The sequence below is a fragment of the Silene latifolia genome, chromosome 11, assembly GCF_048544455.1.
Source record: "Silene latifolia isolate original U9 population chromosome 11, ASM4854445v1, whole genome shotgun sequence".
Classification (NCBI taxonomy): Eukaryota; Viridiplantae; Streptophyta; class Magnoliopsida; order Caryophyllales; family Caryophyllaceae; genus Silene; species Silene latifolia.
The window spans coordinates 41,391,037-41,463,125 of NC_133536.1; the positions used below are offsets into that span (position 1 = coordinate 41,391,037).

General features: G+C 39.8%; 2 protein-coding genes and 2 non-coding genes across 4 annotated transcripts in view; 3 read left to right on the forward strand and 1 right to left on the reverse strand.

Moving 5' to 3' along the window:
• Positions 1 to 492, forward strand: part of LOC141614816 (putative elongation factor 1-gamma 2) — a 1,525-nt gene extending 1,033 nt beyond the window's left edge. The window contains exons 5-7 of the mRNA XM_074433547.1: positions 30 to 90; positions 175 to 227; positions 313 to 492. Coding sequence (XP_074289648.1) covers positions 30 to 90; positions 175 to 227; positions 313 to 477 — 279 coding nt within the window. The 3' untranslated portion in view covers positions 478 to 492. The remainder of the gene's footprint in view (positions 1 to 29; positions 91 to 174; positions 228 to 312) is intronic.
• An 18,657-nt stretch (positions 493 to 19,149) lies between these two features.
• On the forward strand, positions 19,150 to 19,256 carry LOC141616102 (small nucleolar RNA R71). The gene has a single exon (XR_012530475.1). It is a non-coding gene; the product is annotated as a small nucleolar RNA R71 (small nucleolar RNA).
• A 15,343-nt stretch (positions 19,257 to 34,599) lies between these two features.
• Positions 34,600 to 34,706, forward strand: LOC141615542 (small nucleolar RNA R71). Its single transcript, XR_012529958.1, has one exon. It is a non-coding gene; the product is annotated as a small nucleolar RNA R71 (small nucleolar RNA).
• A 3,482-nt stretch (positions 34,707 to 38,188) lies between these two features.
• On the reverse strand, positions 38,189 to 39,187 carry LOC141613289 (uncharacterized). Its single transcript, XM_074432023.1, has one exon. It carries the CDS (start codon positions 39,185 to 39,187, stop codon positions 38,189 to 38,191), a length of 999 nt encoding a protein of 332 aa, XP_074288124.1.
• Between the last annotated feature and the right edge of the window lie 32,902 nt (positions 39,188 to 72,089).

Genomic DNA, 72,089 nt, shown 5'->3' on the forward strand with positions numbered 1-72,089 from the left:
TGTGATTATTGGAGGAATACTTTTTTCAGATCTCTGTCCTGGAGACTCCTGAAGGTGCCATTTTTGAAAGTAATGCCATCGCAAGATACGGTATGTCCCTGTTGGTCTTTGTGTGTTGTATATGATTGTTTGTAGGTTTTATTACTTCTAATTACCTTTCTTCTCTCGCTGCAGTTGCACGCTTGAAGCCTGACAACTCTCTTTTTGGCGCTTCACTGATTGACTCCGTAAGTATTACATATTAAATATACAAGGCCATCTTTAATGTTGTGAGCTTTTTTTTGACGTGTATGTGCCTGTTTCATTTGTCAGGCCCATGTAGAGCAATGGATTGATTTTGCTTCCATGGAGATTGATGCCAACATTGCTCGCTGCTTCTATCCTAGAGTTGGCTATATTCCATTTCTTGCCCCTGTGAGTTTCACTCTTTCTTATCTCATTCTTTGTATATCCTATCCATTTATTGGAGAACTCTGAAGTTGTTTGCCAATCTGATCTAACATATCATGCATTTGAATCTCATAGTAATCAACGAACTTAAACTTGCCCATACAAAATCGAACATGTAGATAACTTAGGAAACAAATGTTGGCAATGAAGACGTTTAATTACCAGGGGTGTTTCAGTGAGATATAGATTCTTGTGATGATTAGACATTAGTATCATCGCCATGGACTCTTGATGGGAGGGAAGGAGGGAGAACGTATTTGCTTGGTTTTGTTCATATTGTTTTCTCATGTGCGGTGTCCTCGCCGTTGTTTCTTGTTTAAAGAGATGGAGGGGGAGGGGGGCACAAAGCATGGGGAAGGGGTATAGAGAGGGGAGAGGCAGGTCGTTGGATTCATAAGATACAAATTAGAAGTGGGATCTTGTTTTTTTTTTATGAAGTTTGGCTCAATAGTTCTGTGTCATATTGATCACGCACTCAACTCTTAAAATTGTGAAAACGCAGCAGACTTGGAAAGCGGACACTGATAGGACGATCGGCATTCAAGTGCACGATAATCCCAGACTCCTCCAAAAGAGTTTAGATAAAGATAAGTTGGAGACCACTTAAAACCTCAAGAAGGCAAGGCAGGGGAAGGCAAGGCAAGGCAGGTCTTTTCTTTATATTGATCTTTGCCTTGCTATTCATGTCTTTTATTTATCTATGTTTATTGGGGATTTATATAACCCGACCTATTGTTTCGACATTATTTACTATTCCCATTATTTATGTTTGTCCATTATTTTACAGTACTAGATGATTTGGGGTTTGGGTACGGTAGTTGTGTATGGATTTAATCGGCTATTGGTTAACTTTTAAATTCAGTTGTGTTAGCAGATTTTCCGTACCCTTTAAAAATAGAGAACATATCGGTACCGTTGCTACTCATTTTATTATCCATTATCGTTTGCCCCTCTTTTTCTTGCTACTGATCTGAATATTTGCGGGTTACTGTCCTGAGTTTTGTATTTCCGGTGATGGGTTTCCTTTAGTGAGCTTGCACATTTGTCCATACGGTTTTTTCTTCCCGATATTAGGGATTTGTTTGGGTTCTCTGTTGGCATTACACTTATTAACCTGTGTTTGTTTACAAAAATTTTCAGCTTTTTGTGGCAACTGAAACCGATGATTCGACCTGAATGGTTTGTTCCCTTGCAGCTCCAATTCGAGAAACCAACGCCTTCTCAGATATGCCCTTACCTTATTCTTTGTTCGTTACTTTGTGAGACAGTCTCATCATATTTTGATTTTATCATCAATATTTTTGTGTTTTACTACGCTTTTCGTTCTGTCCTTCCCGGCCACTTTCGAATTTGTACAGCTATTAGACATTTTAGTGGGCTTTGATGCTTTTTCATTTTGCGTATTTAATCAAAGGGGCTAAATTCAAGCGATTGTCAAGCAGGTTTGTAGTGTAAGTGCTCTTCTTAGCAACTTCTTTTCTGAGTTTTTGTTTACTTAAGTATTTATGGTCAGACTTGAAATCAGCATTGATGTAAATTTTCACAGGCTGCTATATATCGCCGTTCAAGTAGGTTTGTTTGGACATTTTTGTTGCTACAAATGAGTATACAGATTTGGCATCCCTGAAGTTTCTTAGCGTTGAAAGTGGGGGTTCCTTGTTATTTTATCAAAGCACTGATGATTCTACACTTGCTCAGAACATGTGAGTGCAAATTTTATCTAGAGCGAGGAACTTTCGTTTTATTTCAATAGATGTCACTACTCACTGTGTTATTTTAATAGATGTCGCTACTCGGTACTTATTGTGTTATTTTAATAGATGTCACTACTCACTACAGGGGCTGGAATTGTCGGCACGAGCCTGAGGCTGGAGTTGCTTTTAATTCTCCTAAAAGGTTAGCGAATTAGCGGCCCATTTATTGCTGTTGTTAATGTGATTTTTGCGATTATTGATATTTTTGAAGCTCTCATTGTTTGTGGGCAGGGGGTTAAGACGTTGAGTTGTAGATTTAAGTGTTTTAGAAACACTTGGTAGATATCATAGAGGTATAGTGTTGTGCTGTTTTGGAAATGCTCAATGATGTCGGTGATTCAGAGGTGTGTGTGAGTTGTGCTTTAGGTGTATAGATAACTCAGCTAAATTTTCGTCGCGACGCCTTTTACATTAAAAGAGAACATATAATAATCACAGTATTATAGATGAGGTGTAAAGCTAAGCTAAGTATTAATTCTCCCTTTTTTGTTTTTCGAGTATGTTGTTTATTGAGTTGGATAGCTGTTTATAAGCGACTAGAGGGATGGTAGTATGGTACTCATTTAATTGAGTCGGATAGTGTAAATTATTGAGTAAGCATGTGGGGGGAGAGTACCGACTTACTGTCGTAACGTCTTTTAAGGTCTTAAGGTGAGAGAAGTTCCGAAAATAATGTCCCGGAACAGTGTCTTTTGTACTTTTCATGTGCCGAACACTGTTATACCTGTGCTTCTTTTTAACTCTTTCTCACTTCCCTTGCGTAGTTTAGTTGGCATACTCTTCCTTTTCAACGATCTCCCTGTTACCCAGTTTTGTGTTGTTCAAAGTAAGGTTCATGGAGCATATATTTTGCAACTTATGACTAATTGAGTTGATTAATATCAAGAGAAATATAAGCAATGAAAGTCTGTACCTTTCAACAATAAACAGTGACAATAAAGGAAGAAATAGTTGTTTTTGGTGACGATTTTCTGGTTGTATATAAACAAAATAAAATGCAGCGAAATGTAAAGATAGTCACAAGCTTAAGCATCCACAAAGGCAAGCTTACCTCGTCTTCTTAATCAAGTCACGAAGGTCGAGATTAAGGCTACTCCACGAAGGAAGAATGACTCCATGAAGGAAGACGATTTGTTTTGCACAAAGTAAAGTGTTTTTCCATATATTCAAAAGTCTCCCCTTTACAATCGAGAATAAGGCCTTTATATAGGCAAACATAAGTAAGAAATCTTAAGGATAGAAGTGTCATCAAAGGCTGACCTAGCATCATCAAAGGGCTAAGAATTAAAATAGTACAATGCTGTTAATATGAAATAAACCAAAATAAAACTTGGAGAGCAAGGTGAGATGTCATTGGTTGTTTTAAGGCCTCCCCTTTTGTCCTCAAGTGTAGGAGAGTTGGTGAGCTTCATTTGACAGCTCAAGGTTTCTGAAATGAGGTGTAGGATTCAGTATTTGTCGAGGTAAAGGACAGGTGCAGCTGTAATAGTAGAAGAAAGAGCAACAGTCCAAAAACAGGACCACTATGATGTCGCTTTCACATGCTCACGTTATGTTGGTTGCATTTATCACTTCAAAAAGGCCTTCTTTCGCCTAAACTTTGATTCATACTTTCTAAGGGTCATCATATGATCATTTACCATCCTTGAATGTGCACCTTAAGGCTTACAAGATAGTCTGAAAAGCCCTTGTTGCATACAAGTGTCAGTCAGGCCGTTCCAATAGCATTCTGGAATCAGACCTATCTTGCAGATTCTATATATCGCTCCTTAGGATGAATTAGAATGCTCCATAGGTACCAAATGAAAGCTAAACGAGTTAACTTTCACCTCAAATAAGAATCACTTGAAAACATTAGCTGAATCTCGAGATATGATCGCTTGAGTACTAGCAGGTCAAGCCTAGAATGATCAGCATTCAGCCGTGTTCCAGCAGGAATTGTGAGGCTTCATATCTCTCTGCTCAGGTTGAACCAATGTGTGAGCCATATACCAAAAGAAATATAATTGAGTTAGATACCACCTCCAAAAAGAATTACCCCAAGGTATTTCGTTGTTTGGGAGATATGATCTGGTTAGTCTTGTGGTCGGTTTGAAATGGTATAGCATTCACGCGTGACAGTCTTTGAAGGCTTCTTGGGAAAAATCCCCTCGGTAAAACTTATTGATTCCAAAGCCATTGGAAGATAGACTTCTTCAAGATTTTATCCATGTAAAGAACGTAATTTTCTCACATGTATAACTCCAGATATGAAGGAAACAACATGACCATAGTTCTGAATTCGAAACAGAATGATGTGCATTGATATTCTTTGCTTAGGGAGTTTACTTCTTGGATTGGTTGCCAAAACAACATACCCATATTCAACTCCTGTTTCAGTTTACTTTGCATATGTTGGTTGCCTTTTTGTTAGCAATCTAGTATGTATCATCTCTTCTCCCGCGCTTCTGTTAAACTGGTGGTGTGATATTTTTAATTTTTTATTAGGCCGGGCTGGGCGTAGATGCTTTCTGAATGCCGTTGGAGAGGGACTTGCCTACTGAGGAAAACTTGGTGGATCATTTGGTTGGTTATTGTTCTTTGAACTCTGTTGTTTAAAATGTTACAAAGTGAGGTAACTTAGTACACCATCACTTTTTCATACGGGAAGCTGGCGGAGCCGATATCCTTTATCGAGGGGTACTATGATTCATGTTTTCCTTGTGTGGTATTTACGACTAATATGTGACTGTTCTTTCTGCTTCTGCTTCAAACATGTCCTATTTTGTGTTATAATACTCATTTTTTATATTTGAAATATGACTGGTATCATGGTATTTTACAGCGATAATCACAATTAACATCTACACTAATTCATGATGAGTTGAACTTTTGGAGGAGTGTCTTCTTGCTGCTGTTACGGAGTATTTATTTTCAGTATGACAGTATTGTTTCGCCTTCTGAAGGTAACCTCAACACCCTTACGACTGAAATATTTTTGTGTGGCGTGACAACCCCATTTAGTTACGCGAATTATCATGCTGACCGATGACATGATCTCATAAGCCCACTGCTTGGATCTGTTCTACAACAGCTGATAAGCAAAGCTGTGAGGAATGAGGATATAGCTTGATATGGACGGTCTTGATTACTAAGATTCCACATAGTAAACAATTTTTGTAAAGCCTTCTTTTTACATTTTACTTTAGACTAGAGTGAGTTTGTTTGTTCTGTTTCGACCATGAATGCTGGGAAAGTCGTTGAGCGTGTATATATATATATATATATATATATATATATATATATATATATATATATATATATATATATATATATATATAGAAGGGTTCTTATAAGGTCACTACATCTAATAAGTCCCTAAGTCCTTATAAAGACCTTAGGATGGAAGGGATGGAGGGATAAGATTTCATCTTGATGGAGGGCCACAAATCTCCCTCACTAATCTCCCTCACTAATCTTGTACAACTCCATCCTAATTTGTATAACTCTATCCTCATTCTAATTCTCCCAACTCACTCACTCATTATTCACTCTCTCACACTTCTCTCATCCTTCTTTCTCTCTCATTTTCCTCTCATTCTCTCAAAAAAAAAAAAAAAACCAAATAAAACACAAACTAAAAAAAACCAAAACACAAACAAAAGACCAAAAAATATACACAAATCCTCTCCTCTCCTTCTCGGTAACCACCAGCCCTCCGCCCTCCACTCGCCGCAGCCACCTCCACTGCCTCCACCACTACAACAACAACAACAACCACCACCGCAACCACAACAACAACAACAACAACAACAACAACCCGGCTGCCACCCTCCTTTCCCGTCTTCGTCCACCCGGCTGTCACCCTCCTCTCAGATTTCATTGTTACTATTGTTTTTCTTTTTTTTGTTTTGTTTTTGTGTTGGTAATTTGGTTTTTATGGTTTATGCTATAAGATCCTTTCGTCGTTTTCTGTCTGGTAAACAATGAAAAAAATATCTGTTTTGTGTTTGTGTCGGTTAATTTGGTACTTTGGTTTTTATGCTATACGATCCGTTTTATGGTTTTCATTGTCTGGTAAACAATGAAACTTTAGTCCTTTCGTCGTTTTCATTGTCTGGTAAACAATTAAAGTTTGGTTTTTTTTTTTTTTTTTTTTTTTTTTTTTTCCAGATCTACTTGTTGGTTTAATTATTAATTCTTATATTTTACGTGTTCGTTGAATCGTCTCACATGTAGTATTGTTTAATTATTAATTGTTGGTTTTACGGTGTAGGACGTAGGTAGTGTCATGGCTCATTCCTTTTTTCTCGTTTGTTTTTTTGTCATTTTTTCAGATTCATTTTTTTTGTTATTGTCATGGCTCATTCATACTATTAACCTCTAAAGTTATAAATTGTATAAATTGGAGTTATACATCTTGTCTATTAAAGTTATACACTGCGTGCATTAGAGTTATACACACGATATTTAAATTTGGTTTTTTTTATTGTTATTTGGTTTATTTCAGATTTCGGGTTGGGTTGGGTTGTTGGTTTTTTGGTTTTATTATTGTTATTTGGTTTTTTGTTTTTGTTATTATGAGTTTTTTTGGTTTTTGTTATTATTTAATTTTTTTTTCAGATTTAATATTTGTTGATTAATTACGATTTTTCATATTTATTTGGTTTTTATAAAAGTTATACTATTTACGACTAAAGTTATACACTTAAAACATTAAAGTTATACACTGGGTGCATTAAAGTTATACATCTTGTCTATTAAAGTTATACACTGCGTGCATTAAAGTTATACAATTTTGGACTGAAGTTGTACTCTTATGGAATAAAGTTATACAAATTTGGACTAAAATTACACAAATTTGGACTGAAGTTATACAAATAAGGACTAAAGTTATACAAATAAGGACTAAAGTTATACAATTTTGGACTAAAGTTATACAAATTTGGACTACAATTATACAAAAAATGATTGAAGTTATACAAATAAGGACAAAAGTTATTCAAATAAGGACTAAAGTTATACAAAAATGGACTAAAGTTATACAAAAAAGGACTGAAGTTATACAAAAATAGACCAAAGTTATACAAAAAAAGACTAAAGTTATACAAAAATTGGACTAAAGTCATACAACAATGGACTAAAGTTATACAAAAATGAACCAAAGTTATACAAAAATGAACCAAAGTTATACAAAAATAGACCAGAGTTATACAAAAATGCACCAAAGTTATACAAAAAATGGACTAAAGTTATACAAAAAATTGGACTAAAGTTATACAAAAATTGGACTAAAGTTATACAAAAATGAACCAAAGTTATACAAAAATGAACCAAAGTTATACAAAAATGAACCAAAGTTATACAAAAATGAACCAAAGTTATACAAAAATTGACTAAAGTTAGTCCATATTTGTATAACTTTATTCCATATTTGTATAACTTTAGTCCATTTTTGTATAACTTTGGTTCATTTTTTTATAACTTTGGTTCATTTTTGTATAACTTTAGTCCAATTTTTTGTATAACTTTAGTCCAATTTTTGTATAACTTTAGTCTTTTTTTGTATAACTTTGGTCTATTTTTGTATAACTTTGGTTCATGTTTGTATAACTTTAGTCCATTTTTGTATAACTTTGGTTCATTTTTGTATAACTTTGGTCCATTTTTGTATAACTTTAGTCCTTATTTGTATAACTTTAGCCCATATTTGTATAACTTTAATCCATTTTTGTATAACTTTGGTTCATTTTTGTATAACTTTGGTTCATTTTTGTATAACTTTGGTTCATTTTTGTATAACTTTCGTCCTTATTTGTATAACTTTAGCCCATATTTGTATAACTTTAATCCATATTTGTATAACTTTAGTCCATTTTTGTATAACTTTGGTTCATTTTTGTATAACTTTGGTTCATTTTTGTATAACTTTAGTCCAAATTTTGTATAACTTTAGTCTTTTTTTGTATAACTTTGGTCTATTTTTGTATAACTTTGGTTCATTTTTGTATAACTTTAGTCCATTTTTGTCTTAGATGAAAAAAAAGTATCTCACAAAAAAAAAAAAAAAAAAGATTTATAACACGAAATCTTAAAAAAACGTATAACAAGAAGAGATTTAAGAAAATGAATAAAAAATGAGAACTAACAAAATAAAAGACAACTAAAATAAAATAAAAGACAAAAAAAATAATGAATGGAAAAAACAACTCAAAACATACAAATTAACACAAAACGGAAAAAAAAAACGAGTTGAAAAAAAAAAAAAAAAAAGTCAGCGGTGGTGGGGTGGCGGCGGCGGGTTGGTGGGTGGTTAGTTGGTGTCGGGTGGGGTGGTGGTGGGTGGTGGTGAATGAGGAAGAGAGGAATAAATGATTTATTTGAGTTTTTTGATTTATTTGGATTTTTTGGGTTTTTTATTTATTTGGATTTTTGGGTTTTATTTATTTATTTGGGTTTTTTTTTTTAGAGTTTGAGAGAAGAGAGAAAATGAAATGTGTAAGATGAAAGAGAAATGGATGAGTGGAAAACAAATATATAGTAAATTAGTGATTAATTAGAGTGGATTAGTGAATGAGGAGAGAGATGGTGAGATTAGCTTATAAACACACTTTTTTGGGGTTGATCTCATCCCTCCATCCAATGGCTCATAATAGAACTTATGGACTTAATATATTTAAGGACCTTAGTTGATCTCTTCTCTCTCTCTCTCTCTCTCTCTCTCTCTCTCTATATATATATATATATATATATATATATATATATATATTATTTGATATATCGTACCGGTTATGCCAAACTGTTTTTGGCACTGCTACTGTGTTGGTGTCAAAAGTTTGTGAGTATTTCACTTTGGAGAACCATTACGAGTCAATAATATTTGTTTCAGAGTTGAAAACTAAAGTTGTCTTCAATAAAATTATGTTGATAGTAGATCTGCAACGGCAGCTCGCCGGAGATCGATTTGTTTTACAATCCGCAATTTTGTGTGTAGTAAGGCTCGTTTGAAATTGAAGGTAATCGGTTAGAATATAATGGAGCTCGAAACTGTAGATAAGTTGAGGAAGATAAGGGAGGACGAGGCGATGGTGGGAAAACTATTATTCCCACTTAACTCTATCAATTCATTCATTTTTCTCATTTCGTGTTTATTAGCTTGGCGTCGCCAAAGCACAGGTGCTGGTTTGCTGATTTCACTGGTTTAGTTAGGATTTTGATTTCACCTGATTGTTGCGTTTTTTAATTATTATTGTTGTTGATTTGTTAGGGACTAGGTAATTTAATATTTTTGGGCCGTGATTTTGACTAGGATGGTGGCGGCGATCAATAGATTTGGAGGGCAAACTCCAAAGGAGAACCTTTCCAATGGGAACTATTGGTTGAACCATTTTCGTAACTTAACTATCTCGGTTTTAAGATAGTTGGATTAAATTTCATTAAATTTTATTACATCTGGTTAAAGTTGCACATCTGGTTAAAGTTGCAGTTTATTGGTTGAGACGAGGTAAATTGGTGATAAAATATGATTGCAAAGATTTTTTTTACACCAAATCCATTAGTTTTGGGATGGTTTAGTTGTGGTTTGATGCCTGAATGTAAATGGATATTGGTGATATTAAGCTACTTTGATTAAATTTGGTTAGTTTTGAAGTTTTCGGGTTGAGATAAGGTAAAGTTGTCGATCATGCCTCATGATATACTTGATGTAGTGATGGAGTTGCAAAGGACATGTGACATTTTAAGATGACGAGAATGTGGATTTTGGCTACTGACATGAGTGTTGAATTGAACGAAAGTTTTTTGATGTACTATTTCATATAGATATATTAGGGTTTAGGGTACTGACCTTGTGCTAGGACTGGATTGGAAAGATTGGCGATTTAATGGTTAGTCTTGAAAGTGCAAGAATCTTTCAGTTTGATATGTAAATAATGGAAATTAATTGTCAGGCTTAAAATGATTGTGGTGTTGATTATTACTAGAACTTTGTTGGCTGATTATGAAATTGACAATTTACTTGATCTTCAGTGCGTTGAATGACGAATTAAACTTAATTGGGTGGGAGTACATTTTTCATGTCGCCATGGGTTGTAAGCTGCTTGTTCGTGTGTGAAACTTTGAACTTTGATGAACAATGATTTATTAATATTCCTAAGAATAAAAGACTGCCCTTATTAATGAATTGTGGTTTTTCTTTAACAGTTGTCTCATTGATGAATCGGTCATTTATGTTTGTTAATGACACGTCTGTCGTGTACCTGTCAAAAATAAACTAACTAAACTAACTATATAGCTAGGGAAGTCAGGTCGATCTCCACAGGGAGGCAAGATATCTGTATAAGTCCGTCTATTGGGTCACAAATGGGGGGGGGTGTGTTTGAATTGTTATCTAAACTGTGAAGTTTTAAGGGAAAGAGAAATAAAGGGTAAGAGCAGTAAAGGCAGGAAAAGGATTAAACTATCAGATAGAGAGGGACATGTCAGGATTTCGGTTCACTACGGTAGTTCAAAGTGACTCAAATTTGTAAATGACTCGAGGCGAATTAATGTAAGACGGATGTTGAAAGGTCCTTTCGGTCCACTTTCTATCCTAAAATACCGCTAACTTAACTTTCATTCTCGTCAGGGTAGTCTACTGTTCATAGCAGGCCTATTTAGTCCAATCTTTCGATCTAGGATTAATTTTAGCCAGATTAAAGGTTAACTCAAAAGCGTCCACTCAACTAAGTCGAATAAATACAATTAAATTGCTATGGTGACAGAGTCTCGTAATTAAATCATCTAATTCATTTACTATATCGTCATATTCCTACCGCAGATCCGCTAATCCCAACATTAAAGGGGTTTAGCTACTCATGTCGCTAATTAAACTATCAGCAGATAAAATTCCAGCAGTAAACATAATGAAATAACAGGTAAATTGCATAAAAGAGAAATTAGGGCAAAGGAATTAAATGGAGTAAACAAGAAATTAAAGCAAACAATGATTAATTATTAATAAGGAAAGAGAAAAGAATTACAATCCAAGCGAATCCGGCGTAAAGAACACAAAATCCGAGTGAAATAATCCAAAAAGCAAGGTTACAGTGAAGAGAAAAGCAACGTAGTAAGGTTTACAGTAGAAAATTTTGATAATGAAAGATATATCCTAATGACCTAGTAAAGCGTGCTTAAATAGCAAAGTAATTAAGTTTAGCGAAATAAACACTCACACGGGCTGTTTTAAAGCCCATAATAGCGAAACCACTCGATCGAGTGGATTAAAACCACTCGATCGAGCAAACCTTCAGCAAAATCTACTTGATCGAGTAACTCGTCTTTCTGCAGCTTAAGGATCGAGTAGAATTCTACTCGATCGACCATCCTGGGACGTAAAAACCACTTGATCGAGTGGTAAAACTGCTCGATCGAGTTCTTCGTCTTCAAATCAGCTCAAGTCCGTGCCCGAATGCCTCGTAATGCGTGCCTTGACGCTTCCAAATGCAGTATCTCACTCTGGAAAATCCCGTCTCCTCTAAATGCATGCCAAAAGGACGAAAAAGAGTCCGATTCCACTACTTTCGCGTTCGTTTCTACAAAAAGGACAAAATGAACCAAAGTAGCCAATTCGGGGCAAAATACCATAAAAACAGTATAAAAATGCATAGAAATACGTGCTGAAATAGGCTAAAAAGACTATATATTATGCACGTATCAAATCTCCCCAAACCGAACCTTTACTCGCCCTCGAGTAAACTCAAAACTAAACTAATGGAACGGAAATGATAACTCAGAGCTAGCTTAACTTGTCTACTTGAACCAATTTAATGCAACAAAAACTGACAGTTAAAGCTAAGCAGTCAATACGCAAACGAATTATAAGCTGTTCAGAAATATAGCCAACCTATCGACCTTGCAAGACCAACAAAATCGGACTCTCTCGTGGTCACTCTTCTCTCGTGAAGCAAAGGGTGAATGTTATATGTAAAAGAGAGAAGAAAAGACAGTCACTCACCTAACTGCGACCTATATAGCATGCATGCAACAAAAATGAAAGACAATTCAAGTACTAATGCACACACTCCAACCAATAATGTCCGTCACAGCCGAGGGCTTACAAATAATTTGGGAATAGTGAGGTTCAGGTGAGAAAGGCAAAACATGTTATGGAAATGTGGAGGTAAAAGCGTCAAGCTAGTTCCTAACAGGACCATAATGAAACCATCCGAATCTCAACTGACTGAAAAACTAAGTACAAGTGCCCTTCATTTGGCACAAAACTCACTAAACTCAAACACAATCTCCTCAAAAATATGGAATAAGAATGGAGGAGTCAGACGGTCACAAAATTCCCTTTTTTAATACCGACTCAATGAACTAACTAAGATAAAACAAACTATTTTTTTTTTCAAACTTTCTTTCTTTTTCTTCTTTTTCACATGTTTCCAGCCTTTTTCTTTTTTCTCATTCTCATTTTTTTTCTTTTTTTCTTTCCTCCACTTTCACGTTTTTTCTCTTTTTTTTTTCTTTTTCAATTTTTTTTCTTTTCTTTTCCTCCTTCCTCTATACTTACACCAACTCCAAAACAAGAAATATGGGCCAAAATGCGGCCGGAAAAACATACCACAAAAGACATACTAACTAGCTTGACTAGGCAGGCTTAGTTTGGGATGTAGCTAATGGGTCAAAAAGGCAAGTTTGGCTTATGTGGAGCTAAATGGGTGAAAAATATAAAGAAAAGGGAAATTTGCAAGCACCTCCCTGCATGTGACACCAACCACAAACCCGAATATGTGCATTTGACAAGAAATTGAATGTCATAAAAGTGCAAAAAATGATGAACATGCTATGCAAGAAGTACTACTCTCAATTCCTACATGAACCGGTCATGAATGTCACCAGTTATAAAGCTCTAAAATTCAGAATTTATCAAGTAGTTTGCCAATTTATCAGGTCAAGTCTAAACAGTCAGCTATATTTGAACAGAAACTCGTAGATTATGCATATGATAAAGCTAATAACTATCAAAAGAAGTGCAAGGCTCAAGTAAAATGACAAGTTATAGTGCATTATCATCATGGAAATCTACCGTTACGACTCAACCTATATGCAAAAATAAACGTTAATTTTTGAATTTTTTGAAATTTTCTAATTTTTTTGGATTTTTGATTTTTTATGAAATAAACAACGATGCAAGCTGAAAAATAAACGTGAATGCAACACAAATGCAAATGCAGACTCAAAAGGATGCAATATCCTCCCCAAACCAAAACGGACAACGCCCTCGCTGTCCTCCAGCATACACCAGCAGAAATATACAGGGGAACGGGAATATACAACCGATAATAAATAAAAAACAAAAATAAAAATGAGACAAAATAAAAGAGTAAGAGATACATACAAAATACGAACTTTCCCAAACCAGCCAGAAAACTGGGGAAGTGAGTAGACCAGTAGCTACTCGTCGTCGTCGCCGTCGCTGTCACGGATGTCCTCCACCCTGAACTCCGGATCTCTCTCCTCCTCTGCTCCTCAGCACGAGCTCTCTCCACTGTTACCTCAGGGTCCTCGTCCTCCTCCTCGTCAGCAGACTCCGGGTACCCCTCAGGTGGGTACCTATAGAAGGAAGGGTGTGGCCAACCCTCTGGAATCGGACGGTGTCGCCGCAAGTGGTACTCGTACAGAGGGTGTAAAGCAAGAGCCGTGTCCCTCTCCATACGAGCCTGACGCTCTGCAATCTCAAGCAACAAACCGTAAACTGCGCCCCCTTGGTCCATGACCGCGGGTGCCACAAAGGGAGGAGGTGGGACGTAAGTAGACGGTAGGACCGGCTGAGCCTGTGTCTGGTCAGTGGCGGTGGGAGTAGGAGTGGTAGTAGTAGTGGGAGTAGGGGTCGGTATGGGAGTAGCCGTGGAAGGCTGGGTACTCCATGAAGGTGTGGACCCTTCTCCAGTCTCAAGACGCCGCTTCTTGGCGGCGGGTGCAGCAGGAGTAGGTCGGAGTAGAAGGAGAAGTTCAGGCAGTGGTGGCAGTCGGGCGCCCCTAGCCGTCTATCTTCCATGTCTGGTAGTCTGGGGTCAGCCAATGCTGAGAAAGCATGGAATCCAGACTCAGTAGCCTCTCTCTCTCGAGGTACTGCTGGTCACGAGGCCAAACGGGGATGAGGGAACGGGCAAGAATGGTGGCTATGCCACCGCAGGCAATGGTTCCCGTCTCCTTCAGCCCCTGGCTCTGAAGGTACTGGGCGGTCAAGTAGGCAATGTTGAGGGTAAAAGGACCCTCGCAGTCGATGTTTAGGTAACCGCCCAGGATGGAGAGCTCGGTGTTTGTCATGTTGTTCGGCTCCTTTCGGCCGAAAATAGTGCTCCCCATCAGTCTAAGGAAAGAACGGACAGGGGGGAGGTGGACCTGATGGAGCTTTCGCTCCCTTAAAGTGGTCTGGGCCAGGGTCCTCCAAAGCTGACGGACGACCCTCCTAGGTGGGGCATTCTCGCCCGTAGAGGTAAGGCCAAGTAACCTACCAAACTCCCCTAAGGTCATCGGAAAAGTCCGGTTAAACAACCGGAAGGACACTGAAGAACTAGTGGGGTCAGCCTCGTGTGCCCCGGAGGAGAAGGTAAAGGAGCTGAGAAACTCGAGGCTCGGCTCTAAAAAGGTACGGCCGCTCATAGTGATGAGTCCGGCCATCCCCGTGCCCCGTAGTAAGTCACAGACCGACTCGTAGATACTGAGTCTCACAAGTGCCGATTCATCTAGAAATCGGGAAGGTACATGTACACAGCCTAGCAGGTGATAAAATTTCTTATGATGTAAAGGGTTAACAAAATGTACCTGCGGATAATCTGGGTGAGAGTCGAGGGTAGTGTCCCCTCGGACCGTAACCGTGCCAGAAGTAGAAGCAGCGGCAGAGGTAGAAGTGATGGGGGCGGAGGAGGTAGAGGTAACATGAGCTGGTGTAGCTTGAGACTGTCTACGACCCCGGCCTCTGGAACTCAAAGCTGCAGCCCGTCCAGTGACGGTGTGAGGGACCAGGGCTGCTCTAAAGGCAGCTGCGGCTGCTGGCGAGTCCACCACAGGTGTAAAAGTAGCGGCTGGTGTAGGAGTAGTGGCTGTTGTGGCCACCACTGAAGAGAGACTAGCAGCAGTGCTAGCAGTGGTGGTGACCGTAGAAGAAGTGGCAGCCTGAACTGAGCTAGCAGCAGAGCTAGCTGGAGCAAAAACTGTACCTGCAGCTGAAACTAGGAACACTGGGGCTGCGGTAGTCACTAAAGTGGAGACAGTGCAACAGCAGGGGCCACTGTCTCAGACAGAGACGGACTAGAGGATGAACTAGTAGAGGGTAAAGAGCTAGAATCCGTCCTGTATACAAAGGGTAAGGGGTATGATAAGAAACAGTGGCTAATAGTGGCTAAAATCAGCACGAAAAACTAGCAGAAACAACATGTGAAACCCTTATCAGTCGAAAATTTTGACTTACAGCACACAATTCCCAACAATTCCTCAAAAATTTCGAATTACAGTAGGCAAACAGCGATAGGGAACGGGAATAGCAGTTAACAACAGTAGCAAGTAACAACAACTGAGGTTAATTAAATCATGGCAGCATATAAACCGTCTGACAGTCGAAAAACTCGACTGAAGCAGCCCTAATCGCGAAATTTTGCGTAAAACTCGAAATAAACATGCAACATTCAGTGGGGAGTTGGGATTGATCATCAAGCAAGGAAGATACGGGTAAGCAATAACAAATTAAGTCGAAAAAATTCGACTAAACAGGAATTTCGAAACCCTAAAACAATTTACCTTATAAAGTTCAAAATAATCGAAATTAAAAAGCAATGAGGAAGTAGAAATCACTTACTTGATGGTAGAAATCCTACAAATGCAATTAATCTTCAAATAAACAAGCAAAAGAGGTGATTTTTTCGAGCTAAAAACCGCAAACCCCAATCCCTTTTTAAAACCGTGAAAGTGAGCACAAATTAAGGGGAGATTATGGGGCTTTGTAAGATTAATTAGCAAGCAACTGATTGTAGGAGGCGGATTTGGAGATTGGGCAAGAAAAAAGGGGATTTGGGGTGAGTTTGATCGCAAATATGGAGGAGATGACGAAAATAGGGGATAAATGAAATAGAAATAAGAACAAAAGAGTTTAAGGAATAAAAACTCCCTGCGTCCTGTGCATTTTACTCGATCGAGTGGTTTTAAACCACTCGATCGAGGACTTTTGATGATCCTGGTGCTCGATCGAGTAGAATTCTACTCGATCGAGAAATCCCCTTTATTGCTTTACTCGATCGACTGGAAGAAGCACTCGGTCGACCAATTTTTCACTCGATCGAGTACAAAAAGTACTCGATCGAGCTCTTTTCTCGCGTAAGCTCTTGAATTTCGTCAATTCTTCCCTTGGAATGCGTAAAACTTCCCCAAACCTCCATAAGAATACGTGCAAAAATATCCCAACATACCAAATATGCATATAAACAGTCTATAGTCTTAAATCTATGCTAAAACAGTCTATAAACTAATTGTCCTAATTAAAAACAATAAAACAAATTCAACGGAAAATTCAAAAATTATCTATTACAAAGTCTTACACGGGGCATTTCCCCGCTTAATTCTCAATGCAATTCAGTGCCCCTTGAAGGGCTCCTGACTGGAGGACGTCATCTCAGCAACGTTGATAGTCCTCTTCAACTTCCATGAGCATGAATTATCATTTGAAACGGTAGGAGGGGAGTAGTTCACATCCACATAAGCGCGAACTTTCCTCGTCCTTGCTCCTCTATCACCAGCTGTAGCGTCATCATCTCCAATTTGATTGACAGTAATTGCACCATGTCCCTTGACAGCTCCTTCATTGCTTTCATCCGCACTGCAGCAAGAAGAAAACAGACGAACTTTCCTCCTTTTGCTCTCGATCCGAGGCGGAGGGGTAACAATTGCAGCACAATACTCCAAATTTTCATCTGGAGTGTCAATAATAGGGTCAATAGAAGAGAGAGCATTGCAAGGCTGAGCTTGCATGGGAGCCCTCCGGAACTTAGACTGATGAAAAATCAGCTCCTCATCCCCTACCTGAAAGGTCAAAGTCTTCCCCCCGACGTCTATAACTGCACGGGTAGTAGACAAAAATGGTCTCCCTAAAATAATAGGGGTGTGTGCATCTTCGGGGATGTCTAAGACAACGAAATCAACGGGAATAAAGAACCTCCCGATCTGAACAGGTACGTCTTCTACTATACCTAGTGGCCGTGATATACTACGGTCGGCCATCTGGACTATCATGTTGGTGCAACTCAGCTTTGTTAAACCAAGTCTCTTAGCCAGAGACAACGGTAAGATACTCACGCTAGCGCCTAAATCGCATAGCGCGTTATCAATCAAATGGGTACCGATATGACACGGAATTGGAAAACTACCCGGGTCTGTCTGCTTAGGAGGTAACTTATTTTGAAATAGGGCTGACCCCACCTCAGTCAAAGCTATGGTCTCACTATCACTGATATTCCTCTTACGCGATAAAATTTCTTTCATAAACTTAAGATAAGAGGGTACCTTTGTCAGCAACTCGGTGAACGGCACAGTGACTTCCAAGCTTTTCAGAAGTTCGACAAATTTGCCGAATTTTTGATTGGCCTTAGTATTCTGCAGACGCCTCGGGAAAGGAACTGTAATAGGTATCTCAAGTCCCTTGTTTCTCTCTTCCAATGTGTCTTCCGGTGCAAGTTCTGTATCCTTTGGACGCTTCTTACCTCTCGAACGAGGTCTTTCCGGTGATTTATCGCTTAATCGAGCACTAGCAGGCTCCTGAATAAGCTTCCCGTCATCAAAACTACTCGATCGACAAAAATAGCCGCTCGATCGAGTAGATTCTTCATCAATATCACTCGATCGAGTAAAATTTTCACTCGATCGAGCAACTCCATTTTGCTCTTCACTCGATCGAGTAGAAAAACTACTCGATCGACCAGTCTGCATTTCCTGTTCACTCGATCGAGTAGAATTTTCACTCGATCGACCACCTTCTGCACCAAATCTACTCGATCGACCACCATAAACTAGTCGATCGAGCACTTGCTTTGCCGTGAGCTCACTTTCTTCGCCAAAACACTGTTCACCATCAGTTGTAGCCTTCCTGGGGTCTGATTTTTGCATTTCCGGTCCCTCATATGAACGACCGCTTCTCAGATTTATCAAGTTTACCGTCTCATGTGGATTCTTCTCATTTTGAGTCGGTAATTGACCCTGCTTTTTTGAAGATTGATTAGTGGCTAATTGGGCAACTTGAGTTTCAAGTGCCTTAATGGACGCATCTTTCTGTTGATCACTCAACTACCACGGCTTCGTGAAGGACTGAAACATAGACTTTAGCTCACCAATTTCACTCATCCCACCGAAAGAGGACGCACCATGATTAGGAGGAGTGAAAGAAGGAGGCTTCTGAAAGCCTTGTTGATTCTTATGTGGAGGAACATAAGGCTGCTGCTGGTGTGGAGGAGGTGTAGGATTGAGCACATTTTGACTAGTCCACCTCAAATTGGGATGGACTGCCCCTTGATTGTTGTAGTAGGAACCCCCTCCTTGCCTATATTGCTGAAAGGCAAGGACTTGTTCTTTCTCCATAAGACAGCCAACAGCAGTGTGGCCATCATTACTCCCACATCTCTCACATGTGACGGTCTCTCCTCTAGTAAGAACATGGACCGTCTGAGGCTCCCCAGCAGCTTGTAGCTCCAACTTGTCAAATCTAGCATTCATGGTCTCCAGTTGAGCCAAAACTTGCTTATCAACTGCATGAACTGTTCTAATCCCATCCCTCGGGTTTCCATATTCAGCACTGTGATTTGCCATCTCTTCAATAAGGGACCATCCCTTATCATCATCGGTGTTCTCCTGGAATCTCCCACTAGATGCCGCATCAAGTATGGCTCTTTGGTCGTCATACAGCCCATTGTTGAACTGATTAGCTAAAAACCATGGGTCAAAACCATGGTGAGGGATAGACCTCACCAACATCTTGAATCGCGACCACGCCTCATAGAAACTTTCATCGGGAGCCTGTCTGAAACTGGTAATCTTGGCCCTCAGCAGGTTAGTGCGTTGTGGAGGGAAATATCTCTTGTAAAATGCAAGAGCAAGAGACTCCCAATCTGTAACCCCAGCAGCTGTGCGGTCCAAGTTAGTCAGCCACTCCCTGGCTGAATCAGCTAAAGAGAAAGGAAATAGAACCTCCTTAATCTTATCTTGAGTTACCCCCTTAGTGGCGGGGATAGTAGAACAATAGTCTGTAAAGACCTCCATGTGCTTCCTCGGATCTTCACCAGCCACACCTCTATAAATATTTCTCTCCACCAGATTGATATAAGAAGGACGGATGTCAAATGTATTCCCATCCTCAGTCTGGAGATTGAAACCTTTGGGAATAGAGGAGGCTTTAGGCACTGAATGACTAGAAAGTTTAGGCATCCTTACTGTAGAAATCGGACTGTCTGCTTCGAAAAGAAAGTGATGTAGCTCTGGCTCGAAAGTACTCAAGTCTTCCTTTTGTGATTTCCTCTGCAGACGGAGTCTATGCCTGAATAATCTTTCTGGCTCTAAATCAGCTGAAACTAATTCACACCTGTCTGACCTGGGCATAAACAAAACTGAAAGGAAATGAATAAGAACTGCCTCAAGGAATAAAAATTTCCTGAGACGGATAAAATAAACGGAACGAAAACAAATAGGGAAATTGCCTCCCCGGCAACGGCACCAAAATTTGACACGTCTGTCGTGTACCTGTCAAAAATAAACTAACTAAACTAACTATATAGCTAGGGAAGTCAGGTCGATCTCCACAGGGAGGCAAGATATTTGTAGAAGTCCGTCTATTTGGTCACAAATGGGGGGGGGGGGTTGTTTGAATTGTTATCTAAACTACGAAGTTTTAAGGGAAAGAGAAATAAAGGGTAAGAGCAGTAAAGGCAGGAAAAGGATTAAACTATCAGATAGAGAGGGACATGTCAGGATTTCGGTTCACTGTGGTAGTTCAGTGACTCAGCTGTAAATGACTCAGACGAATTAATGTAAGACGGATGTTGAAAGGTCCTTTCGGTCCACTTTCTATCCTAAAATACCGCTATTTAACTTTCATTCTCGTCAGGGTAGTCTACTGTTCATAGCAGGCCTATTTAGTCCAATATTTCGATCTAGGATTAATTTTTGCCAGATTAAAGGTTAACTCAGAAGCGTGCACTCAACTAAGTCGAATAAATAAAATTAAATTGCTATGGTGACAGAGTCTCGTAATTAATTCATCTAATTCATTTACTATATCGTCATATTCCTACCGCAGATCCCCTAATCCCAACATGAAAGGGGTTTAGCTACTCATGTCGCTAATTAAACTAACATCAGATAAAATTCCAGCAGTAAACATAATGAAATAACATGTAAATGGCATAAAAGAGAAATTAGGGCAAAGAAATTAAATGGAGTAAACAAGAAATTAAAGCAAACAATGATTAATTATTAATAAGGAAAGAGAAAAGAATTACAATCCAAGCGAATCCGGCGTAAAGAACACAAAATCTGAGTGAAATAATCCAAAAAGCAAGGTTACAGTGAAGAGAAAAGCAACGTAGTAAGGTTTACAGTAGAAAATTTTGATAATGAAAGATATATCCTAATGACCTAGTAAAGCGTGCTTAAATAGCAAAGTAATTAAGTTTAGCGAAATAAACACTCACACGGGCTGTTTTAAAGCCCAAAATAGTGAACCACTCGATCGAGTGGATTAAAACCACTCGATCGAGCTAAACTTCAGCAAAATCTACTCGATCGAGTAGAAAGTTACTCGATCGAGTAACTCGTCTTTCTGCAGCTTAAGGATCGAGTAGAATTCTACTCGATCACCATCCTGGGACGTAAAAACCACTCGATCGAGTGGTAAAACTGCTCGATCGAGTTCTTCGTCTTCAAATCAGCTCAAGTCCGTGCCCGAATGCCTCGTAATGCGTGCCTTGACGCTTCCAAATGCAGTATCTCACTCTGGAAAATCCCGTCTCCTCTAAGTGCATGCAAAAAGGACGAAAAAGAGTCTGATTCCACTACTTTCGCGTTCGTTTCTACAAAAAGGACAAAACGAACCAAAGTAGCCAATTCGGGGCAAAATACCATAAAAACAGTATAAAAATACATAGAAATACGTGCTGAAATAGGCTAAAAAGACTATATATTATGCACGTATCATTTAATTTACTGCCATAATCCGAAGAGCAAACTAGATACAAGTTTTTCTCCTTTCGCCGCTTATTGTCATAATTTCAAACTTATTACACTGAGTAAAGAACAGAAACAAATACCTTAATTAAACTTTGCAATCATGCATGTTCTTTATCATTACAGGATAACGGGAGCTATATGGAGGGATGGTATGCCAAAGCTCAGAAGAAATTTTGCTCACGCTAGGTGCTTAAAATTGATTTTATGCAACCCCTTGCTTAAGTAACATGTTATATTTCACTCAACATCTCTCTATTATTCATTAAGCTTATTTATTTTGTAAATGTATTGATTCCAGGTTGGTTTAATGGGCTTGGAATTAGAGATTAGAAGAAGATGAGTATTACGTTCACGATGGTTCTTCTTGTCTCAGGTAGCTTATGTCTCTTTTAGCTTATGATTCTTCTGCCTCTTTGAGAGCTATATCTAAACAGCTGCTTAAAGTATGTAATAAAATAGACGAGTATGAATTAGATAGATGTAATTAGACATTGTAACCCATGACCTTATATAATCACAGTTAAAAAAGGAAATTGTCTGATGATTCAGGTGTCATGGTAGCCATGTTAAGGACCTCTGTATGTGATTATTAATGTTAGTATTGATGTCCTTAACTAAATACCCCCTCTTATTCTCAATAACTCTCCTTATTCATGGAGGGCACGAGAATTAAGGGAGGGAGTATTATATGGTAAAGTATTGTAGTGGGGGTAGGAGATTGGATAGAGGGAAGGTATTGTGTGATATTATTGTGGGGTGAGGTGATTATAATAAGTATTGTTGTGAGGTAAGGTGATTAAAATAAGATAAAATATGGGTATTGTGGGGTATTGTTCTGGAGTAAGGTGATTAAAATAAGTATAAAAGTTTGCCAAATAAAAATAGGGAGAGCATTGTGAATAGACGAAAAAGGAATTAGGGAGAGTTATTGAGAATAGGAGGGAGTATTTTTCTTCCCTTTTGATAAAATTAGAATCTTGTGCTCTTAGATTATGTTAATTCATGTACATACCAGTTAAGGTGACATCTGCATACGTGGCCGGGGAGAACAAGGAGAGGGAGAAAGATAGACTATGGTGTATGTTTTTTTAGGAACAAGATGGTTGGGGGAGGGAGGGAGCGTTAAGAGTAAGGCAGGGAGAGGGAGAGTGGAAGAGGCTAGACTCTCAGAGAGAGGAAGAGAGATTTTATGGTCGGTTTTGTTGAGATTCAGAGAAAGAGGGAGGGAGCTAGGGAGGAAGAGGGGTGAGAGAGCGTTGGATGGTTGGAGGGTGGCAGTTTCATCTGCCTTTCATTTTTAGCCTCTTTTTTCATTTCATCCTCCTCTTTTTCTCGTTTCGTATTCTCAGCACAGTTTTTAAACTATAGCGAGTTATGCAACGAGTTAAGAAACTGCACTTCACCGTAGGTTTTCAACTTTTTCCTTCCAAAATTGTACTCTTAATTTAAAAATTATGATATTGATGTTGATTGAGATGGTTCTAGGGTTTGATTAAAGTGTTTTTTTTGGGGTTGCAGTTGTTTTTTAGTTCACTAAGTGACATTAGTGTTTATTTGAGGTATTTCTTTTTAGAGTTGAATTGGGGTTTTAATGGGATTTTGTGTTTAACCGATGTTTCTTTTAGCTTATATTTGGCCGTAAATTTAATACTCTTGAAGGGTTTCGTGGGAATTTGCTCTTTTCAAGTTTTCATATCCTCGATTTTCGTTATACCAAAGTTTATGCCTTTATACGTGTATCTAGGTCAATGTTTTGTTTTATTATTCTGGCTTTCTGACTTGAGTTCAAGAAATTGTTTACATGATTAGGGAAAATGAGAGGGAAATTGTCGAACATATAACTGATCAAGTAAAACAGGTAAACCAAAGAGCAACACCCGTATATAATTAGAGTAAGGAATGCTGAAATTACCAAACTTTGTGTAGTTTAATTACTATTCGTCTCGCATTAAGGCTGTTGTTTGTTAAATGTATAGTTTATTGGCCCAAAATTGTTTCAACTACGCTATAATCTAAGATATGAGGTCGACCAAAAAAGAAAATAAAGTGAATAACAAAAATACTATTCTCAAGCGTAAAAAAAAGAATCATGAAAACGATTGTTTGAATTATATTATAATCTTATTGTTTACAAATGTTTTAGGAAGACCAGAAAATGTTAGAGAGCCAGCTCCATGATATAGCATTAAATGTGAAGGGGTTGAAAAGCGGCATTTAGAAATTTCTTCAAGAGGTATTATCTATTCCTCCTCTATTATCATATTTCCTATTCACTACTACAAATCCAGGCAACTACAACGCCCCTTTAACAACGAATATTCACGAAAATCACAATAGACGTTGTAGAATGTATGGCGCGAATTTTACTAAAATCAATTACAACGGGTATGGTTATAAAAACCGTTGTTATTCGTTTTAACAACGGGTCACACATGAACAACCGTTGTTAATAATTTGGCGCAAAATTGGCGCAAAGTTAGTGAAAAGTAATCACAACGGTTATTTTTGAAACCCGTTGTTAAAACTTATTTAACAACGGGTGTTTTTTATAACCGTTGTTAAAACATATTTCACAACGGTTGTTGTTTAATAACCGTTGTCAATACCTTCCATACTATAAACCACACAAACACAAGTCTGCTGCAGCCACAAAACACAAACCTTAATACACAAACACAAACCCAGCAGCAGCCAAACACAAACACAAAACACACACTTTCTCATCGCCTCTTTCTCTCTTTCTCATCGTCGCTTTATCTTCTCGCCGTCACTTTGTTGATTTCATCGTCTCTTTACGTACGTTACTGTAATTATCGGGTTTGTTTCATCGTCATTATTTTATTGTTCTAATTATTTCATTTCAATGTATGTGTTTTTATCGACCATTAGGTTCCGTTCAAAGATCTGCTAATTATTTCATTTCCATGTATGTGTTTCTAATTATTTCATTTCCATCTTCTTTGGCGTCCTTGATGCGGATCGAGCATGTTTTAGCGATTAGGGTTTGGAGAATATATTGAGATAATGGAAATGCATGTTAGTTGAGATAATGCAATGTATTTATACTAATGTGTGGGTTGAGTTGTTTTTTAATTAATATATATGTTAGGAAGTTGTGCCATATATGTTAGGAAGTTGTGCCATAATCAGATCTTGATGATGACTGATAGATCTATGGAGTTGAAAAAATGGAAGCAAATCAAACAAGCATAACTCAACACTTTTAAAATGATCATTTCATTTAATTTTAAACCAAATACATTACAGCAATTATCAGAAATCAAAAGATGTATAATAAGCCGGAACAACCCCGGTTAAGCGTAAAAAGCGCTTCTCAACCTGCCACCAATCACGCCACTCTGGTATACCGCTAACTTCCGGGTCATTGGCTTCATATTTTGCAATAACAGATTGAATATATGCAAGGACACGACTTGCATGTGGAGATAAGGTTGGAAGAGTACAACTCAACATATCTCTGGCTGCAGCCAAGTTGCGAGTAACAGGCCGACGAGGGTATGAAGATGATGACGATGATAATGATGAGGCTTTGTTGACAAGCCGGACTGCTTCACGCCTCTTAATCCAATAATTCCGTTGATGTTCAAGGGATGCTTTGATTAATGGGTGTTGATCGGCGGGAAGCCCGGCGAGAACCTTCCCATCATCTTCAATCGTTTGTGTAAGCCATTCTTCGTTGTTGATAAAATTAGGGTTCATTGCCATGTTGTTTCAATTAATGAATGTTAGTAAAGGATGCTTTAATATGTTAGTAAAGGATGCTTTAATATTTATAGCTAGTAATATTTAATTTTTTTTTTTTTTATTTTTTAAGAACAAACAACAACGGTTATTTACAAACAACCCGTTGTTATAACTTCCCCCCCCAAAATTGAGTCACACTTTCCACAACGGGTTTTTATACTTAAAACCGTTGTTAATATTTTTCACAACGGTTTCCTTAAGAAAACCAACCGTTGTTAAAACCTTTTACAACGGACGCTTTAACAACGTCCGCTTTTTTATATAACAACGGTTTTTGACCGTTGTTATAGGTTGTATCTGTAGTAGTGATTTCACTAAAATATGGCATACGACGGAACATGAATCAAACTCACATTTATGTAAATCAAACGGCGCCCATGTAGGCAATAGCGTGCTCAGGCCGTTTTCAGAAATAACAGTGCCTTTGTCAGGACTTCATCCTCATACATCAACTTCCAAGTAACTACATAATCTACACGTTAATGGTTTTATGGACTACTACATTCTATCTCTGTAAACAATTTAGGTATTAAAAAGACCGGTAAAACAAACGTAAATTATCTCTAGAGTAACTACTCAGTCACACCTTTATGAATGGGAACATCACACGTGAGCACAACTTACACCCAAATCTAATTCATACGCAGACACTATGCTCTCCGACCATCGCGGTCCCCTTGTTAAGCCCCCTTCCATCACAAACCCTACCCCATTACGTTAGCCATGGCTGCGGAAGTCGCAAAGCCATACACGTGTGTTATGGTGAATAACCTAGGGTATCTGGTTAGTAAGGTCAAGCCTATTCAGGGGAACTGTTCTGGCTGATTTTGGGATGACAGACATGTTGTGACTCAGCATTCAAACTCCAAATAGGGCCGGAGAAGAGGAAGGAGAAAGAGGGATGAGGAAGAGGGAAGGACAGAAGAATACTAGGAAAGAAGGAAAGAAGATATTGTTGGATGTGATTTGGTGTATTCAATTTTGAGTTGCAACTTACTTTTAATATTGCGAATAAACTAGCGTACTAGGACTTTCCAATTTTACTATCATATCTAAGTATCTAACGTATGATAAATCCTTATCTAACATATAATGAAACTGCAGTTCTTCCCATTACTTCTCCGATCGAGTTTAACTTCGGGTGCCTTTTCAACTCTATAACCAGTGTTAAGGATGGTTTTTTTATCCATATAATTTTATTGCAATTCAAGGTACTTCGAATGATAGAAAACCTTCAGAATGATGGAGCCACATCACAACATTAGTTAAGATTTATAGAGAAAAATCTACTCCCTATATCTAATGCTTGAAATGTTGTGGAGTTGATATAAATGTATGTATTAACTACGGCCTGGATGTAGTTTTGGCTGATAGATGAGTTGTAGACGTCTCTAGGAGACTAGGACAGTGAACAGTCCTGGACATGTAGGTCATGTTTGTCAACTTGAGAAAATTTGACGCCCGAGTGTTGAAACTGTTGGATGCTTATCTTTCTGCTGTAATTTAAAAAAAAAAATGGGTTCCCTTTACTTTGCTGAACTGTTAGGTCAGTAGTGATCTGAGTGGTTTTGTTTTAAAGTGGCTCCAAAGTAATATGTTTATTTGATGGAACATACTCACGTTTTACTTTCGTGCTCCAACACAGGAACGCAGAGGACACAGAGCTAGTAGCTTTTGACTCGGAAAAGGCCGTAACGATTGAGAAGATACAACCTTTTATTCTCCTTTAGGATTCTTGCATCTTACCGTTTGTCTTATGTGAAAATGCCTCACCGCTACTCAAACGTTTAGCCGTATTTGAACAAATCATGCTTCTAGGAGAAGTTAAGGAGCCATATTGAATGCTTGTGTCTAACAGTTAGGCTCACTACCTCTTGCGTTAGAGTTGGTGAATTCAATGTCCATTCAACAATTAAGCTTTCAGCAACAACAGCTATATTGTTATTGTTATTTTTATATTCTAACTTCAAAGCCACCGAAAACACAATAGTGTATCATAATATTTGATAGTTGTGCCAATGAGCCGTATAAGTGCCATACATATGCTGGAATGCATAGTATTTATGCGCATGTACATGTATATGTATTGCAAATTTTTCTTCTCCATCTATTATGCGGTGGTTCTTTTGTAATTATTTTGTACCAAACATTGTGTTTTCAAGCGTTTTCACCAAATGTGCGATCACTACTATGCACGGTCCACCATATCTTCATACATAATGGACACTTTCCTTTATATTTACATACTCCGAACTTGTTTTCGCTTAGCATTTTATCAAATTGGGGCACCGCTTAATATTTACGACTTCCCTTTATATTTAAATACTCCTAAGTCACATTAAGCGGTGCCCCAATTTGATATTTACATACTCCTATCTCACTTACGAGTTAGGAGAATGTAAATATTAAGCGGTGCCCCAATTTAATATTTACGCTTAATATTTACGACTTCCCTTTATATTTACAAAGGTGCGATCACATTGGATGCTCCTTGGATTCAAAAATGCGTGCGCTTTGCTTAATATTTTACGACTTTTTTTTCGCATGCTTATTATGCCCCGCTGTCGTTTACGGGCAGATGATGGAGAATTAATGCACTGATTTTCTATTACTGGTTGCGTGATTTTGTCTGTGGTCGAGGGTGAATTTGAGAAACTCATACCTTCTTATCACTAAATTTGAATGCTTTCCTCGTCACAGAGGGAGATCAGATTCTTGTTGACCTTCTAGCTCCAAAGCTTGTTGGGAGAAGACACTTAGGGACAGCCTGGATGACAAGTAACCCTTCCTTTCATCCCTCAAATTTACGTGTAAGTCGAGGTGTATATGTATTGTATGTCACCACTGTTTTTAAATCATGCTTAGGTTTATAGAATCAGGCCAGTACTAGAACCTGGCTAGACACTTTAAGGGTGGGAGTACATCCCCGAAGTTGAAGGACTATAGCTCAAATCAACAGGAGAAGATCGAGGAGATGAAGGTAGCTATTCACATTACATTTTGCAAAAAGCCTTTTTTAAAATGGGAATGTATCTTAGGGAACACGTAATTCTAGAGGTAGTCTTAACCGCTTTAGTGATTTGTTTCTCAATACAAGACTCAAACCTTTTAAGTCAACATATGTAAATTCTCATAGAAAGGGACATATTCCTATGGCTCACTATCAGTATTAAATGTAAAACTTTCGCCTTACAAGAGACCTTTGAAGATGCACAAAAGATGACCAAGGTTTAAGGTAACCTGTTTTAATGGCAGGGTTGTTCTCACTACTCATTTAGGCTAAAGGCGAAAGAGTTAGGGTTGAGTGTATTTGTGGTCTTATTCGACCCCTATAATCATTTTAAGAATGTGCTTCTACCAGTAAAAAATCGAAATCCATAATTTTTTTGACAGGTAAAGGATCTCTAGATAAATGTTGGTAACTATAGAGAAACATGCTTCATATGCATTGTGTGTACGGTACTTGTCTAATATGTCAATTCATCATTTGCTACATCGATCTGTTTGGAGCTATATAGCTACTGCAATTTCAGAATTTATGTAAATGGTTGGTGCTTGTTGATTTTGTTATAAAAAATCTGGGCACGTCGTTGCCACTACTGTCGCTTTTTGCAAAAAAAATGGGGCAGATGTTAAAGAAAATAGACTAGCACATTTAAAGAACAAGCGTGTGCTCAAACAAGTCTCTCTAATCTAAATACAAAATAGTTCAGGCTTATCTTGTCAACTTCTGGTACACTTTAGTAACGGATGCACACTTTCAAGCGTAAGAAGGAAATGTTTTGATAGGCTATCGCACACCTATGCAAAGATAAAATTCCCTAAACACAAATTAATGTAGCAATAGGGGTCGAACACAAGGAAACGGGAATTACGTCGTGAATTGCTATGGGTAGATTCTTATCAAGGTCGATTTTGCTTTTAGTTTGGGTTGGTTGTTTAATGATTAACAAAGGTTGTAATGTAAATTATATAATAAAAGGGAGTCTAAGGGGTTCGGGTCACACATGCAAGGGTAAATATACGATCATGATAAATTTGGTACTAATAACATTATCAATTGCTTAGGTTTAAGGACACTCACCTTACGATATTAGTGTCAACCATAGACCGGGTCCTAGAGAAACTCTCGTCCATGACTAGGTCGTCCTACTATACATGCTTAGTCTAATTTAATTCCGTGCCTCTCGACTTATAGAACGAATGAACAAACTTAATCAATTGAATAAGGCCTTAAACAAAGATTAAACATTGTGGCACAAGCATGTGATTGAAGCAATATGAACAATATTATTATTAACCTATTTTATCATGTTATATACTTGATTTTTCATGGCTCCCCTAGCCCTTAGACTAAGAGATTTAGGTACTCATGTTAAGGTGTAAATTGTAAACTATATAAAGAGAAATGAATAACATGGTTGAGTGGTTTATAAAAACTAAATGTTTAAACATGTAAAAGAAATTAAACTAAGGTAGTCTAAATGAAATGCTTAATTATAAACTAATATAAACTAAATAGATATGTGAAAATGTAAACTATATAGAAATACCTTAAGGAGATGAACTTGAATGGAAGAACAATATATAACCAAATGCTTGAAAATGAATTAAGAACCAAATGTTTAAGAACTACAAGATTAACTAATTTGTAAACTAATATGAAAACTATTGAGAGAGATTATATTGCTTAAGGCTATGAAGAACAAAAGTGAGACGTAAAATTGAGATGCCTAAGCCTTGGGATGCCTCTCCTATTTATAGGAGAGGAAGAAGAAACGTAAACAATCAAGATGCATGCGGCCCCGATCGGGGTTAGGTGGCCCCGATCGGGGTCGTGTGTTTCCGGGTATTTTCTCTTAATTCCTCACTTAATTGCTTGAGGAATCCTAAGAGCGTGATTAATGACCCTTAATGCACCCGGGTAAATGCTCCATCTATCATATTTAGAGCTCCCAAAAAGCATCTTAAGCATGTTGGAATCTTATGCTTTCCACCTTGACTTGGATTTGAACATTGGGCTTTGACTTTGATTGTTGTCAACATTTGCATTATACATATTAATCAATCAATTTCTCCATGCAAAACTCAATCTAATGCTCCATGCTTAGTCCAACACTTGGTCTTGATTAGCTTAGTGAACTTGGTGTATAAAATGATAGGAAAAAGCCTCTAAATGCTTAGATTCCTACAAAAACATGTTAAGACCAGCAAATACACTAGAACAACAAATATTAGCTTATGACACTATGATAAGTGCTAAATAACAAATAAAATGGAGCTAATATAGGGGATGAAAGTATATAAAATATGCACTTATCAAACTCCCCCAAGCTAAACCCTTGCTTGTCCCCAAGCAAGAAACCAATTCCCATCAATTGCAATATCCCAATTAAGCTAAACATAATGATTTAGAAACCCGAAATAACGTGGGCAAGAAATAAAGCAAAGCATGGTTGAGATTTACACGACGGCGTAGCATAGAAAACTTTGAATGAACCTTTAAGCTCTTGCATGATCTTTTGACTTATGGACTCTCACGGAGCACTCAAAACTCTTTTTTATGTGAAAGGATAATTTTGTGAATAAACACTCGACTACCCTCAACTTATAAATATGTGCCCGCAATCTAATATGGTAAACATGTCAAAACTAGAAAGCAAAGACAATCAAATGTAAGCATGATAAAGAAGCCAAATGGGTATGAAGAAGACAAATAAACATGGGTAAGAAGGGAGAACAAATGAATTATGGTAATGTGGAGCTAAGTCAAGCTAGCAACTACCAAATTGTAAAGGTGCTCAATCCTAATTCCAACCCAAATTTGCAATTCAAACCATGAGAAAATCCTCCAAAGTATATGGATAATGCTTGAGAATTTCTCACATCTTTTCTTCTCTTTTTTTTTCTTTCTTTTCAATTCATACTTCTTTTCTTTCATGCTTTTTCTCATTCATTCATTTTTCTCATCTTTTTTTCATTCTCATTTTTTTCCTTTTTTCCATTTTTTTCTTTCATCTCTTTTTTCCTTTTTCTTTCATTTTCTTTCTTTCTTGAGCATTAAGACCACGCTCACATGATATTCAAACTTTGAAACAAATCCCCATTGAGCACCCAAACAAAACAAAACAAAGCTACTAGCTCAACAAAGTAGGCAAGTTATAATGTAGCTAGGGAAAAATGTTTGTGAAGGGGTCAAGAAGGCACATATATTCATGTGAATGGCTCCAAAATGCTATAACAAGTGAATGCATGCTTACCAAGAGATGACATGAGAACCATACTTGTGCGTTTTGACGTAACACACATTATAAGGAGACACCTACACTCACCTAAGAGAGACCGGATATGGATGCATCGGTCAAAAGAGGCTCTACCTTACCATTTTGTAGCTGCCAAAAGTCAAGATCAAGCTTATTCGGTTCATTCTCCATCTCCCACCTACTATGTCAAGACATCCCCATGTAGCTAATATCCCATCATTAAAGAATAAATCATTAGCAACAAGCCATTATTAGGATAAGCAAATAGGAAAGTAGGCTACAAGCAAGCACAAAGCAAAAATTTCTCTCAAAAATTTTCAAATTTTCAACACTACATGCAAACTACGCTATATGCAAATGCAATATCTCCCCCCAAGCTAAACATCACATTGTCCTCAATGTGCCAACTATTCAAATCACCCAATCAAACCATAAAAATGGCTCAAAGCACAAAACAAGAAGGACTAGAGGTTATGTTTAATGGGTTGCAAGATCTAAACTAAAATGCAAAGCAATTAAAAACTTACTCGACTTGCTAGCCTCCCCCAAGCTAGCATGAATTCGGGGGAAGTAGATGTTTCTTTGTGATTTTGATTGAAGAAGTGAAGAAATATGATAGAGAGAAAGAGGAGGAGTACCGTCGGAATGATAGAACAATATTTGCTTATACCCGTATAAGAAAAAGGCCAAGAAAATACCAAAACCGCGACCCCGATCGGGGCTGGCCACCCCGATCGGGGTTGACTACTCCTTCGGGTTTTGACTCTTTTTCGCGTATGATTCAATTTCCTTCTTTTTTTTCGAAAACCACGTCCCCGAACAGGGGTTCTTGTATAGGGCTGCGTGTCAGATTCACTTTTCTCCATTTTCACCTATAAAAGACAAAAATTAACATTATCAAGTCGAGTATTTTATTACTAATCTACGAAAAACAATAAATTGCAGAAAATTAAAAACAAAAATAAATAAAAGCAATAAAAAGCTTGGGTTGCCTCCCAAGAAGCGCTGGTTTAACGTCCCGCACGACGTAAGAAGCTATTTGATTTAAGTTTTGTTTTTGAGCTTGCCACCAACCAAGCTCCATGTCATAGCTCCTTTAGCATTCCGCAACCATTTGAAAATTTTCAAATAAAATTTCCCTTTCTTCTTTTTGGCACTCTTAGCAATAGTGCCCTTAGCATCGTCACCTACAAAACAAACAACACCCATATCGTCCTCCAAAAGATCCATTAGTAAGGAGCCACGTGTAGTAGAGGCAAGAGAAGAGTCCACAGTGCTAAATAAATAACAAGACTCTTGTAACATTGGGCTTCTAATGGTGTTGTTTTTGCTAAAGGAGACCCGATCATCACCCACTTCCAACGTCAACCTCCCATTTTTCACATCAATTAACGCACCCGCGGTGCGTAAAAATGGCCTACCCAATATAATTGGGGTTTGTGAGTCCTCGGCCATATCAAGTATGAGGAAGTCAACGGGTATGAAAAACTTGCCAACTTTGACGGGAACATCTTCTAGGACACCTAAAGGTCGCTTTAAAGAACGGTCCGCCATTTGCAATGTTGTACTTGTGCATTTTAAAGCATCCATGTTAAGTTTTTCACAAAGGAAGTAAGGCATGACACTCACACTAGCACCTAGGTCGCAAAGGGCCTTATCAATGGTATATGTGCCTATAGTGCAAGGAATAGAATAGCTACCGGGGTCCTTAAGTTTCGGAGGAGACTTATTTTGTAAGAGTGCACTACACTCTTCGGTGAAAGCAATGGTCTCAACCTCATTGAAGGATCGCTTCTTTGAGAGGATTTCCTTCATAAACTTTGCGTAGGAGGGGACTTTGGTAAGCAATTCTAAAAATGGGACGGTGACTTGTAAATTCTTACTCATTTCCATGAACTTACCGAACTTACCTTCTTCCTTGTGCTTTGCTAGGCGATGGGGAAATGGTATTTGAACAACTTATTTTGGAGGAGCATCCTCCACATCTTTCACTTTCTCATTCTCATTCGGAACACTTACCAGTTTTCAAACGGCATCACTCTCCTTAGCATTGGGAGAAATTTCCTCAACAATCACCTTGTCATCATCTTCGGGCAATTGGGGCTCAACATTCTTGGCATCAAGTTTACTCTTCCTCTTAAGCATCAATAACCGGTGAGGAAATGGTACATGATCTCTAACAATAGGCTCTTCACTAGCCTTCTTTTTGTCATTTTCCCCAAGCTTGGCCTTTTTAACAACCACTTCTTCATCCAAAGTCATGGATGATCCATCATAGCTTGTACCACTTCTCAAAGAAATAGAATTAACGGTCTCATGTGGTTGCTCACCTTGGGGAGGTAATTGACCGTTCTTCCTTTGAGAGTTAGAAGTGGCTAATTGAGCCACTTGTTGTTCTAACATCTTGACCGCGGCACTATGAGCTTGATCATTCTTTTGAATTTGAGCCAATAATTCCCTTTGCATTTGGACTATCATGCCCTCGAGCTTACCAACTCCTTGATTGTTTTGTTGGCCATTTTGTGGTGGATTTTGTTGGTAATTGTTTTGTGGGGGCCTTTGTTGATTTTGATAACCCGGTGGAGGATTATACTTTTGTTGTTGAGGAACATAGGCATTTTATTGTGGTGGGGGTTGAGGGTTGAGGGTTAAGTACATTGTTGCTATTGTAAGACAAGTTCGGATGGAATTTTGAATTTGGGTTATAAGTGTTGGAAAATGTACCCGGTGGATATGAACTTTGTCTTAAAGCTTGAAAAGAATTTACCTCTTCAATAGGAGCTCGGCAATGAGCGGCATAATGACCCGCACCTCCGCAACCTTCACACACAACGATTTGGCTTGTTGTAGACACGGCATTGAGTTGTTGAAATGAATCTTTAGCATCTCTCTCCGCCAATTGTTTTTGAAGCAAGGCAATTTGAGCTAGCAAAATGGAGTTGTTAGAGGATTCTTCTTTACCTTTGAGTGGCACAACTCGGGAATTGACATATTGAGCATCATGGACCGCCATAGATTCGATCGTGGCATGAGCAAGGTCGGTGTCAATTTGATCAAACCGCCCATTGTTGGAGGAATCAAGAATCCTTCGGGACTCGGCACAACATCCGTTGTAGAATGTTATTGCTAGAAACCAATCATCTAGCCCATGATGTGGGCATTGTCTTTGAAGCTCTTTATACCTCTCCCAAGCTTCATATAAGCTCTCAAGAGCTTGTTGACGGAATCCGGTAATTTGGCTCCTCAAAGTTTGAGTTTTCTCCGGTGGAAAAAACTTTTGATAAAAAGAAAGAGCCAATGTCTCCCAATTGGTGATTCCCATGGCGGTGCGGTCAAGGCTATTGATCCAAAGCTTGGCCTTGTCCTTTAAAGAGAAAGGGAAAAGTATTTCCCTTATTTGGGCTTGAGTGACGCCCGTTTGTCGGATCATGGAGCAATAGTCACAAAAATTTTGCACATGCAAGTTGGGATCCTCCAAAGGACTTCCCCCAAATTGCTTCCTCTCCACAAGGCTAATGAAAGCCGGCTTGATCTCGAATTCCGGCGCGGTAATTTGAGTGGTTGTGATACCGGCCGGAAGCATGGCCGCGGTGGGCTTTGAGTGATCGGAAAGTTTCACCATCTTTTTGGTAGTAGATGGTGATGATGGTGGAGATGATGAATTTGAAACCTTCTCCTCTTCAAGAACCTCTAGATCGTCTAAGTAAGACTTTCTAGCACTTTCGGCTTGTACGGGAGAAGAGGCTTCTTTCACTTCCTTCCAAAAACGTCGTCTTCTCCTAAAGGTTTTCTCGGTCTCGGAATCCGGTGAAAGCAATTCTCCCTTACGAGAGAACCTGGGCATAAGACAATAATTTCTAGAGAAGTGATAAGTAACGGTCTCAAGGAACAAGTGTTCCCTAAGACAAAGAAAAACAAGATGAAAATCGACAATTCACAATGCAATAAAACCGTTTCCCCGGCAACGGCGCCAAAATTTGATAGGCTATCGCACACCTATGCAAAGATAAAATTCCCTAAACACAAATTAATGTAGCAATAGGGGTCGAACACAAGGAAACGGGAATTACGTCGTGAATTGCTATGGGTAGATTCTTATCAAGGTCGATTTCGCTTTTAGTTTGGTTTGGTTGTTTAATGATTAACAAAGGTTGTAATGTAAATTATATAATAAAAGGGAGTTTAAGGGGTTCGAGTCACACATGCAAGGGTAAATATACGATCATGATAAATTTGGTACTAATAACATTATCAATTGCTTAGGTTTAAGGACACTCACCTTACGATATTAGTGTCAACCATAGATCGGGTCCTAGAGAAACTCTCGTCCATGACTAGGTCGTCCTACTATACATGCTTAGTCTAATTCAATTCCGTGCCTCTCGACTTATAGAACGAATGAAAAAACTTAATCAATTGAATAAGGCCTTAAACAAAGATTAAACATTGTGGCACAAGCATGTGATAGAAGCAATATGAACAATATTATTATTAACCTATTTTATCATGTTATATACTTGATTTTGCATGGCTCCCCTAGCCCTTAGACTAAGAGATTTAGCTACTCATGTTAAGGTGTAAATTGTAAACTATATAAAGAGAAATGAATAACATGGTTGAGTGGTTTATAAAAACTAAATGTTTTAACATGTAAAAGAAATTAAACTAAGGTAGTCTAAATGAAATGCTTAATTATAAACTAATATAAACTAAATAGATATGTGAAAATATAAACTATATAGAAATACCTTAAGGAGATGAACTTGAATGGAAGAACAATATATAACCAAATGCTTGAAAATGAATTAAGAACCAAATGTTTAAGAACTACAAGATTAACTAATTTGTAAACTAATATGAAAACTATTGAGAGAGATTATATTGCTTAAGGCTATGAAGAACAAAAGTGAGACGTAAAATTGAGATGCCTAAGCCTTGGGATGCCTCTCCTATTTATAGGAGAAGAAGAAGAAACATAAACAATCAAGATGCATGCGGCCCCGATCGAGGTTAGGTGGCCCTGATCGGGGTCGTGTGTTTCCGGGTATTTTCTCTTAATTCCTCACTTAATTGCTTGAGGAATCCTAAGATCGTGATTAATGACCCTTAATTCACCTGGGTAAATGCTCCATCTATCATCTTTAGAGCTCCCAAAAAGCATCCTAAGCATGTTGGAATCTTATGCTTTCCACCTTGACTTGGATTTGAACATTGGGCTTTGACTTTGATTGTTGTCAACATTTACATTATACATATTAATCCATCAATTTCTCCATGCAAAACCCAATCTAATGATCCATGCTTAGTCTAACACTTGGTCTTGATTAGCTTAGTGAACTTGGTGTATAAAATGATAGGAAAAAGCCTCTAAATGCTTAGATTCCTACAAAAACATGTTAAGACAAGCAAATACACTAGAACAACAAATATTAGCTTATGACACTATGATAAGTGCTAAATAACAAATAAAATGGAGCTAATATAGGGGATGAAAGTATATAAAATATGCACTTATCAGGTTTTAGGTTAAATAGCCCAAAAACAGTTGTATGGAAAGCTGTATTGGAAATAAAACTAGCAGTTAATTTCTGGGTGTAGCGTATAGTAACATATGACTACAAGACAAACCCTATTTTTACTCCTTATAAATTCCTTACTTTGTCCCATCTTAATCCTATATAGCATATATCATTGTGCCTTTATTATGATTTTAGAGTGCTGCACACTATCCAAATCCGTAACCTAGCTGTACAATTGTACGTTCTAACCCCTGAGTTATCCTATATGGATTTGACCACACATAATAGTGGAGAAAGGTCCCGATAAGTTTGATAAATGGTTGAGATCAAACTGGCAAAGTAATTGACATTTTATTCTATACGCCAACGCAAGGTACCTCAACAAAATTTCAGTTAGTCATTTTTATAAAAGATTAACCGAATTGGGGCTCCGCGCCCGGGAGGGCGCGGCGCAACAACTAGTATAGTAAAAAGATGGTGAAGTACTATAAGTTCAATTAAACATGTATGATAACAAATGTACTGACAAAGTTATTCGAGTGCTTCAAGAGTAACGCATACAAAATGCAATTAGAATAGTTGATGGAAAACAGATTTAACCAATCGATAAAAAAAAAATCAAAATTGTAAATTCATGTCAAAATCAACGTTACATTACTACTCTTTATAATAGAAAGACAAAATCAAGGTTAAATTATCAATTATAAAGAGTAGTCATTGGTAATATAATACAAAATATTCCTTAGAATTAATTTACTATCCTCCGTATATTTGTATCTATGCCTAGCTTTATTCTTGGGATTGCATTCCCCTAACTTAGGGTGAGATTATCAGTCAGACTCACCAAAGTCTTAAGACTCTGCCACCTCAGCTTTTCACTAACTTTTATTATTTATTTATTGTTCAGACTCACCTCAGACTTACCTCACACTTTATACATTATCAGTCAGACTCATCTCAGACTCTACTTTTTCATTTCACTTTTCTTTTTATAAATTTATTAATTAGTTCTAGTTTGTAGTTAAATATTATTAATCAAAATGTATAAACTTAATTATATAACACATTAAATAGGTTAGTTAAACATTATTTATCAAAATACATGGAATATTAGATAACATAATAAAACACGACATATCATCTAGTTAGTTCTTCCTCCAAAATGAGCCTAAATGTGTTCCACCAAATCGTGTTGCAATTGATGATGTCTTGATCAGTTGCGAAGTGGTGTATGATTCGCAAAGAACCTATCTCGATTAGCATAGTAGTTTGGAATTAAACCGGTTTCAAATTCAGGTATTGATCGTGAATTATCGCTTACATCAAATTGAACGTTGTTGACTAGAGTATTGTCATCCCTCTCATCTTCTATAATCATATTATGTAAGATGATACATGCTTTCATAATATCCCCTACTTCACATTTCTTCCACAAGCGAACTGGGGTAGCTATAATTGCAAATCGTTTTTTTAAAACTCCAAATGTCCGTTCAATATCCTTTCTTGCGCTTTCTTGATATCGAGCGAATAGTTTTCTTTTTTCAGACAATAAATTGGATCTATGGATGGTTTTAACAAAAACCGGCCACTCCGGATATATTCCATCTGCAAGATAGTAGCCCATATTGTACGAAGTACCATTAACTGAAAACTGAACATATGGATTTTGACCTTCTAAAAACTGGTTGAATACAGGTGAACGATCAAGCACGTTTATATCGTTGTTAGACCCCGCAACTCCAAAATAGGCATGCCAAATCCACAAGTCGTAAGAAGCAACCGCTTCAAGTATGATCGTTGGCACACCTTGATCACCTCTTGTGTATTGCCCGTGCCAAGCAACTGGACACTTATCCCACGGCCAATGCATACAATCGATACTTCCAATCATCCCCGGGAAGCCACGTGCTTCATTTACTTGTAGTATTCGCTGGATGCCATCAGGCGTTGGCCTTCTTAAGTACTCGTCTCCAAAGATCTCGATTACGCCACGAACAAATTTCTTCAAGGACTTAAGTGTCGTGGTTCCAGCAAGCCTCACATATTTATCTACGGCATCACCAGCTATTCCGTAAGCTAAGATTCGCATAGCCGTGGTACACTTTTGAATCGAAGATAATGGGTCTCTTCTAGTAGTATCATTTCGATGATGAAAATAAGAATAGCGATTACCAAGGGCATCCACTATACGAAGGAATAACTGCCTTCCCATCCTAAATCTTCGCCTGAATTGACCATCCGAGTAGACTCGATTTGTAGAAAAATAGTCATCCCATAAGCGAGAATGACCTTCTTCACGCTTTATGTCTATATATCTACTAAATTTATAGTGATGTTATCATGTAAATATGAATCATAAGTTTCATTATATAAATCATCAAAAGTTAGGGAGAAATAATTGATATCAGACATATTTTACTTGTTGGAAGAGTTTGAGTTTTAAGAGGAGTTTGAGTGTTGAAATTGGCGAGGAGTTTGTGTGTTCAAGTTGATGTGATACAATGATATTATAGAGTTACGGAGTAATTGCACAACAAAAAACACCAATTCACAATAAAGACTCACTACAGCTCATAGTTTTTACAATAAGTTCCAACCAATTACTACTCTTCATTAAACAGAGTTCTACTACTCTTGCATTAAGTGTTACTACATTACTGCCAACGACTTTACTACACTTGATAAAAAAAAAAATTTACACTAGTCATAAGTGTAAAGATAGACTACAATACTGCAACCATTTAATACAAATGATAAATAACAACTGGCTATTTTTTTTTTAGAGAATAACCACTGGCTATTGATTACTCGCTAAGATTCCAACCATATTTTTGAGCTATTGAATGCAATTTCTTCTCATGGATTAGCTTTTGCAATGGGGTCATCTTACTAACATCAGCACAAAGGAGTTGTGTTTCAAGCTCTTGCTATTTCAAATCTGCTAAGCGAGTTGTTGATTGTAACCGTGTTTCTTCAATGCTCTTAGCAACAGAGATATCATCCTCGTCACTTGCTTTGATTTTCCCCTTCCTTTTATGAGCTTCTAATCTTTTTGCAGCTTGCTGTTCCATAGGGCGCACCTCCTCACATTCTTCGGATATATCAACACATCCACTTGATGATGTATACTCCCCTATCTCCGAAATTTTTTTACGCTTGGACGAATCATGTTCATCAGTATTTTTACGTTTGCTTACATAATCAAGCCATTTTTGTTGTTTACAAACAACTTCCCATACATGAAGATATGAGAATTTAGACTCGTAAATATTTTCAAACAGTTGACAAGCTTCGGATAGCTTTAAAACATCATCAAACCTGCTCCTTTCCGCAAACTGGGCATAACAACCTTTGAATTTGTTTACTGCTGCATTTAGACTCCACCAGTGTTGTTTACACTGATTTGCTTCTCTTTCAGCTTGATCAACATCTTTATTTTCATTATAAAAAGATGTTATTTTACTATAATATATGTTGGATGTTTGTCCGATACCCACTATCTTATCCTTTGTAGTGTTTAGCCAAGCTAGTGCAAGAAGTTTATCATCCTTCACCGTCCATGATACCGCTTTCTTTCTTGGTGTAGTATTCGCTTTCTTACGACTCGCACCATGACTAATGCTAGCGGAATTCGGAACGGAAATATTAATGTTTTCCAAACCTTGAGAGTTTGTTGGTTGGAAAATTGGACTCTCAGAACTCGATCCCATACTAATTGGTGTAACTGGGGATTGTTGTGTACTTGGAGTGTCAAGATTAATAGTGCTTGGATTTTGAGAATGTTGTAAATTAGTATTTTGTAAGGATAAAATATGTTGAAGTTGTGGATTTTGCAGTAAATTCATAATAGAATTTAGATCAAAATTTTGATTAGGATCCATACCCAAAAATAAAAAATTTTGATTTTTGTAATGAAATTATTTGGAGTGAAATTGAAACAGGAGAGAAATGGTTGTGAGAAAGTAACAATAATGCATGCTTATTAACACAAAATATAGGTTATAAAAATAAAAATAAAGTACAAAAGGTGGGGTCAAGACTTAAGGTGAGTCTTGGATTTCCAAGACTCGACTTAAGACTTTCTCAAGTTTTTCTCAAGACTCATGTAGATTATTGGTAAGACTGAGGGAGTCTTGTCTTAAGACTCACCAAAATCTTGTCTCAAGACTACCAATAATCTTACCCTTAGGATAGTATTGTTTTGGTCTTCCTATAATCTTGGGTTGACTAAACTAACTATGGAAACTCTGTTTCCTATATATATTATGTACTATGTAAATGTTAATCTCAAGGGAAATCATTTCTTATATGATATCAGTTACCAATCCCGATCCTCTACACATCTTCCGCTTCTCGCTTCTGCGCCTTAATCTTTTTCTTCTGTGTCTCCTCAGTCGTCGTCTCAAGATGACAAACGACTCAAACCCTAAATCAACCTTTCATCCCGCTTACTCTGTCTCCAATATCAAAAATTATGTCCCTATCATACTCGAGGCCGAGAATGTTCATTATGCGTCATGGGCGGAGCTATTTCTCAACACCGCACGTGCTTTGATGTTATCGACCACGTAGCCCCTTCCAAGGATACCGTGATTCAAAAAGATGGTCAGTGGGATCGACTTGATGCAATCGTGAAACAGTGGATCTATAGCACGATTTCGCTTGACCTTCTCCACACTATCCTTGAACCCGGTCTCTCTGCTCAAGCCGCGTGGGATCGTCTTAAGGACATCTTTAATGACAACAAAAATTCTCGGGCCGTCTTTTTGGAGCAACAATTCACCAGTACCCACATGGATAATTTCCCGAACGTGTCCGCCTATTGCCAAAAACACAAAATGATAGCCGATCAATTGGCTAATGTTGGCTCGCCTGTTCCGGAGACCCGCTTAGTTCTACAAATCGTCACACATCTTTTTGCTGGTTACAACAGTGTGGCGACGCTCATTCAACAAAGCGATCCGTTGCCCTCGTTCTACAAGGCGAGGTCCATGCTCACACTAGAGGAAAGCCGCATTGCCAAAGAGTCCCCTGACACTGCGCTACTGTCCTCTCAACCTTCCTCTGCCGACACCAATAATATAGGCAACAATAAAAATGGCAATTCTAATAACAACTACAAAGGCAAAGGAAATCGACACAACAACCTAGGTTATTATCGAGGTAAGAATCATGGTGGTGGTTCTAATTATAATGGTGGTGGAAATAACAATAATGGTGGTTATTCTAATTACAATAATAATAATAATAAGAATACTTATCGCGGTCAACAGTCCTCTGGCCCTGGCAATTCGCCACCGTGGACCTGGGTTCCTTTCTCACCCTGGCCGCAGCAACCATCCCCTTGCCCGTACCCCACCACCGGCTGGTTGGCTCCTAATGCTAACCCCTCTGCAGGTATCCTTGGCCCTAGGCCGCAACATGCCTTTATTGCACAGTCTTCATTCACTTCTCAGGCGCCTGGTGCTTTTGTTCCAACCGATATCGCTGCTGCGATGCAATCCCTGAACTTCCAGGGACCTGATGAAAATTACTACATGGATACCGGAGCCTCATCACATATGTAGTCCTCTAGTGGTACGCTCTCTTCCTATTCTCTTTTGAGTGATAATCGTCACATAGTCGTTGGCAATGGCAAACTTATTCCAATTTCGGGTCGCGGTAATGCTAGCCTACCCTCCCCTCACCATAATTTAATCCTAAAAAACGTCTTACATGTGCCTAGCTTGATTAAGAATCTTGTTTCAGTTCGAAAATTTATAATTGATAACAATGTTTCGGTTACTTTTGACCCGTTTGGTTTCAATGTGAAGGATCTCAAGACGGGGAAGCCGATAATGCGAAGTAATAGCTCGGGAGACCTCTACCCTCTCCTCCCATCTCACCATTCCGCCACTGCCAACCCCACTGGTCTGCTGGCCGCGTCATCTTCAACATGGCATGATCGCCTAGGACACCCCGGCCCCACCATTTTTAGTTCTCTTTGTCATAATAAAAATATTATTTGTCGTTCGATTAAGTTGTCATCTATTTGTCATTCGTGTCAATTAGGAAAACATGTTAAACTTCCATTTTCCAATTCTATGTCAAACACTGTTAGTCCTTTTGATATTTTACATACCGATTTGTGGACATCACCCGTGCTTAGCACGATGGGTCATCGATATTATGTTTTATTTTTAGACGATTTTACCAATTTCCTTTGGACTTTTCCTATCAAACAAAAATCACAGGTTCACTCTATTTTCTCCACTCTTTATAACATGATAAAAACACAATTCCATTACTCCATTAAAACTGTCCAAATTTGACAATACTTCATTTCACCAATTTTTTGCCAAATTCGGTCTTCTCTTTCGTTTCTCATGTCCCCACACATCTCCCCAAAACGGTAAAGCAGAACGGAAAATTCGCACCATCAATAACATAATGCGTACCCTCCTTCTTCACTCTCACATGTCGTCCTCTCTTTGGCACCATGCCCTTGCCATGGCCACCTATCTACATAACATCCTCCCAAGCAACGCCAACAACCACGCCTCACCCACCTCGAGTCTATATTTTCAAGAACCCGCATATGCACACCTACGGACGTTTGAGTGCCTATGTTATCCCCACATCCCTCCTTCAACCATTCATAAACTCGCCCCCCGTGCTATTCCTTGCGTGTTTCTAGGCTATCCCGACAACCATAGGGGATATAAGTGCTTGGATTTGCAAACCCGGAAAATTATTATTGCCCGTCATGTAACATTTGACGAGACTATTTTCCCCTTCGCCACTACCTCCACACCGCCCGTGTCTACCCCCTCTGACCCGACACCCTATGTACAGCAACATCTATGGCATCCCTCCCTGGATGCGTCATCTCCCGTATTTGCACCAACCGAGACTCCACCTAGCTCACCCGTGCAACCTCCCCCCTCACCACCTCATACGTCCCCTGCCCATTCTGCCCAGACCAGCCAACAACAACCAGCCACACAAATACCCACCTTTTCCCCTCAAATGACCACCGAGCCAAACACGGTATCTTCAAACCCAAACCCCAATTCGACCTGTGTACTACATCGCTCTCACCCGTTCCAAAATGCCCCATCACTGCCCTCCGTGACCCAAATTGGAATAGGGCCATGACCGACGAATACGATGCACTCATTAAGAATGGGACTTGGGATCTTGTACCTCGGCCGGATAATGTTAATATTACTCGCTGCATATGGTTATTTAAACATAAATTTAAGGCTAATGGTGAATTGGAGCGGTACAAAGCTCGTCTTGTTGTTAATGGCAGGTCCCAACAAGTTGCTGTTGATTGTGATGAAACTTTCAGTCCAGTGGTCAAGCCCACTACGATCCGTATTATTCTTAGCCTCGCCGTGTCAAAGAAATGGCCAATTCACCAACTTGATGTGAAAAACGCTTTTCTACATGGTCATCTTGCTGAGACAGTTTATATGCATCAACCTCCCGGTTTTCGAGATAAAGATCGTCCTAATCATGTGTGCCTTCTCAAGAAATCTCTTTACGGTCTTAAACAAGCTCCCTGGGCATGGTACCATCGGTTTGCTACTTTTGTGTCTAAAATTGGCTTCACCCAAAGTCGGTCCGATAATTCTCTCTTCATCTACCGGAACGGTAATGACATTGCCTATCTTTTATTATATGTGGATGACATAATTTTAGCAACCTCCAGTGATAAGCTTCGTCTTACCCTTATGGGTCATCTACACTTTTAGTTCGCTATGACCGATCTTGGGCCATTGAATTTCTTTCTCGGTGTAGCTGTTGTTCGACAAAAGCATGGCCTATTTTTACACCAACAGAGGTATGCCGACGAAATCATCAACCGGGCTAATATGAGTTCCTGTAAACCCGCTAATACACCAGTGGACACGAACTCCAAGTTGAGTGCCACGGCTGGTGCACCTGTAGCCGACCTATCCCTGTTTCGTAGTCTCGCGCACGCTCTCCAATACCTCACCTTTACGAGACCCGACATAGCCTACGCGGTCCAACAGGTCTGTTTACATATGCATGATCCCCGGAAAGCTCATTATGGTGCTTTGAAACGGATAATACGGTATATCAAAGGTACTTCTCATTTTGGTTTACATATTACCGAGTCCACTACTGCTACTCTTGTCACTTATACGGACGCCGATTGGGGTGGGTGTCCTAACACTCGGAGGTCCACTTCCTGGTATTGTGTGTATTTGGGAGATAATTTAGTCTCATGGTCTTCAAAGAGACAAGCCATGGTATCCCGCTCTAGTGCCGAGGCTGAGTACCGTGGGGTCGCCAACGTCGTCGCTGAATCTTGCTGGGTTCGAAACCTTGTGATAGAGTTACATTGCCCTCTGCGAAAGGCGACGGCGTTCGTATATTGTGATAATGTATCTGCCATATATCTTTCCAGCAATCCAATTAACCATCAGCGCACCAAGCATATAGAACTCGACATCCACTTTGTGCGCGAAAAAGTGGCTATCGGTGAAGTTCTAATCCGACATGTTCCATCTCGCTATCAATTTGCGGATATATTCACTAAGGGCCTACCTAAAATTCTTTTTTGACGATTTTCGATCCAGCCTCAGCATCCGTCCTCCTCCCGCTTCGACTGCGGGAGTGTAATAGAATATAAATTATTCCTTTGAAATATTTTTACTATCCTCCGTATATTTGTATCTATGCCTAGCTTTATTCTTGGGATTGAATTCCCCTAACTTAGGATAGTATTGTTTTGGTCTTCCTATAATCTTGGGTTGACTAAACTAACTATGGAAACTCTGTTTCCTATATATATATTATGTACTATGTAAATGTTAATCTCAAGGGAAATAATTTCTTATAATTGGTATGAGAATTTATTTAGTTACTACAAAAGAAGAACTACTTACCTCTTTGATTTCGAAATCGTTCAGAAAGAATAGTACTACTTTTTAAAAGGAGAACTATTTAACCCTCACATCGTTCTTCTCTTATACATTTCTGTTGATAATTGAATCTATAACTATAATTATTTTTCTGTGTGTATAAGAGTATAAATAAAAAGTTGAAAGGCTTGCAGATTGAGAGGTAGAAATGAGGGAGTTAAAAATAAAAAGGAGAAGAAAGATTTGAGGGAGAGCGGAGCAGGCGGAAATCTTTCCATTGTGAGGTTGGATTAGGGTTTCACTTAGAAGAAATGTTAGGCGGGAATTTTTTCACACGTGGATTAGGATGTCGTCATAGGTTCTTGTTTTATATGTTTGTATAGAAGAAGATAGATAGTATCACATTGTCACTTGGTTAGTTGTGTATACACTTAAGATCATGTTAACTAGAGGTACGACAGTTCACTTTTGGCTAATCGAATTGTTAATTTAATGGGCACAATCCCATTTATTAGCTTCTCAAACTACCGTTTGTCATGGAAAACGTACAACCGGGAACATGACAAGGAAAATGGATTGTGTCAATCAAAATAGGAAGGATTTCTTTGCATTAGGTCATGATTTTTTGTGTTAATGTGAGGTTATTCACACGTTACAAACAATAACTTTTAGAAAAATGTACATTATTTCGTGGATTATGTCTTTGTAAAGCAGTATGTTTGTTTTAGTGTCAAATGAAGCAATATAAACAGTCTCGGGCATGGCTTATGTAATACTCCGTATTTTATAATTATATAATAATAATATTATGTTATATTTTATCGAATTGTGTTTGAGACGGAATAACGAAATAATAATAATAATAATAATAATAATAATAATAATAATAATAATAATAATAATAATAATAATAATAATAATAATAATAATAATAATAATAATAATAATAATAATAATAATAATAATAATAATACGATATATTATACGTGTATTATATACCGCACTCACCTCATATATACCCTACCTTATCCACCCCAACCCTATCATATTGTAATCTCACAAAATCCATAAATATAAGAGAAGAGAGAAAAGAGAGAAAGGAAGAGAATATGGGGATTTTGCCCTCCGCCTCGAGATCGTAAGGTAAAACCGTCTTAAACCTATATATATATATATATATATATATATATATATATATATATATATATATTATTTTTTTTATACCGTTGACCCGTCCCGAACTTGACCCACCTTTGACCCGTCTTTAAACACAATAGGGTTGTCGTTGACCACCCATATAGGGGTTTGATCGAGTGGATTTTTGGGGTTTTATGGGTTTGTGCTGAACCGGTCAGGGCTTCTATTTTGGCGGCTTATTTGGGGTTGGACCGGTCGTGGGGAGGTTTAGGTCGAGGTTGGTGAGGGGAGTTGAGGGGAGGTCGTAGGTGGTGGAGATGGTGGTTGTGGGTGGCGTTTTCAAGGGGCGAAAAGAGGATCTCGCGGTGGGTTGTTGGTTGTTATTTGTGTTGTATGGGTCTGACTTAGGGCTGATGGTGGCGCGTGAGGGGGGTGCTATGGTGGCCGAGGGTGGCTGGACCCACCGTGGTCAGTGGGGGACCCACGGTGTGGCGTGGTCGGCATGTAGATTGTTGTTGTTGGTGGTGGTGGTGTTGTTAGGTGTGTGTGGGTTTTGTTAGGGCGGTTAGGGCGGCTGGACTGGCGGGCTGGACCCACCGTGGCTAGGTGGTGGCCCACTGTGGGGAGTTGAGGTGGTGGTTAGTAGGTGGATGTCGAGATTTGTTTAGTATAAGACGGATTTTATTTAATTAATTAATTCGTATTTAATTAAATTAGATTAGTTAGTAATTTATCGTATTTAATTATTTTGTTTAGGAGACGATTTTGTGAGACGGATTTATGAGACGGATCTTGGTGTATCGAGTAGCATACGGAGATTTTCTAAAAAGGTAGGTTTATCCTACTCAGTTTCGATAATGTGTCTATTTGTTAAATGAGTTGTTGTCATTAATTGCATTTAATAAATCGGTAATTGGCTTGTTATACGGTATCTTGCATTTATGGTATTTGTCATGTATATTGGAGGATATTGCAGTGTTGGTTGGTTACTTGTTCTATGGAGACGGAAGGCGGTTGGGAGACCGTCTTCTGCTTGAGTCGCCTATTGGGGTTTTCCATCCCAATAAGAATGTGCACATTAATGACTTAAGTCTTAGAGGGACGTGTGTGTTGAGACACGACGTCTGGCAGGGGACCCGAGTTGCTCTTGGGCTGGGTACCACCGACGTGTTCGGAGTACTGTAGATACCTCATTTCTGCACCTCCCGCAAACCACCCGGTGATGATTGGGCCGCATGTTTGGTACGCGGAACGATTTGTGACAATTCGTAAGATTATCGTCAAGTGACTGCTCAAATATTAATGTCTACCTCTTAGTTGTCATCTACGTCCCGATACGGTCGTTTTGACAGTAATTAGAGTACATTCGGAGTCCGGGCCTAAAACCATCTCCATTTTCTGACAACCGTTAAATCCCGAGTCAAAATGTTCTGGAATGTTCCGGATATTTCTATTCCATATTTCATAAATTTTATCTTTTAGTAAACAATTTCCCGTAATATTCACATAAGATATTATGGAAAACCAAATTATTTCCGTCCTACCATAACTCAAACACGGAAATCTTTCTTCCGCAGGAGGAAACCACTTGGGAACAGACGCAGCAGGTGCTGCGCCTCTTCCAAGAGACGCAGTGGCTGCTGCGCCTCTTCCCAGGCCCTTTTCTGCGTATTTCTCGTATCTTTTTCATATCTTTCCGAGATTCACTTCCAAAGAATCTCCAAAACCCTAATTCCTTCACATGATTAGTATAAATAGGAGCCCTCGCTCCTCATATTTCTCACGCGAGTGTCCGCCCTTCTCTTCTCCCTTTGCATTCTAGACTTTGTTCTTACTTTTTGGCGTCTACGTGCTTGAACTTTCGACCTCGTAAGCTCGGATCCTTCTGAGTACCAACTTCCCCGTTGCATGACCGACCAATTTGACCAACTACACATCAATCAACTTAATTAACTTAATTGTTTTCCTCTTACGAGGGCACTTTCTTTGCATTCGCGTCGAGCATCACTAATCGATATCTTTGTCCTTCTCGTTTCGTCAACATGTAAGTCTGAGGGTGTAAATCTCTCTCTTATTTATTGTATTTACCTTTTGTATCCTCAATTGTAAGGTTTATGTCGAAAATACCATTAAAACCGATTTCTAAAACCATGCTTTAAAACCTCTTTTTACGGATTTCCAATAGATAACCGTCGAGAAAGGACGCAGCAACTGCTGCGCCTCTTCGAAGGAGCGCAATTCCTGCTGCGCCTCTTCGAAGGAGCGCAGTTCCTGCTGCGCCTCTTCGTGAGGCTGCCGCAGTTCCAGCTTCCTTTCTTCTTCGTTCATCCTCTGTTGTTCGTCAAAGTTCCTCTTGTTTGTTTCATTGGTTTGTTAATTCTTCATCATAACAGAGTATAATTCACATGTATATTATAAACATCATCATTAACATGTTTTATCCATCACAAATCCGACTTAAATCCCAAATAATCCAATATTTTGCGGGTTTTCGTCATTTAAATTCAATTACGGGTTATAGAGATTCAATTCGTCAATATTGGGTTTCTGGAATTCGTCTTTGATATAGTTTTCATCCGTCTTTTGTTGTATTTGTCGCATATTCGTCATTAATCCACCATATTTAACCTAATTAATTGAATTAATTTGTTTGACTCATTAATATTTTTCACTTCTATCATTATTCCATCTTATGTTAATTCGTTCAATTCCGTCTCATCCATGTTTTCCTGTTTTTATGACCCCTTCATATGTTAAATAACATGTTAATCACTTCCATCCGAGTAAATAATACCAATTGATCATTAAAATCACCAATTAACATTAACGGCTTGCAATTACGGCTTCACAAAACCCGGGCGAGCCAAGGAACAGACGCGCGCGTCTGCTGCGCTATTCCAAAGGACGCAGCTCTTGCGCTGTTCTGGCCGAGTTACGTCCCTGAACTCCGTTTCTGCCTTGACGTAGTTTAATTAGTTTACATATTAACTAACTATTATCCGTAATATCACGCTAATTCCTATTCGTTAATTTATTTATTTCTTTTATTCTTTTATTCTTTTTCTCAAATTATCCGTTTTAAAGGTATTTTCGACATAAATCGCCTAATCCGATGTATTTATTGTAATTTTCATTATTGTAATTCGTATTTCTTGTATTTCTTTTATTACTTGTATGTTTTCACATATAATTGAACATTAAATCCTACTTCGACCCAATTGTTTGCTAATTAATTATTCACCGACTTAGTATTAATTCTCACAGGCTAGGATTAAAACTTGGATGTTGCATTGCATGCATATAGCCGACGATATATCAAGTACGAATAACCTCCCTAATCATTAGTAGAGGCCGCTATCGAGGCGGGCGGGATTAGGTGTTCGATCAAAAGAGCTTCCTAATACGTACCCTCACCCCTTACTCCAGATCTCCGTGAGCACCCGTTTTCATTGACATCCACGAGAGTCATTCTAGACATAGAATGCTAAGGGTAACGATTGCTTAGTGTTCATGTCTCTACTTTGTGTCTTGACATGACATGAGGTATTCGAACGGTTCCAATTTCCCATAAAAATTGGTGGCTACTCCATACAAAAATGCAAACGCTTGTTCCCAAGCGCCCCCGTGGCCCATTGTCCACAGTTTGGCGACTCCGCTGGGGATAATACACTTACGTGTAGCCAAGGGTGAAACTTGAACAAGGTTAGGGAATAGTTTGTACAAGACAATTGTCGGTTTTCATAACTCGGTCTTCCTAGACCGTTTTATTCGGCCTTCCTAGGCCCAACCCAACCCATTCGACCAATCGTCCCGTCTAAACGGTCCTAATTCTTATTTGGGCCTAAGGATGGATAGCGATTGACGTCATCCATACCATGATGCTTACTCTTGTTTGTATCAAGGGCCTTCACTACTTGAGGAAATGGACTAGGAATCGACCTTACTCTTTTTTGGTACGAGCCTCTCCACAGACTTCGGGTTTGATGGTTCGGTATGGCAACCCACCCTTTAAACCAAAACCCTTTTAAATGCACTCAGCATCCCGTTATAATGCTTGTATAAATATGTATACCTTACGTGATCACCACTTCTAAACAAAACCATGACGATTTCTTCAAAAATCAAGACCCATTTTTTTAAAACAAAAATTTCGAAATAGGCTTTTAATTAGCGCAAAATCCGGTCAAAACTCTGTCCGTTTGTCGTGTCAAAATTCGGGCCACAAGCCCATTTCAAAACCTCACTTCGAGTCCACTCCTACAACTACACTATAGTTGACTAGGACACAAATTTTCAAAAACCTTGTCTTTCTTCAAAGCTCACTCAACACAAGTGGCACACACCCACTTCACGAGTCAAAAAATTTCTTCTTTTAGCAAGTGTGTTAGAATGGTCGATCGTGTTTTGATTCGCCGTCGATCTCTTATACATTTTCCAAGATGCCCGGATCAATTGATGAAACAAATCTCCACCAACTTCAAGATGGTAATGATCGAATCCTAGCCGTGCTAGCCCAAATGCAAGCTACCCAAGAACAAACCTATGACCGCCTTGAGCTCATCGAAGGCCGTATCTATGCCGTAGAGGGAAGGTTGCCTCCTCTTGAAAGTGAAGTACTACGTGACTCTGACAACGAATCCAAGGATGAAAATCCTCTCATGGGGATGATCAGAGGCGAGAAAAGACTCCAATACCTAGAGGAGCAATTGATGTACCTTAAGGGTGATGACATTTATAGGGAGAACAATCGCAAGTATGAGGCCGTCAATTCCAAATTGCCAACTAACTTTAATATGACGGATATCCCTAAATTCAAGGGACACGAGAACCCCTTGAACCACATCCGTGCCTTCAAGGATTACATGTCTATCAAAGGCATCAAACCCGAGATGTTCTTAAGGATCTTTCCTTCATCTCTTGATACCATCCCGAGGCAATGGTTCTACTCTTTAGATCACAAGAAGGTCGCTACTTGGGAAGATGCCGCAATCGAGTTCTCTAAACAATATGCGGATAATGCCGAGATCCAAGTCAACATGCGTACTCTAGAGGTTCTTACCCAAAATGACAAAGAAGGATTCACCGACTTCCTAAGTAGGTGGAGGAAGACTAGTACCCAACTAGTTGAACGCCCGGATGAGGCTACTCTTGTGGAGAAGTTTGTGGATAATATCAAACCCATCTATGCCAATCATTTGAGATACCAAAACATCAAAACCTTTAAGGACTTAATCGTACTAGGGACAAGGATTGAAGATGACATCCGTAAAGGACTCTTGTCCAAAACGGTAGGTCGAGGTTATCAAGGTTCGACAAGTCGTTCATACGGCTCTACTAGCAAGACCGATGAAGTTAACCTTCTCGAGCCATCCAAGAAAACTACCCCACCAAGGAAATTCACAAACCTTGGGGACACTTACTCCAACGCTCTAAAAAGGTTAATGAAGCAAGGAAAATTCCAACCCATTGGACCTACTCCCGAACCCGAAAGGAAGTCTAAGTTCTGGGACGAGAATTCGTACTGTGAATACCATAGGGGCAAGGGACACGACACAGAAAAATGCTACAAGTTGAAAAACGTGCTTCAAGACATGATTGAAGATGGTCGACTCCCAATACCACCGGGAGGTAAACCCAACAACACTCAGAATCCTCTTGGAGTTCTGGTGATCACAAGCGATGAATCTACCTTAGATTGCTCGCATCTCATCTCCCCGAAAGAAGAGGTCATTAATGGGATATGGACGGATAGTGAGGAAGATGTCTATCTCCAAGACCTTCCCTTAATCAAAAGCGCCGAAAGCATCATAGATGAGATCATTGCCATGCTTGGGACTGCAGAAACCAACGCAAGACAGCAGAAAGGATGGAGAAAATCAATCAAATGGACCAACAATCAAGGAAGACTCTTCAAGCTCACCACTGGAGAAGGAGAGATGTTCAAAGGACAACCAGAAGACGATGAGTTCGAGTCGGAGTCGGAGTCAGAGTCGGAGTCTAGAGAAGTCATTAGAGAGTCTACTCCTGTCGTCATCCCCACTCCCTTTGTTTCTCCTAGCTTAGCCTCGAGTAGTCACAGTAGTTCGGGAAATGCCCCAACCACTGTCCCTTTGCCGCCACTGACCATGGATCAGTTGGCTTCTTTGTTTCAACTTTACTCAAATTTTAATATGAATAAATCAGGTTCTGCTTACTCTTCGTGTTATCTTGAGTGCAATTCTGTTTATGATGATACTGAGGATGACCAAGACCCAGACTCAATCGAAATACCCCCCTACGTAGCCAAAGAAATACTACAGGAAGGGGAAGGGAGACCAGTAATAGAGGACACCGAACCCATCAACGTAGGAACCGAACTAGAACCCCAAGAACTTAGGATAGGGACTACCTTGAGCTCTACCGAAAGGGCCGATTTTATAGACCTCCTAAATGAATTCAAAGACGTTTTCGCTTGGTCCTACAAAGATATGCCAGGGATCTACAGGGATATCGCTGAACATAGGATTCCGATTAAGCCAGGTTTCAAACCTGTAAAATAGAAACTTCGACGAATGAGAACAGAATGGGCTCTAAAGATTAAGGAAGAAGTTGACAAGCAATTCAAAGCCGGGTTCATCAAAGTTTCCGAGTATTCTGACTGGGTAGCTAACATAGTACCCGTACCCAAAAAGGATGGGAGAATCCGTGTTTGTGTTGACTTTAGGGACTTAAACAAAGCAAGTCCAAAAGATGACTTCCCTCTACCTCACATCGACATATTGGTGGACAATACTGCAGACCACGCATTACTATCCTTCATGGATGGGTATGCGGGTTATAATCAAATCAAGATGGCCATGAAAGATATGCATAAGACCGCATTTGTCACCCAATGGGGAACCTATTGTTATACGGTAATGCCGTTCGGATTGATCAACGCCGGAGCTACATATCAACGCACCGCAACTACTCTCCTAATGACATGATGCACAAAGAAGTTGAGGTATACGTAGATGACATGATTGTCAAATCCAAGGAAAGAGAAGGACACATTGCGAACCTTCGCAAGTTCTTCGCAAGGCTACGAAAGTACAACATGAGGCTCAATCCTCAGAAATGCACATTCGGGGTAACATCTGGCAAACTCCTGGGATACGTCGTTAGCCAATGAGGTATAGAAATAGATCCTTCCAAGATCAAAGCTCTGATCGAAATGCCACAACCTCAAACAGAAAAAGAAGTCAGAGGATTCCTGGGAAAGGTGCAGTATATAAGTCGATTCATATCGAAACTTACGATGATTTGTGAGCCTATCTTCAAGAAACTCAAGAAAACAGACCACACCATATGGGATGATGATTGTCAAAAAGCATTCGATCGAATCAAGGAGATATTGGCTAAACCACCAGTGCTCATGCCACCACAACGAGATCAACCTCTTGTTTTATATCTCACAGTAACCGAAACGGCCATGGGTGCCATGCTGGCTCAATCTGTAGGAAGTGAAGAAAGTGCTATCTACTATCTTAGTAAGAAGTTCTTGGAATACGAGTCCAAATACTCACAACTCGAAAAGACATGCCTCGCTCTTGTGTGGGCAACGAAGAAGCTACGCCATTACATGCTTAGCTACTCCGTCAGAATATACTCCAAAATGGATCCAGTCAAATACCTCTTCGAGAAACCCGTCCTTAACGGACGTCTAGCAAGATGGACCTTGATGCTCTCAGAATTCAACCTCAAATACGTGCCACTGAAAGTTATAAAAGGTCGCGCCATCGCCGAATTTTTCGCAGAAAATCCTATCAACGATGCACAAACGATAGATACTTGGTCATTTCCAGACGAGGATATACTCCAAACTGATGTAGACTCCTGGGACCTGTACTTTGATGGAGCATCGAATTTAAGAGGATTCGGAATAGGAGTGTTGCTCATTTCTCCTGAAGGCGAGCATACACCAATTGTTGTCAAACTCGACTTTGAGGTGACAAACAATGCTGCAGAATACGAAGCTTGTCTCATTGGACTACAAGCAGCAGTGAGCTTAGGCATCAAAAACCTCCGAGTACACGGGGATTCATCACTAATCATCAACCAAGTTACAGGATCTTGGAAAATCCGAAGCGAAAGCCTAGCGCCTTATCAAGCTAGAATAGACCAAGTCGCTCAATTCTTTGATCACGTAACCTACCTACACCTACCTCGGGAAGAAAATCAATTTGCAGACGCTCTTGCGAAACTTGCATCTTTGATCAATATGCCCGATCACATGGTGGAAATGCCTTTGTGCATCGAACGACGGTCGAGCGGCGTATGTCCACCAAATCACCGACGAAGAGGAAATCGCACAGGAACTCTGGTTCCAAGCAATCCTGAATTTTAAGCTTAATGGTACATATACACCGGATATGGACAAGAAGGGACAACGTGCTATACGCCTACTAGCTTCCCAATACATTCTGATGCAAGGAGAATTATACAAAAGAACACCTCTTGGTGTAGTCCTACGTTGCCTTGATCATTCACAGGCACGAAAGGTGATGGAAGAAGTCCACGACGGAGAATGCGGTCCTCACATGAGTGGGCCAATGATGGCAAAGAAAATCACACGTTTGGGATATTATTGGACCACAATGGAATTCGATTGCATCAAATACGTAAGACATTGCCACAATTGCCAAATCTTCGGGAATGTACAACATGTCCCTCCTTCATTACTCTATACAATGACATCCCCTTGGCCATTTTCTGCATGGGGAATTGACATAATCGGGAAGATAACCCCAGCCGGAACAGGAGGTCACTGTTTCATTCTAGTACCAATCGACTATTTCACCAAATGGGTAGAAGCGGCTTCCTACACTAGTCTTACAGCTAAAAATGTGGCAAAGTTCATACAAAACAACATCATCTGTCGATATGGTTGCCCACATGAGATCATTAGCGATAATGGATCACATTTCCAAGCTGAGACCGAGCAATTGCTAGCCAAATACAAGATTAAGCATCACCACTCTTCGCCCTATAGACCACAGACTAACGGCGCGGTAGAGGCGGCAAACAAGAATGTTGTCACGATTCTCAAGAAAATGATTGACAACTATAGAGATTGGCCAAGCAAGATACCCTTTGCTTTGTGGGGGTATCGTACATCTGTTAGGACGCCCACTGGGGCTACTCCTTTCTATTTGACCTACGGCATGGAAGTTGTACAATCAGTCGAGCTAGAAATATCATCCTTGCGTATTTTACTCGAAAGTCAAATCCCGGAAGCCGATTGGAAGGGGGATAGATATGAAGAACTCATCCTCCTGGATGAACGTAGGCTACGCGCCTTGCATAATGTCCAAACATATCAAGCACGTATCAAACGAGCTTTCAACAAAAGGGTTAGGCCAAGAAACATCAAAGAAGGAGACTTAGTGCTTAAATCGGTTAGAGCTCTCTTACCGGTTGACCCACGGGGAAAATTCAAACCTAATTGGGCTGGACCATTTCTAGTCAAATCAATACTCCCGGGGGGTGCGGTTAGAATCACAGACCTAGACGGGAATGAGTTTTCAAACCCCACAAACCTTGACCAACTGAAACGATACTATGCCTAGAATAGGAATAAAAACGCGCCTCGCGTAATCCCACGTGTCGCTCTTGTGGCACTAAATAAACGGCCCCTGGCCAAGCTGAAATAAGCTAATGTCACTGTGCTCTTGCATTTTGGCAAATTCGTCATCCTCATATCATCAAATAAACTAAATTCGCACCTTCAGAGTAAGCAAAAGCTCATGCTTATTTTCTAAGTTCATTACAAGCTCTTGCTTCGAACAATTATTCTTTTACATTTACTCGAACTACGCGCAAGGGTTTAATTTCGCTTTTTAAGTGAATACGTAGGCAATCCTTCACGGGATTCAACCCATTATATCTAAAATGTAAATAGAAGGACATTTGCATTGCATTTGAAATTCGACAAGAATAATAAATAGAAAATCACAACGGTTTCATAACCATTTAACCTTTTTATTTCATTCATTTTCTAATAATAATAGTACGCTACATAATAAAAATAGAATAGGCTAGGATTCTAAAAATCCCACCTTTTTATTACAACAATAATAATAATAATAATCAAATAATAATAATAAAGACTCGGGCTATTCCTCCATCTTCCCCTTGCCCTTGTCATTCTTGTCATATTTCTTGTCACGACCTCGAGCCGGACGCTCTTGCGCCACTTCAGACCTAATCACCAACGGTCTTTCTCGAGGTCTAGCTTTTCCATTCTTGCCAACCACCATTTCTGCGACAGGAGTAGTCTTTGGTTTCTTCGAAGGATGAACAACTTGAAACCCGGCTTCTTCTTCTCCCTCTGTCAGATGCTTCTCTTTCTCTTTCTCTACTTCGCGCATCTTGTAATCAACGGGCTCGCGCTTCCTCAATTTCTCGCGCTCTTCCGGAGTAGTAGCCTTTCTCCATCTCAGATAAGAATCCGACACCCATAAAGCATTGGCGGAGAAACTCAAGAACCACATGTTTCTTTGGGCCCATTTAATGGCCCACTCTCTTCGGCTCTCTGTAGTAAGCGCCATCGCAGTCTGCGGGACGGTATCAAGCCTCGGGATCGCCTGTTTCAGCCCAACTTGTCTCATCAGCCTTTCCGGGAAGATGCACACCATAAACTCCAATCCAGGAATGCGCACGGACCTAGTGGGATCCAAAGAAGACACTCCAGTGACGGACTTGAGGTGCCACCACGGTACGACCCACCTGATCAACGGGCCATCATCACTCTTCAGCTTGTTCTTCCAGTAATCACAAACCCGCGTGAAGTCCACCATATACAACCTTGTCCTCATCGCAATCGAGCGGGCATGATAGGAAAGCGCATGAACTGGGGGCTCGATCAATCGGAGCCATTCCATAAGCCAAACCTACCAAAAAGCGGGTATTAAAAAAAAAAAAAAAGAACAAAAAAAAAAGAAAAGGTGTCTTTTACCTGCAAAATGACGGGACTCCCCAAAAACGGCAAATCACAGTTGGATTTCTTGTTATCCAAGCCCAAAATAATCTCTCCTAAGCATAAACAAGCTGGGCTCCTGCGCAGCTCCATCTGCTCAACAAGGCCCAAAAGACGGGGATCACCTCTCAAGTCTCCATCAACATGCCCTTGGAAGACATACACATGCAACAAGCAAAAGCCAAATGCCCTCCGCCTAGCAACATGAGAAACGGTGGGGTCGGCCCTGTTGATGAATCGATCTATGAAGTCCAACATTCTCACGCCTTTTGAGGTAACTAGGCGGTCCACCTCAAGCCTAGTCAATCCAAGCAAATCTCTAAATTCGCTCTTATACCCTTGAGAAGTATAAGGAATGGCGGGCAAGTGTTCGGGGTCCCACCCACCAATAGCAGCAATTTCTTCAGGAAAGGGGCAAATATCACCTCCAGGGAACGCAAAAACATGGTAGTTCGGGTCCCAATAGTCAAGGCAAGCATCCAAGAATGGTTTAACAACCTTGTTGAGTTTCAAACTCAACAACGATCCAAAATTATAAGAGCCCATATCATGCTTCTCCATATTTGAAAATTCGTTGGCCCATTCCTTCAAGCGGATCTCCAAAGTATTCATGATGAAAAAATTTATTTTGATAATTTTATGTAAATAGACAAAGAAGAGACGGAAGATTTGTGTGAATAAAAGCTCCATCGACGTTTCTATTTATACTAATTTCTGTTTCCAAAAATCCGTCAGAACAGGACAGCTTGGGAACAGGCGCAGCACCTGCTGCGCCTCTTCAAAGGGACGCAGCTCATGCTGCGCCTCTTGCTCAGCTTCACTTCTGTGATTTTCCGCGTTGGGTCTTTCCTAATTCCATGACGAATAATTTCCTATTCCTACGGGTTATTATTTTGGTAAATACGGGAAGATTACCATGTTTTAGGTTTCCTGATTTCACGAGCACGCATTTCGAGGCAACATCGACACTTCTGCCATTTTATCACACTTGTATATTTTCATTTTAGGAAATAAATTTCATTTTCATTTTAGGAAATAATTTTCATTTTAATTCATTTATCTTAACGAATCTCAACATGTATATATTGATTTCTATTCCTTGATTTCATTTCTACATTTCTAACTTATAGATTTCATTTTTTTCTTTTTTTTAGGGGGTAACCCTCCCTACCGTCCGGTCATTTCCGGCAAAATTTTTGCATTTTTTTGCATTTTTTGCATTCTTTTGAGTCTCTCATTTCGCGCTAATTAAGGCCATATGTATATATAAATGTATGCTTTGCGTGTTTTCTATGTAAATTTCGGCAGCATGACGCGTAAACCGTCATCTACCAAACATGTTCCAAACTAACCTGCAGATACAAGCAACACAACCCAGCAGCAAAGGCACTCAGGCCGTCTCATATATACCAAGCGGAGGAAATGTACAAACTGGGGGATCAAGCCCCAAGCAAAGTCCAAAAAATGTTCAAAATGATGGTCCAAATGTACAAATGTACAAAATACAGCCAACAAACAAAAAAGCTACACAAAACTACTACTGGGCGCCCTCCAACTCTGCAACTCTCGCCACAAGAACGGCGATCTCGGCGTCCCGAACCTCGAGCTCCCTCAACAAGCGAGTTGTCTCCTCCCGAGACTGGGTCAACTCTCGCTCCATCCCGCGGTCACCCTGTAAACAATAAATTGGCTCATGTCAATCGATTCAAGCAAAATCAGAAAATCAAAAATCAAAAATAAGATAGGCGTAAGGTTCATACCTGACGACCTCGACCGCCGACAAGTGCCTCGACGGCAGTAGCTCGCAGCCGGTTGGCCACCCTCCACAACGCCACAAACCGAGACGGCGCAACCTGCATTTTCAAAAAGAAATTCTCAACAATTGAACAAACTCAATCAAATGTGTTCTTACACAAAGGATATACAAGTTAGAGGCTCACCCTCCGAATCGAGATCTTGCCGCCGTCCAGGCCAGCATCCGTCACAGCTACGTCAAAGTCACGCAGCTCGGAGATCGTCGTCCTCCCGGTCGCGTCAGTGTACTCGAGGGTCTCGGGGTACTCTGGAGGCTCGATGCCTGCCGCCTCGACCTCCTACAAAGACAAATGGTTCTCACTAATCGATGATCTTTCATCATAAATTCTCAAAATCGAATCAAGAGGAAAAGTAAAAGATACTCACCACTACCGGCCAGTACGCTAACCTCCCGTAAAGGAACGCCGAGTAGTCCTCGCCAGGAAGAAGAAGGGCGTCGCCACTGGCACCAGCCAAGTCCGCCTCCCTCTCACCCTCAGAAGGCTCCCTAAGTATCGTCCTAGGAGGATCGACGGGAACCGTCAACACGTCCCGCGAGCACTGACGAGCCAAGCGCTCGCCCAAGTACCACACAGGACCCATCGACGTCCTCAACAGCAGTCGGCTCGAGCTCCTAGGTCGAAGGACCTCAGCCAGGAAAGGAGGCGCTCCAGCGTACTCCGCCCAAGGTCTGGGCACCCACTGTGACAAGATAAAATAAGGATCATTCCTATGATCAATTAAAAAGAAAATATAAGATGCAAGTTAATATAAGTGAGATACTCACGCTGCTCAGCTGAAGAGCGTTCAAGTCCCGCCGGTAGACGTTGAGAGAAGAACGCTTGCTCTTCGTCCGGCACATCACCCAATCCCTCACCACGGGATATGCCCTCTCCAGCGGCTCCGTCCTCTTGGGCGCGAGGCTCGGGAAGTAGGAGTACACCCACGCCTGTAAAAGCAGAATAATCAATGACGATCTTTCATGATTGGATAAAGAAAAGAATTTACTTTGGTCCAAAGGAAGGTTCATACCTCCAGCAGTAGTCCAGGCCCGACAGCACTAGGAGAAGTCCCCTTCTCCATCAGCTCCAGATGAACCATGGCCCTCATGAAGCGGATGAGGACCGCAAAACCAGCAGTGACCCTGTCCCAACGTCCCAGGGAACTCAGGTCGGAAAGGAAGGGAAGAAGCTTCGTCGACAGCCTCTCGCTCTTGTCTCCGAGGTAAATCGAAGACAGAAACCACCAGAGCCACAGACGAGCCCTCTGCTCAGCTGTACAGGGAGGAGGAGCCGTCTCCCTCCCATCAATCGTCACCAGCGCCGGGGTCTTCCCCGCAAAGTAGTCTCGAACGTGAGAACTGGGTATCAAACCCGGCACTGTAACAGCCTTCGGCGACAAGTTCCAGCCGATCAATCTCCTCGCCTCGGCCGAGTCCGCCCTCATGCCAGTCTCCGGCCACTCCACCTCCTCGGTTCCACACGGCAGACCAGAAATCATGCCGTAGTCCTCCAGAGTGACTCCCACCTCACCAAAAGGCATGTGAAACGTAGAAGTCGTATCCCAGAATCGGTCCAAGAAAGCGCGGACCAGGTAAGGTTAGCCCGCAACTTCCTCTTCGCGATGTCCCTCCAGACCTGCACCAAAGGACCGAACGCTCCACGTTCGATCATGGCCCTCTCCTCCGCCGACAGCCGCTCGTAGTGCTCCATCGCTGTCGTGTAACCTGAGAACGACCTGATGTTCCTAGCCTCCTATGGTGATTTGAAACAAAGCTATCTTTAGTTTTGAATGAAATTTGAAAGAAATTTGAACAAATGAATGAAAGAGGATGAGTAATGAGTTGTGAATTCCTATTTACCAAACTCTTCACCGTCCTGTAGGACAGGTGACCCTCTGCAGCCCACACCAGGTGCCTGCTCTCCCAAGTCTCAGTCCACGCAGGAGCTCCTCTCAGCTGACGACCTCCTCGTCCGACGTTGGCCCGTCTCGGGGCCTCCTCCTCCTCGACGGCCTCCTCCTCGTGAAGCTCATCCCCAGCAGCCATCACCGCAGCGGTGAAGGCCTGCTCTAAAGCCTCCTCGACATTAGCAACGTTGATCTCCATGGGAGCTCTCCCAGAAGTAGAAGCCTCATCACCTACAACATTGAAGCAAATTTAGGCCGCGTCACGTGACGACAAGCCTTGGTTAAGGGATTTTCGAGCCTTCAAAGCCCTGAAACCACTCTTTTTCTCGCCATCCTTGGCCATATTCCCACCAACCTGATCACTCATGTGGTAATTTGGGTCAAGTCAAGCCTAATTCGAAGCCTAGTTCCGGGTTCGAGTCGAAATTTCGGCAGCATTTCGTTATAACGGCGATTATGCCCTAAAAAGTGTCCTGAAAAAGCCGTCACAAACCAAAATTCCGAGATGGTAGAAAGTTTACCCATCATTCAAGGATCTCAAATATCAAGTTTCATCGGAAATGGGCATTCCTAAGGCTATTTTCGAAGCGATTTACGGTTCAGCTGTAAAACCGTCTCAAATTTCACTCAAAGGCTCAAAACTTGATGAAAATTCGAAACAAATACATGGTTATGTTCCTAATATTACCTACTATCCATTTCTAATGTCAATTTGACAAGGCAAATGCGTATGGGGAAAAGCCCCAAATTTTCGATCAAATGGGTCATAAACCCTAACCTTTTCGGCTCAAAATTGGACAAATATGGACGATTAATGCAAGATTGAGACACATACCTCCATTAGTCATGGTTAATACAAGCTTTTGGATCAAAACTTGGCGGAAATGGTGAAGATTTGAGAGAGAAGTTGTGTGAATTGTGTTTCGAGCAAATGAAGCAATCCCTCTGATTCTTCGCGTTTTTACGCAGAAAAACCAATTTGGGGAATAGACGCAGCAGGCGCTGCGCCTCTTCCAAGAGACGCAGCTCTTGCTGCGCCTCTTCCTATTGTTCCCTCCATATGAATTTTCAAAAATTCGTTATGAGTTCGTTATTTGTGGGCCCATCTTTGGTGCGCCTCTTCCCCGATGCTATTTTCATTCTCTTGGTCCGTTTGACGATTGTCTTTCATTCCGGCCCGCATTTCCAAGCCAACAGCAGACTGTCGCACGTTATACGAGCGTTTATTCCTTCACAGAATTCGAAACACCTTCATTATGTCTCCAGCGAGAGTAAGCGGATATACTTTCCCTCTCAAGACAAGAAGAAAAACTCCCAATCATGTCTCTAGCGAGAGTAAGCGGACTACTGTCCCTCTCAAGACGTGAGGATTGACATCTACCTAAGCATATTTCCCCTCAGCAGTTCCCGTCTGTGTCCTGCTACTCGCAATTATTTCCCGAAGACTACCCAAGCAGTTTTCTCTCAGCAGTTCCCGCCTGTGTCCCGCTACTCACAATATTTCGTGTTTCCCCGCGGAGTTCGACAAGGAGTCGTTCTCCAGAAGTTCCCAAACAAATAGAGTTCCTATACCCAAGCTTTAGCTATTCCTTAAGTTGAACTTACTTTAGGCCTCCTTAGCTCCCATGCTTAACCTTAGCTCCTACGCAACTCCGGAAGCATCTCGAGAAGAAGTCTCAGGTATGGTCTCTTCTTATGGCTGGCGAGCCTCCTCACGTATTCTAATGGACTCTAAACGACCCTCCCCGATAGTCGACAGACTCTAAAATGTTCCCGACGACAGGTCCTTGGCTCAGACCCCTTGAGCCGCCTCGCGTCGCCATAGTCGTCAGGTTGTAATCTTCGATTGACCTGATGGCTATACTTTGACTTTCGCCTTGTCCAAGCCTCAGTCAAAGTGGGGGCTCTGTAGATACCTCATTTCTGCACCTCCAGCAAACTACCCGGTGATGATTGGGCCGCATGTTTGGTACGCGGAACGATTTGTCACAATTCGTAAGATTATCGTCAAGTGACTGCTCAAATATTAATGTCTACCTCTTAGTTGTCATCTACGTCCCGATACGGTCGTTTTGACAGTAATTAGAGTACATTCGGAGTCCGGGCCTAAAACCATCTCCATTTTCTGACAACCGTTAAATCCCGAGTCAAAATGTTCTGGAATGTTCCGGATATTTCTATTCCATATTTCATAAATTTTATCTTTTAGTAAACAATTTCCCGTAATATTCACATAAGATATTAAGGAAAACCGAATTATTTCCGTCCTACCATAACTCAAACACGGAAATCTTTCTTCCGCAGGAGGAAACCACTTGGGAACAGACGCAGCAGGTGCTGCGCCTCTTCCAAGAGACGCAGTGGCTGCTGCGCCTCTTCCCAGGCCCTTTTCTGCGTATTTCTCGTATCTTTTTCATATCTTTCCGAGATTCACTTCCAAAGAGTTTCCGAAACTCTAATTCCTTCACGTGATTAGTATAAATAGGAGCCCTCGCTCCTCATATTTCTCACGCAAGTGTCCGCCCTTCTCTTCTCCCTTTGCATTCTAGGCTTTGTTCTTACTTTTTGGCGTCTACGTGCTTGAACTTTCGACCACGTAAGCTCGGATCCTTCTGAGTACCAGCCTCCCCGTTGCATGACCGACCAATTTGACCAACTACACATCAATCAACTTAATTAACTTAATCGTTTTCCTCTTACGAGGGCACTTTCTTTGCATTCGCGTCGGGCATCACTAATCGATATCTTAGTCCTTCTCGTTTCGTCAACATGTAAGTCTGAGGGTGTAAATCTCTCTTTTATTTATTGTATTTACCTTTTGTATCCTCAATTGTAAGGTTTATGTCAAAAATACCATTAAAACCGATTTCTAAAACCATGCTTTAAAACCTCTTTTTACGGATTTCCAATAGATAACCGTCGAGAAAGGACGCAGCAACTGCTGCGCCTCTTCGAAGGAGCGCAGTTCCTGCTGCGCCTCTTCGTGAGGCTGCCGCAGTTCCTGCTTCCTTTCTTCTTCGTTCGTCCTCTGTTGTTCGTCAAAGTTCCTCTTGTTTGTTTCATTGGTTGGTTAATTCTTCATCATAACAGAGTATAATTCACATGTATATTATAATCATCATCATTAACATGTTTATCCATCACAAATCCGACTTAAATCCCAAATAATCCAATATTTTGCGGGTTTTCGTCATTTAAATTCAATTCCGGGTTATAGAGATTCAATTCGTCAATATTGGGTTTAAAATTCGTCTTTGATATAGTTTTCATCCGTCTTTTGTTGTATTAAATCGCATATTCGTCATTAATCCACCGTATTTAACCTAATTAATTGAATTAATTTGTTTGACTCATTAATATTTTTCACTTCTATCATTATTCCATCTTATGTTAATTCGTTCAATTAGTCTCATCCATGTTTTCTTGTTTTTTATGACCCCTTCATATGTTAAATAACATGTTAATCACTTCCATCCGAGTAAATAATACCAATTGATCATTAAAATCACCAATTAACATTAACGGCTTGCAATTACGGCTTCACAAAAGAATCGAGCCAAGGAACAGACGCAGCTGCGTCACGCGCTATTCCAAAGGACGCAGCTTCTGCTGCTTTTCTTCTGGCCGAGTTCGTCCCCCGAACTCCGTTTCTGCCTTGACGTAGTTTAATTAGTTTACATATTAACTAACTATTATCCGTAATATCACGCTAATTCCTGTTCGTTAATTTATTTATTTCTTTTATTCTTTTATTCTTTTTCTCAAATTATCCGTTTTAAAGGTATTTTCGACATAAATCGCCTAATCCGATGTATTTATTGTAATTTTCATTATTGTAATTCGTAATTATTGTATTTCTTTTATTTCTTGTATGTTTTCACATATAATTGAACATTAAATCCTACTTCGACCCAATTGTTTGCTAATTAATTATTCACCGACTTAGTATTAATTCTCACATGCTAGGATTAAAACTTGGATGTTGCATTGCATGCATATAGCCGACGATATATCAAGTACGAATAACTTCCCTAATCATTAGTAGAGGCCGCTATCGAGGCGGGCGGGATTAGGTGTTCGATCAAAAGAGCTTCCTAATACGTACCCTCACCCCTTACTCCAGATCTCCGTGAGCACCCGTGTTCATTGGCATCCACGAGAGTCATTCTAGACATAGAATGCTAAGGGTAACGATTGCTTAGTGTTCATGTCTCTACTTTGTGTCTTGACATGACACGAGGTATTCGAACGGTTCCAATTTCCCATAAAAATTGGTGGCAACTCCATACAAAAATGCAAACGCTTGTTCCCAAGCGCCCCCCGTGGCCCATTGTCCACAAGTAACTTGTGTGATTGTGGTGTCGTGGACGTGTTCCTGGCACCAGTGGTTGTGGGTACGTCTGGGCGTGTCTCGATACCGGTATGACAGTTGCATAATTGTGTGTCTTTCACATCATGGTCATATTGTTGACTCACGCACTTGAGTCGTGTCACACTTTCTTTTATCGTTACTGACGTTTGTGTGTCTGTGTTTGTCACCTATCTCTTTTGGGGTGGCCCGTGTCGATCCATATGATATCCTTTGGTCATATGGGGAGCAGGTTATGATCAGGTTGTTTGGATAGTACGCGAGAGACGGGACGAGCTTGATAAATCATAAGACGAGTCTAGTTGGCCAGAAGAGTATAGGTGTCACGAGTTGTATTTTATTTATTCATTTGTTTACATTTGTGTAATTCATTAACAGTATATTAATAATAAATGTTCTTTGATTGAAGTTTTGAAACACTACCTCGGGAAACCGAGATGGTAAGTGTAATACCCGTCCTTTTTAGAGACCCGTTGACCGTCGTTGACTGACCTTAGACGCCTATCTAGACCTTCGAAAAACTTACGAGTGAAACTTTGTGACGTTTTGAGTCTTTGAGTTCGTGTTACTCGATCTAGCGGAGGCTACTCGATCGAGTAGCTTGGGAACTCGATCGAGTAAAGGCCACTCGATCGAGTAAGTGGGTTACTCGATCGAGTAACGGGAGTTCAGCGGGGAATTATAAATCGTAAATCGTGAAACCCAAATCATTTCTCCACCTTTCTTCCTAAACCTAGATGACGCCATTTCACTTCTCCTTCACCATGGTTCATCTCCTTGAGGTCTTTAAGAGCGGTTATACCATAGGGATGGGATGCTTGAGCCGGGTAGCGGTCTTGACGCCGGATTGCTTTGCTTAGGTATATCGTCATCTTCATCATCGTCTCCCATGATTTCAGTTATGATTATAGTAGTAGTAATAGATGGTTATGTTGGTTGTTATAGGTGGTTTTGGTGGTTGCTTGTTATCTTATGGTCGTGCGCGGAATCGCTGCGGTTTGCTAAAGGTAGGTTTTCCTACTCAGTACTGTTGGTGGTCTAGAGTGTCTATTGTTGTTGTATAGTTGGTTTAATGTCAGTGTTGTTGGTGTAGATTGGTTGTTGCTAGCCGTTGTGGTTGTATAATATGGTTGGTTGTGATTGTTTGTCTGTAGTTCTCGAGGTGCGTCATCGGCTGAGTGGAGTCACTTGCAGGAGTGGCTTCACGCCCTTTATTCGCCCTTTGTGGAACCCGCCACAGAGGGGATGTGCATATTAAGGAACTTGGGTTATCGCTCGGATTAGATGAGCGGGGCTTAGGTGGGAATGGCTGTAGTCCCCCACTGGTTGAACTGGACCTTCGGGCAATCACAGATGTGTGGATGGTTGGAGGAGGCAATGTGTGTGTGTTACTGTAATTGTGTTGTGTCTGTTTTGTACTTGTTACCTCAGTTACTGACCTTGTGTGGTATTGTTGTGTTGTCTTCTTGTGTTGTGTCTGCCGTGATCCTCTATGGTGAGCAGTCAGTCTTGGCAGGTTGATGTGTGGATCATAGCTGGGTGCTTGGAGGGACGAGTCTATCAAGAGTCATGGCAGAGATAGTTTCACCTAGTTAGAAGTATCACGAGTTGTATCGTTTGTATCGTTTGTTTGGCTTTAATCACTTGTAATATAATATAATCGTTCTATTATCGACATTTGATTATTACTGTCCTCGAACAACCGAGATGGTAGCGCCCTTATCTACTAGAGAAGGTCTTTTTAAGGCTCCTTGGCAGATGGGGGTGTTACAAAGTGGTATCAGAGCGACGATTTTGGAACCTGTAACTAATGAGCCCAATGAACCTGGTGTATGTGTGTTGGGAGCCCCGACTAATGCTTGATTTTGGGTGAGACGGCGCCCTCATTATTTCAAAATCATGGCCCCAATATACTTAAGCCAACCACCGAGTATGGGGGTATCGAGTCGGGAATTATGTGCATAGATGTGTATGATAGATAAGTTAGAAATAGTTGTGATGGAGTCTATGGTAATGTTTAGTGCGTTTAAATAGTGTCGATGACCTGTGAAGATTTGTGAATTGTGGAAAGTGTGTATGGATATGAAAAGAATGGTGGAAGTGCTAATAGTTGCATACAAATGTTGGATAAGGTGATGATAATAACGAGTTGCATGTCGAGTTTCTATATGCGTTCTAATTAGTATAAGTGGGCAAGTAATGTTTGGAAATGCAATGGATGAATGTTGTTGCGTACTCTTGTGATATGGGATAATTATGTTAGATATTTGGTTGATGAATTGTTGTGACATGTTTGGAATTTTTAGCAAACTTGATAGTGTATGATGGTTTATTGCTAGATGGATGCTTAGTGTAGTGTAAAGATTGAAGGAGAAGTAGATCTATATACTAACATATTCATATATGATTTAATTTAATTTGTTATAAAATTAAATATGGATTTTATGCATGCAAACAAAAGAGCAAAATAGAGGAGAAATCATGTTCTTACATTGGATGTTTCGGTTTTATGGGCACAAAAGAAATCTCCTTTTCTTTTGTTCTTGAGCTTTCCTTTAATGGAAGAACCAAGATCCAAGTATAGGATCTCTCCCTAAGTTTTATACCCAAGGCTTTCTCTTAATAAAATTAATATTATAGGAACTAGTACAATATTAATTTTAGTAGAAAATTGATCCAAAATATTATATAACACTTGAATATTTCGGTTTTTAGAGAGAAGAAGGGGAGAATTAATTTTCTCTCTAGAATACTAAATTTTGGATGAGTGTAAGAATGAAATTATGATACACAACATTTTGTATATTATTAGGTAAAAATATGAGAAAACCATGATGGTTTTTGTCTTCTCAAAACCGGGTGGAAGGGGGGCTTTTTGGGTGAGCCAATGCATGCAATTGTTGCTCTTAACAATGTTAATAGGGTTGCATGTATCAGAGCTATTTGCTCCCGACGCACGTTTGTGCACCCCACTTAGAATCACTTGACCTTTAAATAATAAACTTGAGAGAAGGGTAGGATGGGTAGAATTAGGATTTTATGTGGTAGTCTGTTTGTGATTGCTAATTGTTAGGTACTAATTGATTTTCTCTTTTGTAAGATGGCTCTCCAATAGATGTAGATAATGCAATGTTACCTTAGTTTTCCAATCTCGTTGTTTATTCGTCTTTCAAATTCCTCTTCCCTCGCCTTGGTAACTACCTTTCAATTCTTTCTCCCGATTCATCTTAGGTTCGTTTTCTTCTTATAATAAAGTCCATGTGGACACCTACCTTGTATTCCACAGGATAGTCCCCTTGTTCAAGAGAACCCGGTTTTGAGAGAATGTAACTTTGGAGGGTGTGAACGAGTTGAGAAATTGATTGGTTAAGGTTTGAGTGGTATAGGAGAATATAACTTGGGATCCTTTGGTTAGACTTGTTAGTTGTGCATGATATGAGAGCCTAGTGAGTTTAGGAACACCTTTGGATTTATGTCTATTGAGAGCTTGTTTGTTATAGATGATTGAGCATGAGGTACTACCTTAGCACATAAGATGGAATGAACCTGAGCTACTTCATTTGAGAGTCTCGATGTTTCTTATGGAGAATTAAAGGAATGATAGTTAGCCCTAATCCTTGTAGGCCTTGAAAGGAATACAATAGGACTTTGACGTTGCTTAATGGTTTGGTATCGTACTTTGGAATTAGTTAGTTTGTTAAACCTTTTAAGTTGACCAAATCTAGTATAGAGTAGCCCTTGTTGACCTTTCGAAATTTGAGGACACGTGGTTGACCTTATCAATCATATCTGGATTTGGGAATTTTGGTGGAATGTTGTTCAATGTAGTTCGTGAGTTCAAGGATGTGATTCCAATTTATGGTATCGGAGATTAGAAGTATTAAGTGGTGAGATGATGGAGTAGACAAACTATGGTACTTGGGGATGACATAGTAAGTGAAGTTCAATGACGAGAATTGTAAAGGAGATACTTTGGGACATGGGTGGTAACAAATGAATTTGTGTAGTGAATTGATTTTGGCTCTTAGAACCAATTGAGTTGAGGAATACCTACCATTGTGGAGTCCTTGTTAGTCTTATAATTTGGTAGACTTTTGGGGCTTTGTTGAGCACCTTAGTGGTGTTACCTTATCATATCGATCATAAGCTTGGATGAGTGTTTGGTAAGCGGTAACCCTTTCATTGTGCCGCATTCTCCTTTCCTCCTCTTTAACGTTCGTTGAACCTTGTTTTTATGCCAAATTTTACGTATCTTCTTCTTGCCCGAGATATCTTCTTAACTCGAATACCTCTTATTTATGTCAACCGTTATCTTTACGGACCGACTCCTTAGTTTCCTAACTTGTCAGATTCATGCACCCTTCGGAAATGTTTTACCGTTTCTCAATTCCTTTATCACTCCTGATCTCCTTAGTATAGTTGGTACCTTATTGACCATGTTTACGGAGTTAGTGAGATGTGACTTAAGGATATAGGATTGACTAAGTAGTCGAGATTGTGATTGGCTTCCATAAAAACTTTGGGGATGAGGGTTTGATAATGTATATGTTACCGTGTGAGAAATGTTAAATGTGGGATTATTAGTTGGTTTTAGTGAGTGATGTTGATTACTACTTGAGGTATGGTATGAAAGAGAGAGTAAGCTACTTTATTGGGAGGTTTTAGCACTTGTTTTGGAAACTAGAAAGGGTAATGGTATGGTTGACACCAATTGTTAGGCTTATATTAATAGTTATCACATGTTAGGATAGTTTACAAAATGAAATTGTAACTAATAGGCTCAAAATGAATTTTATAGCGATAATTGTAATGTTTTGTTGATTGTGCCGAAAACCGAGCCTTAGTCCCTTTGACGATGCGATGTCGATTAATTGAGTGATTGGTCAGCCGCAATTTGACCCGTACCTGTCGCAGGGCTGGGGTTGCGGGTAAAAATTCGGTTGAATGAATTAGATAATCGACCTTTTTCTTGTTTTAGGCCATTTATTATATCTCTATTTCACATGTGTAGTTTGTTGAATTTAAATAGCTTCTTATTTAGTTAGTTGAATTTAAATAGCTTCTTATTTTGTAGTAATGGCCCTAGATTCCCCTAAAGCCTTTAATATTGTTAAAATTGCTAGAATTGGAAGTTAGTATTGAATTCTTATTGAGGACACTGTTGGATTTGTATGCTGAATAGACAATATTATAGCCTTTCACATGATAGAATGTTAGAATTTATGTTGGTAAGTAGGACTTTTTGCCCTCTTATGGTTAAGTGGGTGTCTTACTTGACTTGTGTGGTGAGTCTTGTGTGGTGTGGGCTAAAGTATTCAAGCTGGGACTAGCTGGGACTAGGTCCTAGGTGAGTACTTCGGTCTTCATCATAGATAGGTCTTTATAGTCTTTGACGAGTATATGTTCACTGCTTGATAGCCTTTGTGTTCCTGACTAGTGGATGTTTATCCAAGTTGGGGCATGACCTCAGTTACTTATTTTGATAGTAAGTGGTCAGCTTAAGTACTAGCCAACCCTTCGGTGGTGTCCTTAGGGTACTCACTTCACTTTGTTTTAAAAAAAGTTGTGGGTCTTGGGTGCGGTGGTGTGTATCCGCATGTCTAGGTCTGCGCAGATTTTAGGCTAGGGTTGTGTTGTCTCTTGGCCATGTTTTATTAATATTAACCGCTGAGCCAAGATACCGGTTCGAATACCTTCCCTACCTCGTGGTATAGACTCGAGTTACAAAGTGACTATTGACGGGACTAAGAACTTATGCCTGTCTTTGATATATTGCCCTTTCTTGTTTGATGATTCTATGAATCATAGAAGGTGAGATGCAAGCCGGCTATGGTTGATAGAGTTTGGATTACAATTTGTTAAATTTTTCACATGATAGTGTAAATTAGTCAATTTAGCATTCATATGTTAGGATGCTTGGAAATTAGATGAATTATCATATAGTTTACATGTTTTACTACATGTTACATTAATTATGACGATTCGTGGCTGGGAGGACTCGAATTTACTCCCCACTGAATTGTGGCTTTCGTGT

Bases quoted from the DNA above. Each gene is read 5' to 3' on its own strand.
- LOC141613289 (XM_074432023.1), bottom strand. From the start codon at position 39,187: ATGGGAAGGCAGTTATTCCTTCGTATAGTGGATGCCCTTGGTAATCGC.